This window comes from Lynx canadensis, chromosome B4 (genome assembly GCF_007474595.2).
Source record: "Lynx canadensis isolate LIC74 chromosome B4, mLynCan4.pri.v2, whole genome shotgun sequence".
Lineage (NCBI taxonomy): Eukaryota > Metazoa > Chordata > Mammalia > Carnivora > Felidae > Lynx > Lynx canadensis.
Window position 1 is genome coordinate 10,895,058 of NC_044309.1, and position 53,092 is coordinate 10,948,149.

A 53,092-nucleotide genomic window follows, 5' to 3' on the forward strand; every position below is an offset into this window, starting at 1 on the left:
ACAGTCACCTGAACGGGATGCTGTCCACTGAGAAGCTGACTCTTCGGTTCGGTGGCAAAAAATGTGTGTACAGAGTCATCTACGTTGTGGCAAACGGCGAGAGTTCCTTCTTTTACGGCTGAACGATATGCTAAGTGAAATAAGCCAGACACGGAAGGACGAATACTGCACCACGCCGCTTGTAGGAGGAATCTAAAGTAGTCCAACGCAGAAGCAGAAGTGGAACGGAGGTTGCCAGGGGCTGGCGGGGGAGGGGATGAAAACGTAAGGCTCAAAGGTAGAAAGCTTCAGGAAGCTTCACATGCAGGAGGGACAAGTCCTGGAGAGCCACGATCCATAGAGTACTGACAGCTGATGACATTGTATTGGGTACTTAAAATTTTGCTATGAGGGTAGAGATCTTATGTTAAGTGTTTTTATCACCAAAAAAAAAAAAAAAAAAAAAGAAAGAAAAAAGAGGGTAGGAGAGAATTTTGGAGATAGGGCCATGTTTACAGCATTGATTGTGGTGACAGTTTCACGGGTATATACTTATCTCCAAACTCAGCACGTTCTAGGCATTAAAAAAGTTTACGTGTGGGGGCACCTGGGTGCCTCAGTCCGTGAAGTGTCTTGACTCTTGGTTTCGGCTCAAGTCATGATCTCACAGTTTGTGGGTTCAAGCCCCACGTCGAGCTCTGTGCTGACAGTGTGGAGCCTGCTTGGGATTCTTTCTCTCTCCCTCTCTCTCTGCCTCCCCTTCTCTCTTTCCTCTCTCTCTCTCTCTCTCTCAAAGTAAATAAATAAACATCTAAAAACAATGTTTACATTTGTGTGTACAACTTTTTGTATGTGAACCGTACCTCGATAAAGTGACTTTTCAAGAAATATGTATACACTTCAGGGAAAGGCTTCAAGACCCTGAGACACCGCACGTCTTTGAGAGAAATGCTCCTTTTCTCTGCCTGGATTTAGAGGATGCTTTGCAGGAACTGTTGCTTATTCTTTTGGTTTGAACGTGGGGTGTCCTGTTGTTACCATGTTCTGTGAGTTGTTTCTTCTTAGATGCCCCCCTCCTATCTGAGAAGAGGCTGTGAAAGCCACCAGGTTGTCAAGATTGAAGGATCTGGAAGGGCCTGGTTTGGACCACTGAGTCCCGGTGGAGATCGCTGGGCAAGACCACGCCCCCATGAGGGAGGGGTGGGCGTTCCCATCGTCCATCTCCCCGGAAGGGGTCCTTCCTGGAGTGAGGAAACAAGGAGCAAGGAGAGGGCTGGGGTTACAGCTTCCTTCTGTTGGTCCCCTCAAGGCTGAAGTTGGGCTCGGCCTGCAAGGCTGGGATTGCTTCAAGTGTAAGTTGGTTCCCGCCTCATGGAACCTCACAGGCAAGGAGTCAACACGGTATAGGCCTGCGGGCCGTGGGCGAAGTTCATTTCTTCAGGGGATACCTATTCGGCACCTACCCTGGGCCCGTCACCACCGTGGTATTGTTCTGTTTTGTATCCTCCTGAAAATAGAGTCTGGCCAAATTTACAACCTGACCTGAGCTGTCACATTGGGGGAGGGGAGCAAGGGAAGAGTCTGTGTCCACCTTGGGTGAAGGTGCCAGAACTAGGGGAGGTACCCCCACAGAAAGGGCAGGGAGCCACAGAAAGGGGAAGGACGGTGGCTAAGATCCCTCCTCAGGGTGCTGGCCGAGGCCAGGGGTGGGGGGTGGGGAGTGGGGCGGGGGGGAAGCAACAGCCAGCCCACTGGCCCCCATGGGAAAGCCCCGGAAATGCTCAGGAGGAGACCCTAGCAAAGAAGCTGTTCTAGGAAAGCAAGATGAAAACGCGCCCATATTGCAGGGTAGGTATGAGCATATATATGTAGGAGACCTCGCCCAGGGGTGATGTTTGGGGCGTACAGGTTACAACAGGAAAAGGGCAGTCTGTTTCAGAAGGAATGTGAGAGAACAGCAGCACACACACACACACACACACACACACACACACACACTCATTATGCCCTGACAAAGTTCACAAAATCTAAAACCTCCTATGAGGACCGATCACAGAGACGTCTGCCGCTCTCGAACCCGTGAAAATGGGAAAGGCGTCTTCCCACGTGAGTGACGCAGATTCTAATGTGCACTGGGCCCCTTTCTGCCAGTCACCTCTGCCGAGGAAGTGAGTCTGGGAAAGACCACGTGAAGAGAAGGAAGTGACAGCACCGTTACACTTGCAGGCAGATGGCTGAGCGCTCGGGGGCAACCCAGCAGCGGCACTATTTTGTTCTAGCAACATGTTCCCCTGTTTTCCTCTGGAGTGGGAGTCGTATGGCCACCGCCTCCAGTGTGCAGGTGGGGGTTGGCTACATTTTTCTATAACATCCTTTCTGTCTCCATAGCAGAAATTAATCTAGTCACTTCCACGTCCATTCATTGATTTCCCAGTCATTCTGAGTCAGTCGGATGGGGCTTTCCTTGCCCTGCGCCTCTCCAGAGGGGAAGTCCACTGGCCAAGAGAGGTAGGAGGGGGAGGGACGGGGCCACGTCCTCTCTGCAGGCTTTGTAGAGATGTCACATGCTCTACCAGAGGTGAAATCTCTCCACAAGGCTTGCTGCCTCCTGGGGCTTTTCTAGAAAATCAAGGTGCAAGTCCTTTCTTGCCCGAGAACCTTTCAAACCTATCTTTAGTTTTGTTTTACCTACTTGCTGAATTTTTTTAAATTGTCGTGAGATACAGGTAACATCAAAAATATCATCTTAACCATTTATTTTAGTAACTTCACTCTTTTTTAAATTTGTTTTTAATGTTTTGTTTTGTTTTGTTTTGTTTTGTTTTGTTTGAGGAAGAGAGAGAGACAGAGCACAAGTGGAGGAGGGGCAGAGAGAGAGAAACACAGAATCTGAAGCAGGCTCCAGGCTCTGAGGTGTCAGCACAGGGCCCAACGTGGGGCTCGAACTCACAAACCGTGAGATCATGACCTGAGCCGAAGTCGGACGCTTAACCAACTGAGCCACCCAGGCGCCCCAGAACTCTTCTCATCTTGCAAAAATGAAACTCTGTTCCCATGAAACAACAATTCTCCATTCTCTCTCCCCCCAGAGGCCCTGGCCATTCTACACTCCACACGTATGAATTTCATCATTCTTGGTTACCGCACACAAGTGAAATCATGTGGTATTTGTCTTTTTGTGAATGGCTTATTTCACTTAGCAGAAGGTCCTCAGAATTCACCCATGGTGTAGCCGGTATCAGCATTTCCTTCCTTTTTAAGGCTGAATAATATTCCATTGTATGGATAGACCACATTTTGTTTACCCATTCATCTGCTGACGGACGCCTGGTTTATCACCACCTTTTGGCTACTGTAAATCGTGCTGCTGTGAACATGGGCACACAAATATCTTTTCAAGTCCCTGCTTGCGATTCTTTTGGGCACACACCCAGAAGGGCAATTGTTGGGTTATATGGTAACTCAGTGTACAATTCATTGTTTCCTGTATGCGCTGTCCCATTTTTACAGTCCCACCCATAGCACACGGTTTCCAGTACATCCGATCCTCGCCAGCTCTGGACAGTAGCCATCCTAATGGGTATGCAGTGGTGTCTCACTGTGGTATTACCTGGAATTTTTAATTTTTTTTATGTTTATTTATTTTTGAGAGAGAGGGGGGACGAGCAATCAGGAGAGGGGCAGAGAGAGAGGGCTCTGGGCTGTGAGCTGTCCCTCCAGGGCCTGATTCGGGACTTGAACTGGTGAACCGCAAGAGATCATGACCTGAGCCCAAGTCGGGTGCTTAACCGACTGAGCCACCCAGGGCCTCTTGAATTTTCAAATCTGCGCTTCCGATCCCCCTCAAGACTCCACCAGGGGAAGTCAGGGCGTCCATATCAGAGTCACGGTCTCTTCTCCGATGTTGACACGTTATTCTTGTCTCTTTCTGGGAAATTCACTCTGGCGTCATCGGGCTCCGTCCCAGCTCTCGTTTATTTGGCAGATCTGCCTGAGGTCAGGCAGCAGCCAGAATGAGCGGGGTAAGAACGCCAATCCCTTCACCCCTCAGGTGGCCAGGGCGGCTGAGGCAGACAGTCACCCTGGGTTGCTGTCGGTGGTGTTGCCAATACTAATCCAGCTTTATCGTTTTCTGTGAAGGCCACGAGATGGATGGGCGGGAGAGCTCCGCCTTACGATGTAACCTCTGTTTGTTGTTCTTTGAGCTTTGCCTCCTAGTGTTCAACGTTACACTTTTGGAACTCTAGAATCCTTTCCCTTTCAAAAAAATTCTCAGTCCTTGCAGATGAAGTGAGCCTGGGCTTTAAGTCCTGAACTACCGTGTTGAGTTGAAATGCTATTTGAAACTCAATTGACTGTTTCCTCCTCTCTGGGTTATTCTGTGAGGTCCCTTTTCAACGAAAGGCACTAGACTCTGTCAGGTGCTGTGGGTCAATAAGGGCAACCCTCCCTGACTGGCTCACCCTCCCGGGAGCCTGAGAAGGTGTGTCTTTTGACTGTGGCTCCGCCTTTCCAAGCCCAGAGGCTGCCTCGCTGGGCCCTGCAGCCAAACTGTACTGGCTGGTTTCCCAGAAGAAGATAAAAAGAGAGAAGCTCTCCGGGTGCCATCAAGAGATCAGAAAAGAGAAATGAGTCCCCTCACAGCAGGGTAGCGTTTAGCAAAAAGGGAACTGTTTTTAGGAAGCTCTGGTCCTTATTCACTCCCTCTGCTACACAGTGCGTGCTATTTGAGGTCAGTTGCTTATGCCTTCTGTGTTCCAGTTTCCTCTGCGGCAGAACAGGCACTAATCATACTACAGCATGTGTTGTGGAAATGGATGAATAATCAGGGCCTCCCACAGAGGATGAATGCCCTAAAATGCAAAGTCAGGAGCGGGGATGAATACTTATCCCTGAGAAGTGCGAGAGACGCGCTCAAATCCACATCAATTTCAGCGTTGGCTATGAAAATGTGCTGAAAGGAAGGGTCTGTCCTTGAAGGGTATGCCTCTCACGAAAGGCAGACGGAGCATAGCAAGTTTCTGTAATTCATAAAAAGCCTCTGTCCCTCATGCAGAGTTCCTGAGACATCGGTTAGGAAGAAAATTAAGCCCTTAGATTGCTGTAGGCAGGCTCAAAATCCTAAAATGTGTCTGGAACTGTCTTCACACGTTTTCTGGTGTAATCGTCTTCATAGGTTGGGGAAAAAAGGTGCTTTTAAGTTTTTTCATTTATTTTTGGGAGCGTGCAAGAGGGGAAGGGGCAGAGAGAGGGGGACAGAGGACCCAAAGCAGCCTCTGCACTGACAGCAGTGAGCCTGATGCTGGGCTTGAACTCACGGACTGCGAGATCATGACCTGAGCCGAAGTCCGATGCTTAACCGACCGAGCCATCCAGGTGCCCCAGAACAAGAGGGTTCTACTGATTTAAAACAAACCAACAAATTTTGGATAGAACCCAATATATCAGGCAGATAAGAGTGCAACTGTTAGGCTGGTGGTCAGGTTGGGGCCATTCATAGCCCCATGGTCCTCTGAGCACCACACCCTGGCCATCCGCAGTCCTAAGTCCCCTCCTTGAACCCCCAGGGCTTCTCACGACACAGTGTGAAAACTTCCTGACAAATGGTCTCTCCTCAACCCTTCTCCCACCTGGCTTTAACTTTTGGAACCTTGTGTTTGTCTCTGCATATTGTCCAGTTTTAACAAGCATCCTGCTAATTTGGTTCCGCCAGCATCCCTGTCCTTCATATCTAATCCCCCTCAGTGTCAGATCAGGTTCTGCATCCTCCAGCATGCCCCAGGTGACATCTGATCACCCTGGCCTGCCTTCAGCAAGAATCCAGTTAGGTCAGTTCACCCCTGATGTCTCTTCTTAGTAATTTTCCACCCACTGACCCTCACCTTGCTCCTTGGCTATCCCCCCTCCTTGTGCACGCTGTAGTCAGAATTGAGCACGGCCCCGAACTGAGGTCTCTCTCCCCCTATTGCAGTAGCCCCGAATGAAATGTGTTCTTCCTGCTTTAACAACGGTCCAGCTCTGACTATTCTTGAACCACATCAATTAACTTACCTCTCCCATTTGATAGATGAGTAGACAAGTCTACAGAGGTTATGTTCCTAGAACCTGGATGTCTTTTTTTTTTTTTAATTTTTAAAAAATGCCTATTTATTTCTGAAGGAGAGTGAGACAGAATGTGAGCAGGGGAGGGGCAGAGAGAGAGGGAGACACAGAATCTGAAGCAGGCTCCAGGCTCTGAGCTGTCAGCACAGAGCCTGATGTGGGGCTCAAACTCATGAACGGTGAGACCATGACCTGAGCCAAAGTCGGATGCTTAACCAACTGAGCCACCCAGGCACCCCCAGAACCTAGATGTCTTGATTTCAGGCCCAGTTCGTGTCCCTTTATGCCACGCTGAGAATGGTGGAAGCCATTGCTAATGGTGTAATGGCATTGGCGGTGGCGGCCACCAACTCATAGCAGTTGGAGGCAGAGGGAAGGGAGACAAAATGCAAAAGACAGATATGAGCAACATTTTTGCAACAAGAGCAACAACAAAAATCAAGACGGCATATCTGATTGAAGGAGGTCAAAAGCAGTATCTTCATATGTAAAAGACAATGCCAAAAAAAAAAAAAAAAAGAAAAGAAAAGAAAAGGAAAAGAGACCCCTTTCCCATGAAGTGGGGAGCGGGGAGATGATGATGCTTTGCTGTTTGTATCTGTCCCTTGGGCAAGACCATATCTCATATGACAAAGGGGCACAAATGACAGAAACTGCCAAATGACTGAAATAAGCATTTTGCAAAACACCGTTTCTTAAATCACTGATAATCTAATCTCAAAGTTACAACATTTGGGTCTTTTCCTGCAGTTTTTGCTGATCACTCTGTGAACTGTCTGGGATGGTCAAACAATATGGCAAAGTTGTAGTGATTCTTGATTTACCTGTTTGCCCTCTGCTCGTCCCATCATCTGCCCACTAAGCCATAATTCTCTGAGTTGTTATCGATGCAGAGGAAGTCTTTAAAATACCTACAAAACTGTTCATTCTGCAAAACCACATGTACACGTCAGTGGAAGGCAAGTGGGTATTTTATCATTGTGGAGCCAATCCAACCACATAGATAGGTGATTTCTAAGTCTAACCCAAGATCACACCCTTTCTTTATAAAAACACCCAAGAGAAGAAGAACAATGTTTTGGAGAGACCATTAAATATGTTCATATCCTTTGATCCAACAAGTCAGCTTCTAGGAACTCATTCTAAAGACATATCAGAGATGTGCAGAGAGAATATGCAAAAAGGTGTTCACTGTGGTGTTACTTATAACATTAAAAATTGGGAACAATTTAAACGCAGGTCAAGACAGATTGGTTCAATAAATTATAGTAAAACTACATGATAAAGTAGCATGCTGTTACTTTAGTCATTTCTAGGAGGATATTGTGCCACGGAAGTATTTATAATTTATTCAAGAAAAAAGTAAATGGTAAAACACCACCCCATTTTATGCCAAGTTTATGTTCTATATTACAGAATATACACATTTTTTTTATTTTTTAGTATTTTAAATTCTTTTATTTTTTAAGTTTATTTTATTTATTCTGAGAGAGATAGAGACAGCATGAGTGGGGTGGGGGTGGGGTCAGAGAGAAAGAGAGAGAGAGAAAGAGAGAATCCCAAGCAGGCTCCACACTGTCAGCACAAAGCCTGATGCGGGGCTCGAACTCATGAAGCCATGAGATCATGACCTGAGCCGAAACCAAGAGTTGGACACTTAACTGACTGAACCCCCAGGCACCCCAGAATATACACATTAAAAAATATATATATAATATTACATATATATTACATATATCATATATATAAATATATATTATATATATATTTTTTTATTTTAGAGGGGGTGGGGAACAGAGAAAAAGGGAGAGAGAGAATCCCAAGCAGGCTCCGCCCTATCAGCTCCACCCTATCAGGCTCCGCCCTATCAGACAGAGTCTGATAAGGGGGCTCCATCTCACAAACCGTGAGATCATGACCTGAGCTGAAATCAAGAGTTGGATGCTTAACCACCTGAGCCATGCAGGTGCCCCTAGAATATACACATTAAGGAAAAACGTGTAACTTAGACGTTCCACTGGGACTTCTCTACTTCTCAGGATGCAGGTATAATTGGTTTGGTGCCTCCTCGTGAATTCTGTGGATTGTGAATGTTGGAAGCCTTCCCCGAGATCCCTGCAGTTTCCAAGTAGGAGGTGAGGGAGGAGACACGTGCTTTCATGGCTACATCATGTTGACCCAGATGTGAAACTCAGCCCTATCCTTAATGTATGTACACGTACAATTCCACACAGACACCCCCACGCACACAGATATGCACACAGTAGCATGAAGCATGTGTGTGGGTGGAGGGAGGGAGGGAGGAAGAATGAAGGACAGGAAAGGAGAGGTTTCTGTTTCGGCTTGTAAACACTTTAAATTCCACCTGAGACTTTTTTTTTTTTTTTTTTCTTAAGAGAACACGAGCTGGGGAGGAGCAGAGGAAGAGAGAGAGAATCGTAAGCAGGCTCCATGCCCAGCACAGAGCCTGACCTGGGGCTTGATCCCACAACCCTGGGATCATGACCTGAGCTGAAATCAAGAGTCAGACGTTCAACCGACTGAGCCACCCGTGCCCCCTTGCACCTGAGGCTTCTGTTCACTACATGCCTCTGAATTCTGCCAATGTTTTCAGCTTAGTCAATTCAGTTTATCTAAATAAATAAACATGTAAAATTTTAAATGTAAAGGTCTTGGGGCGCCGGGATGGCCCAGTCAGTTAAGCGTTCAACTTTGGCTCAGGTTATGATCTCGCGGTCCATGGGTTTGAGCCCCGTATCGGGCTCTGTGCTGACAGCTCAGAGCCTGGAGACTGCTTCAGATTCTGTGTCTCCCTCTCTCTCCGCCCCTCCCCTGCTCGCTTTCTGTCTCTTTTAAAAATGAATAAACGTTTGGGGCGCCTGGGTGGCGCAGTCGGTTAAGCGTCCGACTTCAGCCAGGTCACGATCTCGCGGTCCGTGAGTTCGAGCCCCGCGTCGGGCTCTGGGCTGATGGCTCGGAGCCTGGAGCCTGTTTCCGATTCTGTGTCTCCCTCTCTCTCTGCCCCTCCCCCGTTCATGCTCTGTCTCTCTCTGTCCCAAAAATAAATAAACGTTGAAAAAAAAAAAAAATCATTTAAAAAAAATGAATAAACGTTAAAAAAAATTTTTTTTAATAATAAAAATGTAAAGGTCTTTTTTTTTTTAATTTTGTTTAACGTTCATTTATTTTTTTTATTAAAAAAATTTTTTAAGTTTATTTATTTTTGGGACAGAGAGAGACAGAGCATGAACGGGGGAGGGTCAGAGAGAAGGAGACACAGAATTTGAAACAGGCTCCAGGCTCCTAGCTGTCAGCACAGAGCCCGACGCGGGGCTTGAACTCACGGACAATGAGACAGATCATGACCTGAGCCAAAGTCGGACCCTCAACTGACTGAGCCACTCAGGCGCCCCAACGTTCATTTATTTTTGAGACAGAGAGAGACAGAGCATGAACGGGGGAGGGTCAGAGAGAGGGAGACACAGAATCTGAAACAGGCTCCAGGCTCTGAGCTGTCAGCACAGAGCCCGACACGGGGCTCAAACTCACGGACAATGAGACAGATCATGACCTGAGCCAAAGTCAGAAGCTTAATCGACTGAGCCATTAGGTGCCCCCAAAATGTAAAGGTCTTACAGTAGAGGATAGTGATGAGAAATCAGGAAGACAATAGCTTGACACTTGTAAATCCAGGCATGACAAAGTGGCCCAGGTAGCAGTGAGGTGCTATTGAACTGACATTCCTGGATTAATTACGGTTGACCTTCCTACAGTATAGAAGTTAGGGGCACCGAGGCATTGTGCAGTCAAAAATCCACCTACTACTTTTGACTCCCCCCAAAACTTCGCTACTAATAGCTCACTGTTGACCGGAAGACTTACCAATACCATAAACGGTTCATGGACATATTTTGTATGCTATATGTATTACCTACTGTATTCTCACAGTAAAGTAAGCTAGAGAAGAGAAAACGGTATTAAGAAAATCATAAGGAAGAGAAAATACATTTATTTACGGTCCGGTGCTGTAAAAAATCCACACTCAAGTGGAGCCACACAATTCAAACTCGCATCGTTCAAGGGTCAACTGCATACTTAATGCTTTGCACATTTAGACCAACGGTGAGAGTGGGGAGCCAATTAGCCTGGGTGACGGAGCTCCCGCCACCTATTTCCAATATGACATTCTGACATTAAGAATGAAAAAGATTACATTCAAAAATGGAAATAAAAGTCTGGTCCAAACAATCTAACAAAAGCGATCGGCCACTGACCTACTGTTATGAAAGAAGAGAAGACTGGTCCTTCTTTATAACATGGAAAATAGGTCTTCAAAGCATCACATAAACAGTAAGGGAACAAAATCGGAGGCTCTGATAGGGGATTGAAAGCCTGTTGTCTGTTCCTAACAAGTGTTTCAGCATTTTCTTTTTATTTCCTTTTTTTTTAAAGATTATTTATTTATTTTGAGAGAGAGAGAGAGAGAGAGAGCATGAGCAGGGGAGGGGCAGAGGGAGAGTGAGAGAGAGAGAATCCCCAGCAGACTCTGCGCTGTCTGCACAGAGCCCAACATGGGGCTCGAACAAACAAACTGTGAGATCATGACCTGAGCTGAAATCAAGAGTCTGATGCTTGGGGCGCCTGGGTGGCGCAGTCGGTTAGGCGTCCGACTTCAGCCAGGTCACGATCTCGCGGTCCGTGGGTTCGAGCCCCGCGTCGGGCTCTGGGCTGATGGCTCGGAGCCTGGAGCCTGTTTCCGATTCTGTGTCTCCCTCTCTCTCTGCCCCTCCCCCGTTCATGCTCTGTCTCTCTCTGTCCCAAAAAAATAAATAAACGTTGAAAAAAAAAAAAATTAAAAAAAAAAAAAAAAGAGTCTGATGCTTAACCAACTGATCCACCCAGGTGCCCCAGGATATACACATTTTTCTAAAATTTTTTATTTTTTATTTTAGAGGGGGTGGGAGCAGAGAGAAAGGGAGAGAGAATCCCAAGCAGACTCCACGATATCAGCCCGTCGCTAGGCTCAAACTCACAAACCATGAGATGATGACCTGAGCCGAAATCAACAGTCCGATGCTTAACACCTGAGCCACGCAGGCGCCGCTCAGCATTTCCTTACCTAAATACCAACCTCTTGGTCGAAAAGGCAAAGGGCATGGAAGTCAGCCCCTTCTGCACGCGGCCTCCGATAACCTGCTCGGGTTGTCATAACGACCCGCCCCAGACTGGATGGCTTCAACCACAGAGATACATTTCTCACGGTCTGGAAGATGGAAGTTGGAGACCAGGGTGCCAGCAGGGCCAGGCTCTTGGTGAGAGTTTCCCACCCCCCTCCAGTTTGCAGATGGCCACCTTCTCACTGTATTGCACATGGCACAGACCAGGTGCTGGTCTCTCTTCTTCTTGTAAGGACTCTAATTCCAACATGCCTCATCTAAACCTAATATCTCCTGGGGCGCCTGGGGGGGGGGGGTTCAGTCGGTTAAGCCTCCGACTTCAGCTCAGGTCTTGATCTCGCCATTCGTGAGTTCTAGCCCTGAGTTGAGCTCTGTGCTGACAGCTCAGAGCCTGGAGCCTGCTTCGGATTCTGTGTCTCCCTCTCTCTCTGCCCCTCCCCTGCTCTTGCTCTGTCTCTGTCTCTGTCTCTCTCTCTTAAAAATAAACAAACAAACATTAAAAAAAAATTTAAACCTAGTATCTCCCAAAGTCTCCAAATACCACCACACTTTGGGGTTAGGGCTTCAACTTATCTATTTTGAGGGGACACAGCACAACCCTCAGCCATTCCTTATTTGGAGGACAACCATATAATGTTATAGCCATAGTCTGTGATCATAGGACCCTTCACTCAGAGAAAGCAGATGTGTCCTGCCTTGTCTCTCTGACCAGATGTGGTCTTTGGATTTGATTTACTAACTCTTACTTGGCCCACTAAGTTGTCCGTTACCTTTCCTTCCTGTCCTCCACAGCTGATCAATATGACCCCTGAGACAAAATTCAAAAGAAGCCCCATTGTCTTTAAAATAATTTAGAAATGAATCTGTCTTGAGCAGCATATAGTTTTGCTTGGCTAGGGCACCCCCACGTGTCTCCATAGGGAACTACCTGTAGAAGAATCTAGCTTAGAAAAACTACCCTAGGAAAATCATCCTCCCTTTGACTCAATAATCCATAATAATTTTTTGTCTTCACTTACACTGAGCCCCTGCCACAGGCGAAGCATGACGGTGGCAGGTGCGAAAATGATTAGAACATGGACCTTGCCCTCAAGAAACTCACCGTGTAGTAGAAAATCAGACACGCAGAAAGAACCCAAAAGGAGAGGTGCAATGTGACCAATTTCTTTAATGGCCACAGAGAAAGTGCCGTGGAGGGCTGGAAGAAGGAAAACTTCATTCCAGCGGGGGGTGTCTGAAAGGCTTCACGGCAGATGTGACATTTGATACCCTTGAAGACTGGGTATGATTTGGGACCAGTCATTCATTCGTTCACTCATGAAATATTTTAAGTGGTGGTGAAATAAAGCCCCCAAGGCAGAAACGTGCAGGACCCGTGGAAGGAATAGCAAGGAGTTTTATGTTCCCGGCGTATGGACTCATGAAGGGTAATGATGTGAATTAGGACTAAACCAACTTGGGCTTCTCTGGGTGGTGTAGTGGGAGCCAGAGAAGGTTTTTGAGCAGAGGAGAGATGCTCAGTTATTCTTTGATTTATCCGGTGGTCTCATTCAACAAATATTAGTGTGCCTATCTGCGCCAGGCACGAGGCGTTCGGTACCCAGAGGTAATAAAAGCACACATGGGCTCTGCTCTCACAGAGCTTAGAGCAGACAGGTGACCAGGAGCATTCCCACAAGACACCCCTGAGTCAAGATCATGATAAGGCAGATAAAGAAGAACAAGCCCTTATTAGAGAATAATGAGGGGCTGGGGACTTAACTGAGATTGGGTGTCCGAGGAGTCCTCTTTGGGACAATGACATTAGAACTGAGACATGAAGGATGTTCAGGTGCCGGCCAGGTGAAGACTCAGGAAATGAACCTTCCAGACTCACGTAAAGGCCCTGAAGAAGTAAGGGGTCTGCTGAGCTCAGGAGACCGGGAACAGGCTGATGTGAGTGGAGGGTCATAGCATATGAGGAGGGTGGCCTCAGGTGGCCGAGGAAAATGGGCGTTAGTCTGTGCTGACCTTGTAAGTCATGGCAATGAGCCTGGATTTTAAGTGCCATGGACAGCTGAGGAGGACTCAAGCACATCTGCATTTATAAACATCACTCTGATACAGTGCGAAGAACGCACCAGAAGGGGGGTGTGATCGGCTCTGGGACGGCAGCTGTAAGGCTTCTGCAGTTGCCCGTGTGTTGGCTGTGTCCAAGCGGCTGTCAATGGGGATGGGGAGAAGGGCTCCCGGAAGGCTGATCTGGCCCCAGGATGGATGTCGAGTGGAAAGGCAAGAGGCAGGGAGGCCATCACGGTTGTCTTACTGGGGAATAGGAGTGAGGCATGAGAGGGAGGATGGTCAGTGTGTGGTTTGGGAAAACCTCACCCAAACTTCCAGGGTGAGGAAGCCCCGGCCTAGGGGGAGACCAGGGTACGAAAGGCCTTCAAGGAGATGTGAAAGCTTTGAGTCTGCGCAGGAACAAAAGGAAGAAGTGGGGTCGGATGGGGGCAGAGGATGAGTCTGAACCGGCCTCCCAACTTGGGGGCAAGGATGACACCCAGTGGAGGTATCCAAGAAGCGGTGACAGATGAGGCAGAAGTGGTGGTTTAAAGGACTGTGGTTCTCTAACTTCCGACCCAGCTAAGTTTCCCTTGGGGACTAGGAGAGAAAATACCCGTTTGGGGGTTGGGAGGGTGCAGTGGAAGGACTGTGAGGGCATCACTGTGGGGAGCGTCAGGGGGCTCAGGGAAAGACCATGTAAAGGCACCTGCAACCAAGAGAGAGACAGAAATACTAGTGGAAGTTGCCTAAAATAATTCCCACCTATTGTGAAATTGTATTACATTGTTACATAAAAGCAATAGCAGCTAACCGTCTACTGAGTTTCCCAAGCTCATACTACATCTACATGTACATAAACCCATGACTTACGTATCACTTCACATAAAAATAGCAAACATTTAATATAGAGCTTGCCATGTGCCTGACACCGGTCCAAACATTTTACCTGTATTCACTCCCGGGTGAGGCAGGGGGTATTGTCAGCACCGGGTTGCAGGCGGAGACACTGAGGCACAGAGGTTCAGTAAAATGCTCCAGGTCACCTAGCAAGTAGTGGCAAAGCCAGGATCTGAACCCAGGCCGCGTGGCTCTGAGTCCAGGCTCATCGACAATACTCCACACCACTTTTCATGTTGTGGGACACTCATGGCAGCTTTTGGCGTAAGATGAGTTGTCCAGGGCAAAACGCTCAGTCGTCCCTGACGTCTCTCTTTCTCTCACACCCACACTGACGCATCAGCAAATCCCGTCCACTCCACCTTCAAAATACATCCAGACGCCACTGCTCACTTTCCCCACCACCAGCGCCCTGTCCAGGACCATCACTTCCTATGTGGATTAGCACCATTTCCTTCCAGCCTGTGGCTTTCCACCTTGCTCAGAGTGAGAAAGCCAAGGGTTCACTGCCACCTAAATCAAAGGCCACTACGACCTGGTCCCGCCAGAGGTCCCACATCTGCGTCTGCTTCCCTCCAAGCACCCCTGCCCCTGCCCCCAGCCTCTAAGCTTGTCTCCCTCTTTGACACCTGCATAACTCACTCCCTCACTCCCTTCTGGAGTCTCTGCTCCAACGTCATCTTGTCAAATGCCCCCTGACACACACACCCTCTTATAATGAACTAGCACCCCCTCTCTCTGCCTTCACCCTGCTTTATCTTGCCTCATGGCATTCATCACCACCTGCCACACTACCCACTAATCTGCTTATCTTCTGCTCGCCTGCACTGGAATTCAAGCCCTCCAGGAGTAAGGACTTAGATTTGTTCACTGCCCTCTCCCTGGAGCCCAGATCAATACCTGGCACACAATAAGCTCAACGAATATTCTTTGAAAAGGATGAAAATTTTGTTTCCCCGTTTTACAGATGAGGACGCAGGCTCCGTGGTGATTTGCCAAACATCATCAAACTAGTAATCTAGTAACTACCAAAAAGCAGAACCTGCCCCATCCCTCCCTTCCAGCAACCAGGTAGGAAATCATCCCTCTTCTTCCAGCCAAGCAAACCCCCTCCTCCTCCCTGATCCCCCTCACCACCGCCCTCTCTGCTGGGGCTATCTGGAATATTCAAACCATAGATCACTCCACACAGTGCAGTGTTCCCTTTGGCTGGAGGTTACCCTGTTTAATGCCAGGATGTCCACTGCCTTTCCTTTCCTCTTAAAGAACTGAAACATAAGGGTGCCTGGGTGGTGCAGTCGGTTGAGCTTCTGACTCTTGATTTCGGCTCTCTGAGTTCTTGAATTCGAGCCCCGAGTCAGGCTCTGCCCTGACAGTGCAGAGCCTGCTTGGGATCGTCTCTCCCCCTCTCTGCCCCTCCCCTCTCTCTCTCAAAAATAAGTAAATAAACTTAAAAAAAAAATACTGAAACATAATGAAATGCAGGAGGTGCAGAAGACAGGAACCAAGGGTTCTCTCTAGCGATGGTTCGGTCTCCACATGGCTGTCTTTCTCTAGCACCATTTAATGAATCCAATGTTGAACAGTCCTCTCCCAAATGACCTTGTGCCCTCCAGAAAGGTGCTATTTATGTGCTACCAGGATCCTTCAACTTAGCAAGCTCATTCAAAATGTTGCCTCTAGCCCGGAGGCCATGAAACATACCCGTCTCCAGCAATCCATCCCAAGCTTCCATATCCCTCACCGGAAGTTACTGAGCTCGTCTGGTTTAAGGCACGTGAGCAAACTCAAGAATTTGTGCTGAGTGGGGATAAAAGGAACTTTATTTCATCCACGCACTCCTCCTCACCTCCTATTTAGTTTCTAAATTAATTCTCACCCAACTTGTCTGGGTTTTTCACAAAGAAGTTTCAGGTTTGCAAAAGGCATTAGGATAATGACCGGTGGATTTTAAATGAAATACAAAATAATAAGAACTTAGGCATTTTGGACAGCATCTGTAGCTATGTGAAACAAGGGAAGTCTGAGACATTTCTGGTTTGTGGGGGACTGGCCCCCTATGGCTTCTGCAGGGGTGCAGGTGTGTGGAGAATTGGGGGGGGAGGCAGCTGGGCCTGGGGAGTCAGCCGGGTGCCAGAGGGACCTTCACTGAAACTCAGCCCCGCTCTCGCATCATACCTCTGAACTGTGTCATTACATGCCTGCCTTAGAAGGGCCTGAAATCAATAAAAAGAAGAAGTTCAAAAACCACTCCATAAGCAGCAGAAAATCTGCCCTTCACTTTTCTTTCGCTGCACCCGGAGGAGTTCTAAATCTTCCTTCATTCCGACATCAAGTCTGAGACACCAGGCTCCCTAGAACTGTCTTTTATTCTGCATTATTTCTGCAGCATTCTGCCAAGCGTCTGCGGGCCTTTAAAGGAAATGTGAAAAGGTAGCAAAGACACATCTGTGCGGCAAAGACATGTGGCGCGGAGAAGGAGCACACAAATCAAAGCCAGAGCTCTCTCTGCTAGCAACCTGGAAATCAAATCGTGTCAGGGAGAAGTCCCGTGTGGAAAATAGATTAGAAGGGCGCCGAGCGAGAGAGAAGAAAGACAAGCAGGCCCTACCAAAATTAATGAGAGGCAGAGGAGGCCTGGAGAAACAGCCTGAGCCAAAAGACGCTCGCGCTGCTTAAGGACGGGTGAGCGGTTCGGCAACCGTTCGAGTCCCACTTGGATAATGCGATGGCCGTTCATCTCCCCTTCCCTGGGAGTGCCTCGCCACTCTCAACCTGGGGCTGCGGGGCTGCAGGAAATGGGGGGGGGGGGCGGGGGAAGGACACGTGGAAAGGATGGGAGACCAGGCAGAGGAATTTAGATGAGCAGCACCACCCTTCAGGTGACCTCCAGCGTCTAGCCCCAACTTTGCAACCACTGCACTGAGTGAGAGTGCGGCCGGCGAAACCCCTCTGACCTGGGATGGTGATACCTGCCCTCACAAGTTATCCTGAGATGGTAGAAGGAGAGCAACAAGGGTAGGCATAGGCACCAAGTGGGAGGCTTCTCGAAGAGCCACTATTATTATTAAGTAAAATCTAGAAGAGCGGATGTTGGCTCTGGAAACTTCCATTTGCAGCTGTGACTCGTAGGCTCTGAGTGCCTTCCCAGTTCCTTCTTTTTCTCAGAACCCTAAACTCCAGATTGCTTCCTCTATTCCAACTCCTGTGTTAGGATACAGCCATCTCTTTGTCTCCCAACCAAACCTGCCAGCAAAACCAACCTCAGGAAGAAGATGAGAAATGTCCTCCAGGGGTGGAATATGGTTTGTGGTGGTGACCATTCTGAGCTGGCTTTTTGATCCTGCATGACCCACAGCCTCAGATAGCATTGCTCTGCCTTTTCTCCAGGACTTGGCAAGACTAAGGTGATAGGTACAAACCCCAGGGCACAACTCAGTGTTCTAGAAATTTAACTTCACTTTATATCAGAGCTTAATTTCTATTTCAAACCTCCATTCTGCCTTGAGGGCAGAAATCTAATCTAAGCCTATTTGAAATTCTATCACGAATCCCTGAATAATAAGCATAAGTTAGGTTGTTTTTCTTAACGTTTATTAATTTTTCAGAGAGACAGAATGCAAGTGGGGGAGGGGCAGAGAGAGGGAGGCACAGAATCTGAAGCAGGCTCCAGGCTCTGAGCTGTCAGCACAGAGCCCGATGCAGGGTTCAAACTCATGAACTGTGAGATCGTGACCGGAGCTAAAGTCAGACACTTAACCAACTGAGCCACCCAGGTGCCCCATGCGTAAGTTAGTTTATAACACCAAAGCTCTGTGCTTGGGCAGTCATTAGGCAGCTGGTGCTGGAGAAGATTCCAGCTCCTTTCTTTTCCCCTTAAGTTAAGGGTGGCCATGTGACTTGCTTTGGCAAATGAAACACGAGAGCAAGTGTCATTTCCAGAAGGAAGTCTGAAGTGCCAGTTCATGCTTCTCTCTATACAACCCCCCCCCCCCACCTCCCGCCACAGAAACTGGCAACTTTCCCCATAAAGACTACTCCAGGAGATCCTGGGGTGAGGACAGTGCTGACCCAGCACCGAGCTTTCACCTGATCTTCCTTGGTCCTGTAGTGTGAGTGAGAAATGAGTCTTTGTGCTTTGAGCCACTTAGACTCGTTTTCGTTGTTGCTGTTTTTATTAACCTGGGCCTACCCTAGCCTACCTGAAGGGTACAGGTAGGGCATCCATCTGAGATGTCCTCATTCCCACCTTCAACTTGGCAGTCCCGCTTCCGGACCACCCTCCATCCCCCACTCAGGGCCTCCTGGGGTCCAGACCTCTGTCAGCTGTTTCTGAGCCTTTCTCCGAGGGCAGGGACCCATCTGTTGTCACAGCATCAAACTGGGACGTGGGAAATTCCGTGAGTTGTTCAGGCCCATCTGCCCAGACATTCAGTGCCGCGTGGAATCTCAGGACTCCCCAGGGGGGTTCTACCAGGGAAATAGAGCAAGCCCACCTCTGCCCCTGCTGGGGCTTCCGGCCATTCCCACTTCTTCTCCAGGAGGCTTCCTCCCAACCCAACCCCGTCCCCAAATTCCACAATAGTTGCTTCTTCTGGCTTTGCTTACAAGTCCTGTGATCTAATCCAGCCTTGGGCTAGGGCTAGCGGCCTTATCTTACTCACCAGCACCACCCTCCCAAATCTATCAGGCCAATTTGGTGTTCTTTCCACCCGCCAAGTGCCGGCCTTTTATGACGCCGGAGCCAAAAATTGCTCCCTGTTTGTCTCTTGAGTTCTGCCAGGCCCCCTCTTCCTTCGAGACAATGAATGAGGAATACGCCAGCTGCCTCAGTGGATCAAGGACCAAGGAAATGGGGTGAGTGGGGGTACTGGAAATCTCAACTGATACTTCAGAATATTGTTCTGCACAATAAGAGTCCTGTGCAATTATGAGGCTGAGAGGTAAACCCAGTGTGTGACTAGTTGAAGCCACTGTACGGTCTCCAGGGCCTCATTTAAATATGCCTTCGTATAATTGTTATTCTCGCAAAACTTTCCGCTGCAAAGGGTGTGGATGGTCCCGAGCACGGTGTCTCCCCTAGAGACTGTAAGATCCTCGAGGCTAAGACCATTTCTCCTGTGTGTCCTGCAAATCTCCAGACTTTGATCTGTTGTGTGCCTGGAGCGCGGAGAACAGCACGAGACACGCTGAAGGAGCAGGGGCCCATGTTGCAGCAGGATGCAGGGAAGCGGCATGATCAGACGTATTTTGAAAACATGATTTGGTTGACTAAAATACTTGGAACTGAACAATAATGGAAGACAGAAGGTTGTGTCCTAAGACCAGAGCAATCCCTGCAGAGGGTACCTACTGCTGAGAATGAGCATGTAGTCAATAAAAATAAAGTGTGTGAGAACATTTCTTAAAACCTCCAGACCTTGTGGGGTGCATGGGTAGCTCAGACAGCCCTTGATTTCAGCTCAGGTCACACCTGGCAGCGGTGGGTGGGTGGGTGGGTACAAGCCCCGCATCCCAGAGCCTGCTTGGGATTCTCTCTCTCTGCCCCTCCCCTGCTCTTGTAGGCATACTCTCTCTCTCTCTCTCTCTCTCTCTCTCTCTCAAAAATAAATAAACTTAAAAAATTAAAAAAGAAAACCCTCCAGACTTTGAGAATTTAGCTAACAAATGACAGTGAGGATATTCTCATTATACTAAAGCTTTCGGCGACAGGATAAGCTGTCTCCTCTAGTGCCACTCATTTAGACCCTGAGAAGGATCTCCCTTTCCCTCCCGGGTGCATTGGAAAATCCCAAGAGACAAATGTAAGGTTTTTGAGGAGAGGACACAAAGTCCTTCAAAAGTCAGTGCCTGAGTGGAATACACCTCAGGTTGTGGCCCGAGCGGGTTTGCAGTGGGTGGGAAGTAACAAAGTGGCGTCCGTAGCTCGTACCACGCGCCACCTGTTGACACTCCTTTTTCTAATCTAGGCAAACCAACACATTGGTGTCGGTGCAGAAGGGAACAAGCCAACCCTCTCCTTGCTTCCCCTGAACTCTTTATCTGGCCTTGCTAAAACAAACAATCCGCTGAATCCGCCTGTAGGGTTAGCGCACTACACCTCAGACTCCACTGCTCGGCCCGTCGGCGGAGGGGAGGAGGGAGCGGGAAACGGTGGCGGCGGGGGCGGGGCGGCGGCGGCGGGGAGGAGCCGGTGGTGGAGGGGCGGGGTGACGGCGCAGGGGCGGGGTCGGTGGCGGCGGTGGCGGGGCTGTGGCGGGGGGCGGGGTAGGTGGTGGAGGGGCAGGGCGGTGGCGGCGGTGGCGGGGCTGCGGCGGAGGAGCGGGGTGGGAGGTGGAGGGGCGGGGTCGGTGGTGGAGGGGTGGGGCGGTGGCGGCGGGGTCGGTGGTGGAGGGGAGGGGCGGTGGCGGAGGGGAGGGGCGGGGTCGGTGGGGGCGGGGCGGGCCTGCGAGAGGAGGCAGATCTGGGCCCAGGCCTGAGGGTCCGATCCAGTTTTGCCCGCGGCTGGGGGCGGTCGAGGCGCCGCGGTCCGGCGGCTCGCACAGCGGCTCTCTGGGCGTCCGGCCCTCCGGGGTGTATTTCTGGCTGCCATGGCCGCCCTCGGCTTGCGGGCCTTCGGGACAAAGGGGCTCGGCTGGCTCCGGCGCAACCCGTGGGCCCCGCTCTCCGCCGGCTTCTGCAGCAGGGGGCCCGGGCCGCGACCCACCAGCGCGCGGCAGCGGGAAGGCATCAGGTCAGCGGCGGGGCCACCGGGCGCCCAAGCCCTCCCGGACCGGCCCGCGGGCCGAGCGGGGCGGTTCCCAGGTTGGGGTGGGCGGCAGGGACACTGGCGTGGGCAGTCACCCCACACGGAGGCCAACGAGGGCTCGGCCTGGGGTCAGCTCCGCCCGCTAGGGACCGCAGTTTCTCCGTTACGGCTACATCTGGCCGGCGGTCCCGAAGGAACCCGCGGACACGGTGTTTCCTGAAGTCCCTTGCCTGGGCACGGTAGCATTTGGGACCCTGCAGGACACCGGAGAATTTCAAGTGCGACAGCCTCCAAAGGTCCCAGCGCTCAAACTCCCTAAACCGCCATGGCAACGGAGCCCAGTCTTCGTTGGACTTTAGGCGCGGGGTGGGCCGCTCGCCAGGTGGCCTTTGAAAAAGAGGGTTTTGTGCTTCTCACAAACTTGACCTAGTTCCAAGGCCAGGTTAGGTTTAGCGGAGCTGCTCCTTGGCCCTCCCCCAGAAGTGCCCGCGGCGGGGCAGGTAAATATGTAGGATGAAGGACACACTGTACTGAGCTCTGCCCTTTGGCTAAACAAACCTAAAACCGGTGCACAAACTGGAACCGGATGAAGTAGCAGCAGTAAAAGGTGAAGGGCCCCTAGCCCCATCCAGGCCTCACCCTGATGTTTGCCTGGCCAGGGCAAGGGTGCAAAGAGAGGCCTACCCAGCATGCTAAGCAGTTAGAAGTTACAAATCAAACTAACAGCTAAATGTTTTTTGTCCTACCCTGACAAGTGTTATCTTTGTAAGACCTGGGAGACCATGCTTGAATGTGTAATCCTCCACTGAAGCAGTGGAGAGCAGGCTGGTGGGCAGCTTTTTTCTTTTCTTCCCACCCGGTGCTTACCCCCTCTCACCTGTCCACCCCTCCTTCCTGCTGCTCTGCCTGGAGCTTGGTACACAGGTGTGCAGACACCCACCCAGCATGCCTGTATTCTCTCTATCCCGTCACCCCCTGTAAATAATTGCTCTTGGCCACCCGATGGGCTTAAGGGTGCCCACTGCAAAGCCAGAGAATGTCAGAGTCTCAGATAACTGCAGCAGGGTTTGGAAGGGGGTGGTGATTTCCAGGCGGGCACATCATACTGACTCCTTGCTCACCTGGCGGGCCACAGCTGGAAGAGGGCCAGAACAGGGTGCTCTAAAGGGCAGGGCCCAGGCAGGGGTCCTTCCTGCCCATTGTCAAGGGTGGTTCTGCTTCTGCAAATCTGGTTCCACCTGATCAGCAGCCTAACTTCTGGCATGGCAGCCAGTTGACCAAAGAAGGTCTGACTGAGTTCCCCGGAGCTAAACATGAATCAGAAAGGGAGATAATGGGGAGAACCATCTATCATAAAATGCCTGACATTGTTTGGTAATTAGGAACCTCCAGATCCAGCACTGAAGCAGTAGTATGTTAAGCACTAAGTAGGTGAGATTGAACAACTCAAGTCACACTAAGCATTCCTTTTCAAAGCTGTTTCCCTCAGCAGTAGTACTCTCATGGAGTGAAACCAGCCAGGCATCGGGTACTGTGCTAGGTACCGTACGATCCTTACCCCTAATACCTAACAGCCTGTGAGGCAGATTATGTCGTCCCCACCCTACAGTGAGGACACAATTTCAGAGAGGTGGCAGCCTGTTCAAGGCCACACAGCCAGGAGGAAAGAAAGCTAAGGAGGCAGGAAAAGGTCCATGTGCCTCCAGTTGTTTCCACTCTGCTGTGTACCCCAGTGTACTCGCCACTGAGGTTTAAAAGAGGTGACAAGGGGCGTCTGGGTGGCTCTGTTGGTTAAGTGTCTGACTGCTGAATTTGGCACAGGTCATGATCCCCAGGTCGTGCGAGCCTGCTTAAGAGTCTCTCTCTCTCTCTCTCTCTCTCTCTCTCCGCCCCCCTTTAAAAAAAAAAAAGGTAGCCAAACACTAGGCGAGGTGAAAATTTACAGGAATTTGGTGCAGTTGGCTGTGAGAAATCAAAGTGCTACTTGGGGTCATTAATTCAGTGAGCAGGTGCCTGTAGAGTGTCTCCTCTGTGTGTGAACATGACCATGCCTCATCTCATGGACCTTCTGTTGGTTTACAATGATGTGGTGGTCTCTAGACAGTTGCCGGGGGCATCTGCAGGGCCCATCACTTGCCTTGCACACACAAATATTACACTTTTTGTCACATGCTGTGGCGGTGACCTCACTCTTAGTGATTCCCTCCCTCTTTCGAGGGGCGGCGTTGGTGAAGCCGTAGGTGCAAGGCATCACGCGTTTTGACCCAAGAGAGCCATTGGGAGAATTCAGACTGGTAAAATTTTTAGGAGGGATCATCAACTAGGTTTGATGACCAGTTGAATAGGGAAGCAACAGCATGGCTATCAGTTTCTGGCTTGAGCAACCGAGTAGCAGCACTGAGATCAGGAAAGGAGGAGAGAGGAAGATGCCCAAGGGTACCTCAGTCCGGGAGACCCTGGACTGGATGTGCAGACCTGGAGCTCAGGAGGGAGGTCTGAGTGAGAGCAAAGATCGGGACTCATCGGCACAGAGGTACCAGTAGAAGCCACGGCCATGGTGAAGTGGACTCGGAAGCACATGGAACAAGGAGAGAGCAGGGGAGGGAGCTCTGAGGATCAGTTAGGGCGAAGCAGAAGGCTAGGCGCCCCTCGAAGAAGTGGAGGGCGGGCTAGGGAAGCACTAAAGAGATGTGCTTCCAGAAGGAGAGCATGAGCCAAACGGCCATTGGATTCGGTTCTGGCAATTGGGAGATTCTCGGTGAGAACGGTTTCAGGGGAGTAGCAGGAACAGAGGCCTGGTTACACCGGGTTGAAAAGCGAACTCAGCAGTTTAGGGCACCCTGACAGGGCGTGGGACGTGCCAGCCAAAGGGTTAATGGGCCACATAGGAACCGATGCTGCCACGCAGCCAGGGCATCTAGGGGCTGGCATCTCTGCACAATTTTGCCAGAGGCCTCAGAATTTAATTTAAGGCATATGTCACCTATGGGATGGCAGCGCTTAGCTTTGCTACAGAAAGCACGCTCATGATTTTACCGGAAGGTTCGTCAGCACTTGTTACCCCACCCTAAGACGTGGGTGTCCTAGTCTACCAGCATTATCGGCTGCAAGTCCCTTGGTACTTCGGAGGGAAGGTGTTCTTGAGAAACAGAACGGGTGAGTGTCACAGGCACCTGCAGATGGCAGCAAGGCTGGCATGGGGTTCCAAAGAAACCGGTTCTTCTTACCGCGCTGAAATAAAGTCCGTCACCAAAGTGGTTTTCCAGAAAACAGTGGCAGCAGAAGGCTATTACAGGAGGATCCAGGCTGACGCACGGCAGTAGGAATATAAGATTCCAAAAAAGGACGAGAAAGGCAGAAAACATGTAGGTGGGGACCGATGGGAAACACATCTTACATATAGGACAAATAGTCTGGTGCTTGGCTCCCTGCCCGTCCTTATAACAGTAGAAATGAGACATTTTCTGTGTACGGGAAGCCAGATGACAATACCACTCATTTTAATTAGCATGTGGGATGCCTGAAAATAGCGGGAAGACCTTTGCATGCCAGCTCTTTGTCGTATGACACGTGCAGGAGAGCCTTCTTGCTGCAAGCGCCTGCCCTTTTCTTCTTCACATATTGCCCATTCTCAGCATAAATTATTTTGCAGAATTACAGGATGCCACTGTAAGGAAGAAAAAAACAACAGGAAAATGCTGTCCCATACGCATATCGATAGCTATAACTGCACTGCTTCCTCTACGGGGTGGACGGGAGGAGACTTGGGGCCGTGTTTTCATTCTGGGCTCCTTCCCCGGCCTCATTCTTTTGAAGAAACAAGCCGAAGGTCACCACAATGTGGCAGTTTCCCCTGGCGCCCACCCCTGTCTTCTCACAAACCTCACCGCCTCTCAGTACGGGCAGTGGTTTGGGAACTGTCGCAACCTGCCCTTTCTGTGGCGGCGACAGTCATGGGTCTGACAGCGAACAGTGGAGAAAAAGAGAAACCAATCCAGGGAAGGAGGGAGAAAACCCGGCCCACATTTCAGCTGGTCTCCTTGTTTTGACTTAGCTGTAACTCTAGAGGGCAGAGCCTCTCAATTGCCACCCATGGTTCTTTTACCTGGCGTTTTAAAAATAGCTCCCAGGTTAGAAAGGGATCACGGAGGTCCTCATTTGTTTTGACTCATGCTCGACCCAATAAGTATAAAACGTTCTTCCCAGGAACATTGTCTTGAGTGATCCAAAGAAGAGGAACGCGCTGTCATTAGCGATGCTGAAATCTCTCCAAAGTGACCTTCTTCACGAAGCGGAGAGCAAAGACCTCAAAGTCATTATCATCTCAGGTATTTATCTGATATCCAACCTCAGCGCTCTGCAGTACCCAGAAGAGGTTTCTCAAAATTCTTTGGTTATCTGGGGCGTTCCCTCACTTAACGGGGTGATTGTTTTTGAAGCTCCTTTCAAGAACGTTGATTATGGAAAACTCATGTGCAGTGGGGGCCTTGATCCTGACACTGTCAACCGTGGGAATTATAGCAAAGATTACCGTGCAGTGAGAATGTGTGCCTTTTCCTTTTTGTCGGATACAAAACACCACTGCCACCCTCCTTGGCTGTGCTGGTCTTCCCATCAAAGTCAGAGAACGGATTTCTTCATGGACCTGATGAGATGGGTTTAATCACTGATCCTTTCGGTAGACAACCTAGTTGGCTAGGACAGGCTGCTTGGGGCACTTGGTTGGTTTGTCTTTTGGGTTCTTAACTAAGCTTTCAACCGAGATCTGTGGTCTTCTTCAGTGGTGCCAGAAAGCATATATTTCGCTCATTTCTTTCCTTGCTCTTTTTCCAGGAAGAATTTTTGCCAGATCATCTAGTGAGGATGACAGTGGTATAAATAACAGCAATGCCAGCGTTTTAAAGCAACCACAGAAAAATAAAACACACGATGCCCTATGAGGCACTATTTTTTAAAAATTAAGATTCGGTGTTTCTGGAGGCAGACACTCAGAACGTTACCTCCCTGTCTGTGGCTGAATATAAATTTTCAGCGTTTTATACGACGAAGGGAAATTGTCCTGCAGCCATGGGGGTGTAACCTGGATGCAGCAAGGCAGCAAACTCTGAACCACGCAATTTTTTCACTTGTTTAGAGGGAATAATGTCGTCTGTCCCAGCAGCCACGGCAAAAGGAAAATATAAGAAAGTGTTAGCAGCTTATCAGTGAGATTCCATGTCACCATTGTTGCTAATGACAACAGTAACAATAAAACCACGTCCTCAGATCCCTCATAAAAATAAGGGGGTTCTCCTCACACTCTGCCCTTCCTGGATTCGAACCTGTGCGGGTGGCCATTGTCTGTAGACAAAGGACGGGGACACGTGGGAGGCACGCTGGATTTGACGGGCCTGTATGAGTCTATACGCTCAGGCCAGACCGAGTCCAGCAACAAAAGTGTGAAACCAGAGGGATAAATCTGGAAAGAGTACGTACACTCGCCTTGGTTCCTGAGCCTTCTCCTTGCTGGAATTACGTGTTTCCGCTGGTCCCTCCAGAGACCTTGAGGAGCAGATGCCTCACCTTACTCGGTTACTTTTCAAGCTAAATGGAATTATTCTTATCCAAATTGAGCCATTAACTTTGTCTGAGTGTCCACAGCATCCAACAAATAAGTCCCAGAGCTGGCCATTTACGTCTTCTTTTTCTTTTCTCAACTGGAAACATTTGTAGCGGAGGGGCCTGTATTTTCTTCTGGGCATGACTTAAAGGAGCTGACGGATGAGCAGAGCCCGGATTATCATGCCGAAGTATTTCAGACCTGTTCTGAGGTAAGCCAGGGGGACGGTTGGTCGGCATTGCAAGCCCGGAGATGTTAATTACGTGAACGATTGAATTAGGCTTCCAAGTTACAGGTGGGGTTTTATCTGTGAGACCTAATGACTGCAAACCGGTCACTGGTGAATTCTTCATCCAAGCCACCGTTTGGTTTAGATTTTTAAGAAGGGACCATGGTTTGCGATTGATCCTGTTACATGCCAGAGAAAGTAAAACACATCCTGGCACTGGAGGGTTCCACCTCTGGGATTATGGGGTGTGTCCTGGTACACATGTCTTATGGAGGAGATACAGGGTGGGAATGTACATCTTTAGAGGGGAAGAACCTGAGAGTATCATTTAAAAAAATTTTAAACTAAAACAACCCTGTTAATGGGAAAGAGGGAATGTAGGTAAATGGAACAGCCATAACGATTTTAAAGATTCTTTTCAAACCCTTCTTCCAACTAACCTTTGTGATCCACTCCTCCAAGTGGGAAAATTAGCTCCTTCACGTTGACGTCTCTTTTTTTTTTTTTTTTTTTTAATTTTTTTTTTCAACGTTTATTTATTTTTGGGACAGAGAGAGACAGAGCATGAACGGGGGAGGGGCAGAGAGAGAGGGAGACACAGAATCGGAAACAGGCTCCAGGCTCCGAGCCATCAGCCCAGAGCCCGACGCGGGGCTCGAACTCCCTGACCGCGAGATCGTGACCTGGCTGAAGTCGGACGCTTAACCGACTGCGCCACCCAGGCGCCCCTGACGTCTCTTTAACCATATGAAGGAGAGGAATTGCAGACAGAGAGGAGGAAGAGGAACAGAGAGTTTGGGATGATTTGTAAATATATTAAATCGGCCCCTGGATAATAACAAATTGAATACAGAATCCAACTTTAAGTAATACATTGTTCATTTCATGGCTATTTATTGAGCACTACTGTGTGCCTAAGACTTATAAGGCACTGAGGGAAATAGAAGGAAAAACAAGTTTCCTGCCAAACTGAAACTGGAAATGTAGGTGAGAAGCAAGACACAAAACCGTTTCATAACCCCATCCTAAGATTACTTAACCTAATTTTTCATGCATTCGTTGACTTGTTCATTTATTTGGCCATTAATGATTCCACAAATATTTAATGATACCTTCTATACAGACAAAACAGAGGTGAGCAACAGGGAAGTAGACAGAGGTGATTGAGATACCTTCTCGACCACCATTTGTTTTCCCTGCCCTTCCAGAACGCCACAAGGAAATCCAATTATAGTTTTCTCGTGTCAAGGAGGGACAAGACAGAAAAGCAATTGATTTGAGGCTTCATAGAGAGGCAGAAGTGAGCCAGAGCGAAGTATTAGGTCTTTTGTTTCACATTAATGATGTTTATGTAACATTCGAGCTCTTGTGTTTGCCCAGGCTTGGTGCTTTAAAAGTTATTTTTCGACTAACATCCAGTGCGTTTCGCTAAAACAGAAAATCATCAAAGAGAACCACTAGGCCCCTTCCATCCCCCCTAAAGGGCCTGCTTTTATCACTCTGCCGTGGTGTCTTCACGAACTAAGATCTAAACAGGTTGGCAAAAGGGCCACAGGGGGACCAGGGCTCCTTCAGAGGATAAAGGCCAGATTTCGTGGAAGCTTGCAACCCATGGATGCCTCAGGCTTACCTTTCAGAACACAGTGCATAGCAGGACCTTGTCCTAACACAGGGAGATACAAGTGAAAGCGCACTGATTAACACTTTTTCTAAGAAAATCACAATGTCCTGGGTAAATACGAGCATCGTGAACTTGGGCAAGGTTTCAATCTCCACAGGTAATCAACAGACAGATTGGGACAGAGTGAGCTAGATATTTCACTGTTTGGTTCATGCATGAGAAGACGTGGTTTTAGAGAGGAAGGCAGAGATTCCTGAACTGGCTCAGCATCTAAACTACAGCAGGTTCATTACAGAGCACAAGTACCACCCGATAGTTAATTATTTCCAAGTCAGGAATAGGAGAAATCGGGAATGAGAAGGAGCGCTTGGCTCTGAGAGACCAAAAGTAACCCTCTGTGGAGCTGATTGGAAGATTTCACCGGACACCTATCCCTGCGTCTTTCCTGTTGAAGTTTGAAGGTGGAAACCCTAGTCCAGGAAGAGAATCTTCTCTTCCTTATCACATCCTCACACTGAAATGGCAATGGAACAAGGCCTCTCACTTTTGGGGAGTAACACAGGGCCCTTAGCAGTGCTATTGAGTGAGGCTAAGGTAGAGTCAAGTTTATGTCACATTTTGGAGTAGGCACAGCCAGGAAAAATACTTGGTTCAAGAAAGTAAACTAGGAGGGATAACCAAGTCCTGACTACCAAAGGATTCAATATCCCAGCTGATTTATTATCTAGCTTGTCTTTGTCTTTCCCGAATTTGCTCTCTAACTGTACTTAAAATACTGTTTAATTATAAAAATAATAAATGCTTATTATGGAAAAATTTGAAAACCTAGGAAAATGAGAGGAAGGAAAATAAACGATTGATACTAGACCATAATCATACCACCCAGAGTGAATGCTAATATTTGGTATATTTCTTCTGAATCTTTTCCCATGTGATCCTATTTGTCTGAGTAATCATACATACGTGCAATTATACCGTATAATTGTATAACATGACTGTGTTGTTGAATGCTTACCATGTGCCAGGTAATGTTTTGAGTACTTTAGACATAGTAATGTATGTAATTCTTGTGTTCTCTGAGATTGGTACTATTATAGGGCTCTTGGGTAGCTCAGTTGAGCATCTGACTCTTGATTTTGGCTCAGGTCATGATCTTGGAGTCATGGGATTGAGCCCCATGTTGGGCTCCATGCTGAGCATGGAACCTGCTTGGGATTCTCTCCCTCTCTCACTCTGCCCCTTCTCCCCCCTGCCCCCCGCTCACACACACTCTAGAATAGAATACAATACAATACAATGCAATATTGGTACTATTGTTATGCCCGTTATTATCCCCAGATGTGAAGACTGAGGGATAAGCAGTGGCTAAGTGGTCAACTGGGCACCAAACCCCAGCAGCCTGCCTCCAGACCACTACACAGGGCCCAGCCCATCAGGCTAATGTGTCTTGTGGAAACTCTCATGAGAACACAGCATTCCTTTCAATGGATATTTAGTTTACATAGCCATTTTTCATTATTGATTGGTGTATATTTATGTTATTTATTAATTTTTTACTGTTATAAAATAATTTGTGAGCATCATTGTCCAGACAGCTTTTTACCCTATTTCAGGATTACTCCTTGGAATAATCCCTAGGGACGCCTGGGTGGCTCAATCTGTTAAGCGCCAACTCTGGATTTTGGTTCAGGTCATGACCTCACAGTCTGTGAGTTTGAGCCCTGTCTCGGGCTCTGTGCTGACATTGCTCTCTCTCTCTCTGTCCCTCCACTGCTCACTTTCTCTCTCTCTCTCTCTCTCCCTCTCTCTCTCTCAAAATAAATAATTAACATTAAAAAAAAAAAGAGGTAATCCCTAGATGAAAGGCATGAATATTTTTAATACTGTCGGTACCTACTGTAAGTATTTTCCGACCAGGCTGTAGAAAATCTTAGCACATCGTAGATGGCAGGCAGGAGACACAGACTATTCTGTGCTAATCAGAGCCAAATAACTTTTCGTAAGGAACCAGTTCTTAGGTGACAGATGACACTCAGCCAAAAAAAAAAAAAGTCTGTCTTTGCACAAGACATTGGAAGTTCTCACGCGTTTTTCTCCTTGCTACTGCATTTCACTGGGAACGAGTTTCATCCCCAACCATCCTAACCCTCACCGAGAGCACACGAACTCCACCATGAGCAGTCTGGGCTGCAGATGTAGATATGTGCATTCTTGTGAGGAGAGGATCATTAGCATTGATCAGGTTCTCAAAAGGTGACCCCCCCCCTCAAAAAAAAAGTCCAGAACGAGTACTATAGAATATATCATATACTTAAATATCCGATTGGTTATTTTATAATAAAACTGGCAAATATCAAATGTTTGTGAATGCAGAAGGCTAGGTTCCTTGGGCAGAATCTTCAAATCAATGAAGGTCATTTTTTCTGGGTTGCCGCCATGGGAAACAAGTCCAGATGTGGTCCTTCCTTCCCGCCTGCCCTCCTTCCTGCCAAGGTTCAAAGTGCGACCATTTATACATTGAAGTCACCATAGCAACGCAGTCTGTTTAGAGCAGCAAGAAAAAAATGGAGAAATAAGCCAAGTTATTTTGTAAGCTGCAAAAATAAGTTAAAGTTCTGGAGATTTATGGGGGGTGGGGTGTCACATGAGCAAGTTTTCGGCTCCTCTCTGTGCCAGTGGCCCTGTTTGGGGAATTTTATTTTGATGACAGCAGGGTGTCCCCTACCACTTTAATAGAATTGAGAGAGTGTTCATAGTGGTAATTTGGGAAGTAATTACTAGGGAAATTGCCTTCCAGTTCCTTTCCACCTTAATTTTTCAAGCATGTACCAAATACCAGTTTCAGACTCAGGAGGAGGGCTCCACGCAGACATGGTTCCCTCCGGAGATCAAAACTGCTCTGTTCTTCAGCGGGGCTGCCGGGAGAGCAGCGGGGACCGTGGCCTCGCAGAGGCGCCCTGCGCGGGAGGGAAGACCCGGACCGTGGGGTCCGCCAGACGCGGGTTCAGACCCCTCTGCCCCTCGTGAGCATCTCCGGTGTTGGCCGCTTACTTCCCCCTAAGCTTTCACGTCCTGGTTGTGGAACAGGGGCTGTTCCTTCTGTGGGTCTCGGGAAGACCAAATAGTACGGTCTGGTTCACAGTCGGTATTCAATGCCAAGGTAGTTTTCGCGCCGCCTTTCACCCCTTTTTTCCAGAGCCTGACACAATGATGCATCCAGAAAACGCTCTGAAAACGTGCAGTCACGTAACACGATACACGCGTTCACGTTGGACCTCACTCCTGGGTGGAAATGATGTGGTGTGTCTGCTCCTTCAGGTCATGATGCTGATCCAGAGCCACCCGGTCCCCGTCATCGCCATGGTGAACGGCTTGGCCACCGCCGCCGGCTGTCAGCTGGTGGCCAGCTGTGACATTGCCGTGGCGAGCGACAAGTCCTCTTTTGCCACTCCAGGTGTGAACGTCGGGCTCTTCTGCTCTACCCCTGCGGTTGCCTTGGGGAGAACAGTGCCGAGAAAGGTAATGTAGCTCCCGGCTTCCCCTCCAGCTGCGGTCCTCCTGCGCGTGTGATGGGTAGTCCAAGAATTCGCTTGTTATAAATACCGTTTGAGTCACGACATTCTGCCCAGCACGTAGCTGGCTGGATGTGCCACGAGGTCCCTTCTGATGCCTTGCGCAGCGAGGGAGTGTCCCTTCTAGTTAGTGCCTCTTCCTCTGAAGCTTCTCACCGTGGGCTTGTCTGTGGGTCACCCCATTCCAATCTTGCCTGTCCCTCAGTACAACTAGTTAGGTTTCTTATCTGTTTTCATAAAGGCACACGTTTTTGCAATCTTTTTTTTTCAACGTTTATTTACTTTTGAGAGACAGAGAGACCGAGCGTGAGGGAAGGGCAGAGAGAGAGGGAGACACAGAATCCAAAGCGGGCTCCGGGTTCCGAGCTGTCAGCACAGAGCCCGATGCGGGGCTCAAACTCACGAACCACGAGATCATGACCTCAGCCGAAGTCAGATGCTTAACCGACTGAGCCACGCAGGCGCCCCTGCATTTTTGTAATCTTATTGGCAATGCAGTTGATGCTGAGTTTTGTTGTACCATAAGGTTGCCCACGAGACATAATGGCATGGTGACACACGCCAGTACCAAAAGGCTAGGATACTGGCATCACTGGCTTATTGTTTGCCAATAATCCGTTTTGTTCCAGAAAGGATGGAAAATCGACGATAGATGGGGTGTGTCAGGTTTACGATGGTTACATTTCAGGAGCACGATTAGCCTGTGCTTGGTGTATTGGATCCGCCCCCGGAGGAGCCATGTTACAAGAGCGGTTTTGTTGGTGCTGACCATGGTGAAGTTCATTTTCTTCACAAAGCTTTCTTCCTTCCTATTACGTGATAAACTAGTATTTACTACCCATCTCCCAAATGTAGACCAGTGGCTTCCTTGTTCTAGAAAAAAATACATCCTCATGCTCCACTGGAAAGTTTTTATTTTTTTAATTGATTATGAGAGTGAGAGTGTGCATGAGTAGGGGAGGAGCAGAGGTGGGGAGAGAGATTCCCAAACAGGCTCCACGCTGCCGGTGCGGAGCCTGACCCAGGACTTGAACCCACCAACCATAGGATCTTGACCTGAGCTGAGATCAAGAGTCAGGTGCTTAACCAACTGAACCACCCAGGCGCCCCTGAAAGTCTGTTCTTAAAGAGGGAAAAGGGGGTGCGCCTGGGTGGCTCATTCAGTTGGGCGTCCAACTTTGGCTCAGGTTATGATCTCACGGCTAGTGAGTTCAAGCCCCTCACAAGGCTCTGTGCTGACAGCTCAGAGCCTGGAGCCTGCTTCGGATTCTGTGTCTCCCTCTTGCTCTGCCCCTCCCCTGCTCTCTCTTTCGCTCTCTCTCTCTCTCCCTCTCCCTGAAAAATAAATAAAAACATTTTTTTTTATTTGGAAAAAAAAAAAAGGGGGAAGGGGGGCAAAGTCATATACCACAGCAGGCAGGGAACATAAATTGCTTCGATGTACGCATACAGTAATTCAGCAAATACTTCTTAAGCCCCTACTCTGTGCCAGTGCGTTAAAGTGTGTTTCAAATATCTCGTCAGAGCTCGTTGATAAGCTCCCTTACAGTTGTGCAAATCAAATCATGAGGCTGGTGCATAGTAAAAGGCCATTGTACTGATTACCTGCAACTTTTTATCTCTTTAACACCTCATGTTCTAGAAGGGTCCACAGTGAGGCATTTAAGCCTTTGTGTCAGCCACACTGTCAGGATAAGAATCCATTCTTTCTTAACACAAACTTCTCATTTTTTTAAAAAAATTCAGTCTTTAATTTAAAGGCCGGGATCTCCCCTCGACCCCCATTTTATTTATTTTAGACAGAGAGAGCATGAACACAAGACAGGGAGAGGGAGAAAGAATCTTAAGCAGACTCCACACTCAACGCAGAGCCCGACGTGGGGTTCAGTCCCACAGCCCTGGGATCATGACCTAAGCTGAAATCAAGAGTCTGCTGTTCAACTGACTGAGCCACCCAGGAGCCCCCACCACAAGTAAACTTTTCAAATCAAGGCTTATAAGTGAGTCCTGAAAACTTAAACACTGTATCATATTTGCTAATTTTTAAATTAGTTTTTGAGAAAAGAAAAATGTGATAAATACAGGCTTTAAGTTTCCAGGAGGCAAGAAACCAAAATAGCCTTTACTTCCCAGAGACAGTTTTGGGAAGGGCCAGGCCTGCTCAGAAGATGAGGGCAGAGTCTCCGAAACTGTCCCACTCAGCTCCCTGGTCTGTGCTCCTTGTGATCTGACCCCCCGAGTTTCTTCCTCGTCAGCAGTCTGAAAGTGGTTAAGAGCTGTCAGTAGACGTCCCTGCCCCATCGGGTTCATCACGACATGGAGGCCTGAAGCAGATACATGGCTTGGGACCAACACTAATGAGCTGGAGTCACAGTACCGATAAAGGGAATATAGTAAGAAGAAAAGTCGGTCAGACCTTAGGGCCTTTGCCAGGATTCTGGATCTGCAGGTGTCACCTGAGGGGTCCCCTTTAGGAGGCAACTAGGAATCCATAAAAATCTAAACCTAACCAAAAACCGTCCTTCCTCCCTGTCGTCGGTGCTTGAGTGCGCCCCTACGGACACATCCATACCCGGGGCCGTAGGCTGTCGCGGGTGGTGGGCACACGTCCCCCACACGTGTCCACAGGGAAGCAAGCGTTTTTGCAAACCGGCCTGGCAGGGAAGCTCTACCCTTTTCCGCACCGCCAGGGCCGCGTGTGTGGGTCACCAGTGCCCTCTGCTGGTCGCTGTGGGAAACTGCTCGGTTGTGCCGGAAAATGGAGGGCTGCGGTTTTGTCCGCTGGGAGCAGAAATGATGGAACGCAGCCCTTGTGTTCGAGCCAGACCGAAGCCGGGCATGAATAATTTCCTACGTTTGTAAAACGTTTCTCTCCTCTGGCAGGAGTTAAATAATGCATCTTCATTGCACCATATAAACAACCTGCTTGGTGCAGCTGCTCCCTTCCCCAGAGCTGGCCTCGTTCAGAAAAGCGCGGCCAGCGCCTCCGGCAGTTGCTATCACGGGAGAGCAGAGGAAAGATCCGAACCCCCTCTCCCCCCGCCAGGCACTTCTCTGTGGTGGAAACGCTTGCTTCCTCCTATTTGTCCGGGGTAACTTGCTGTATCTGTGGAATCTGATTTCCTAATCGTCTAATTAGATCAGAGCAGAACTTCCAAGCCAGAAAGAATGTTAATGCCTTGCTATCGGCCTGGTATGAAGACCACCAGAGGGCCTGAGAGATGCAGGGTCTCAGGCCTGCCCCAGACAGACCTCATCAGAATCTGCACTTTAACAAGGATTTGCACAGCCATCGGCCTTGGCGCCTTTGAGAAAATGTAGTTTAACTGCCACAATTTACAGGAGGGCTTGGGGGGGGGGGGTGTCAGGGCCTTACCTGAAATTATACTAGCCCTGTGACCCTCTGTCATCTCCCTTCTCCTCTGAGTTCTCTCTGCATTGCCAGCCCATAATGCTGACAGCTGCAGGCCGGTTCTTGTCACAGATGTGACTTGGGGCCACCCAAAGAGCCCTCAGCTTTCAAGAGCCACCCCCTTTCAGGGCTGTGATACCTAAAAGCCAATTAGAGATTCATACAAACCTACAGTTGGGATGGGCATATTAATAGTGGTCAGTGCATTTATTAGGTGCCCACTGAGTGCCTGGCACTGTAGCATAAGCTTTACACTTACTGTCTCTAATCTTCGTAATTCCACAGGAGGATGGAAGGCAACTTCCCATTTGCAGATGAGGAAACAGACTCAGAGGGCTTATGTTGCATCCTAAGGTCCTGTGGTTAGTAAGTGGCCGATCTGGGAATGGACCTTGGGGGACCAGCTCCAGACCCAAGTCCTGCTGCTTCTGAGATTAGCTTTGGCCTCAAGTGCTTGTTGTTTTTAATGCAAGTTCCCCAGGAAGAGGAAGTATTAAACCACCAGCTTGCTAGGGTGACCCAAGATGTGCCATCCTAAAAGGCAGCTTGAATTGACAAGAGACGAGGATAAGAGAATGTGTCTCCTCTCTCATCTAAAGTTCTGGGGGGCCCAACAGAGTCACTTCAATCATAAGCAAAGATTGTGCTGATTAGCTAGAAAATAAACAGACTTTCTTTTCCTTAGAGAATACCACTTCTGTTACCCAACCTGCCTGGGTAAAATCCCTATAAATCAATACATGCTAACAGTATTACCCCAACGGGCAGATGAGGACACTGAGGCCCAAAGGAGAGGATGAACCAGGCAGGGCTGAGTTAGGAAGCCAAGACCTCTGGCTACTGACCTCACTCCCACCGAGTGGTGTTAATCGCGTTAAGACCTTCCTGGTCTTCTGGGATGAAAGGAGAATCTCTAGGGCAGTGGCAGCGGGAGGGAGAGTGTGCTCCTCCTGGTCCAGGGTGACGCCGGCGTGCCAGTCTCTGGGCTGACCCAGGCCAGTGGTTTGCCTCCATCACTAAGAGCCGTGGGGCTGCTCTCCACCCACACCTAGTCGGACGCGTCTGTGACTCACGGGGACAAAGCCACTCAGCCAGCCTCCTCGCCGCCATCCCGGTCCTTCGCCTTTTCTCTTGACTTCATTGCTTTTAAAAACTGGTACTTCATTGCTTTTAAAAAACTGGTGCTCCTGGGAGGTGACGTGTCTGTGCTGCCGCCTGGGTTTGAGAGGAGATTGAGAAGCGGAGCCCGTGTGCCACCGACTGCAAACCCGCGACCAAGCAGAGGCCACCCGAACCGCGTTCCCAAGCCTGACAAGACTCGGTGCGCCACGCCCCCTGGTGACCCCTCATTATCCCTTTTCACAGGAGAGTCGGTCACTTTATGTGAAGGCGGGACACATATGTGGGGCGATGCGATTCAGTGCCTGGCACTACTCTGGGTGAATATACAAGAAAAAGTCGTGCTCTGCTTTGAGTTCCTCCCACAAATTAACAATTTGGATTTTTAAAAAATTGTTAGTGAATCTGTATAAGCGATGAAAGAAGTTTGCGCCAACAATAAGCGGTGATGAATCCAAGAGTCGCAGGGACTGGTCCGGGGGGTGTGGTCCCTTCACCTATCTGCAGGCAAGGCCCCGTTTAGAGTATCCCAGAAAGAGGAGGACCTCGTGTCTTCGAAAGTATTTCCACGTGAGGTGATTTCTGAATCGGGCGGTTCTCACACCCGCTACATAGCAGGCAGGAGGAGAGGCCGGGATGGTGTGTGCCCCATTTTGTTTCTGAGTGTGCCAGGAACAGAGCCCAGGACTTAGTAGCGGTCTCTTCAGATAGCTGTAAGTTCTGTCTCTCAAGGGTGTTCTGACCGTCTATCTGTGTCTTTCTCTGCTTGGCTGACTGACTCACTGACTGAAAGGGGAAATATCTTTTCTGTCCAATTAAAATGCTTCATGTTGTAGCTCAAGGTCACTTCCTTTTTGTTTATGAGTAGAGATCCTGAAATAACGTCAGGAACTGTCTGTCTACAAGGGAACGTAAGAGGTCATTTATTCTCCTGTGGGCAAAACCGCCTGTGACCGACAGGCCCCCGCCCCCATTCACACATCCCCAGGGGAGAGGATTCCGCATTCTCCCAGAGTGATTCAGTTCAGGGACTGGGTGGTGTTGGAGGTGCTCCAGAATTAAGACGTTACAAACACCCAGACTCTTCCTGGGCGTGGGTTAGTCGTCTGCGGCTGCCGTAGTGCATACGCGTGACTGAGCGGCTTAAACGACAGAAATCTATTTTCTCAGTTTTCGAGGCTGGGAGTCTCAGCTTAAGATGCCGGCAGATTCGATTCCTGGCCACCTTCCTACTGTGTCCTCATACGGCAGGGAGAGACAGACACAGAGACAGAGGTCTCTAACTGCTAAGGCCACCAATCCTAGCAAATCAGGGCCCCACTCTCTGACCTCATTTAACCTCAACTGCCACCCTAAAAGCCCCATCTCCCAATACACTTACATCGAAGCTTAGGGCTTCAACACCGGCATTTTGGGGCGATGCGATTCAGTGCCTGGCACTGCTCTGGGTGAATATACAAGAAAGTGAGTGAATATACAAGAAAAAGTCGTGCTCTGCTTTGAGTTCCTCCTTTGCGGAACCTGGTTACCATCCTCATTAAACACAAACTCATGCCAGGTGCCTTGAGCAAGCAAAACCCTCACAGTTAACCCCCCTGCATCAGATGGACCATTTCCCTGGCATCCCTGTTGCACTGGCTGTGACAGTGTGCCCTGCACTCATTGGGCAGCTGTCCGTCCCGCATCTCTGAGTCATCTGTGCCCAGGGGGCAGGGGGCAGGGGGCAGGGGGCGGGGATGAGAGGCGATCCGGGAGGCCGGGGTCCTCGGGAGGAGCCACATTCAGCAGGTGGGACAAGGCCGCTGCCCGCTCTCTGGCCTGTGCCCTGGCCTGCAGGAGCTTGGACTCTGAAGGACTCGCCTTGAGAACTTCTTGGAGCACTCGGGTCCTGTGCAGCGGCAGCTCCTGAGCCGGACGGGCGCTTTGCAGGCGTGTGATGGAAGCAGGGGAAGGAGGACGGAGACAAGGAGGCTCAGGAAGAGAAAGGGAGAAGGACGTGAGGGCCACAGAGATGCCGAAGAAGGCGTTCCCAAGGGGACTGTCCCGCGGACAGATCATGAGCTCGGACGGCAGGTGCTGACTGCACTGGACGAGTAAATGCCGGTCTGCTGAGCCGGCCGCGGGAGCACCCGCTGCTTTGACTGTGGGATGGCCTCCTCCCGACTCTGCTGCCATTCCTAACTACTCTTTGAAAGTCACGTGAGGTCTTGACTGTCGCAAGTTGGGAAGGGAGTGATGGGCTCGTCCTCGGTGCATTTGGTTTTTAAGGTTGCTTTCGGGACTGGCCGCTTTCTGGTCTGTGGTCCGCATGGAATTCTGGAGAGCCGCCCGCACGAACGGAGGGAACGACAGGCTGGAAGGCGCCGCCTTCACCTGGCTTCTGACCTGGGTCCCCGCTGACACGCGCTTCTCAGGCAGAGACAGAGCGGACACCGTCCCGGCCCTTTCGGGTGACTCACTGGGCGTCTTCGGCTGGGTCTCAGCGGCAGCCCTTAATCAGCAGGACCCGGTTCTCAGCTCCATGTTCAATCAGGGCTTCAAACCCACTTTGGAGCGATGACATTGTTCCCGGTCAACCAACACATGGTCTCCGGAGCGACCCACAGGCCTCGCCTTCCTGCTGCCTCCAACATGGAGCATTGCATTCCCCAAACTGGACAGCACTGCGATCTAGTCCATCCCCTAAGGAGTTAGGGAAATTGGGGCCTGGCACCACTTGCCCCCGACTTGTGACCCAAGTCACAAACCCAGCCTTGTGACCCCTCCTCCCTTATCAAAGTTCCATCCCTCACTGATACAATCCAGTGTCCTGATTTCAAAAACCTTCTGAATCGTGGCTGTAAGCTGGGAGCGGTATTGGCTCCAGGGGACATTTGCTGGTGCCTGGAGACAGGTTTGATTGTCACAGTTGTTGGGGTGGGACCTGTAACTACCGGCACCTAGCAGACAGAGACCCGGGATGCTCTAAACATCCTACCGTGCGCAGGACAGCCCCACATAACAACATGTTATCTGGCCCAAAACACACAATGGCACCAAGGTTGAAAAACCTAGTCAGTAGCATGATCTAAATGCTAACGACTCCCAAATTTATATCTCAAGCTCGTCCAATTATCTATTACTGCACCGTGAACCACCCATAACTTAGTGGCTCAAAGCAACAACAGTAATTTGTCGAGCTCATGAATCTGCAATCTGGACAGGGCTCAGTGAGGAAGCTTATCTCTGCTCTGCAATGTGTGTGGCCTCAGCTGGGAAGAACTGACTCCAGGGGAGAGTGACAGCTGGGGGCGGACATCCGAGTGGCTGTTAGGCTGCCTTGCCGCAGGGGCCCCAGCCGGGCAGGTCACTGGAACACTTCGCATGGCCTCTCGTATGTCCTAGACTTTCCCACGCCGTGGCAGGCCGGCTCCGAGACTCAGCAGCCCGAGCAAAAAAGCCAGGTGAGAGCTGGGTCACCTCTGGCCAAACCTCTAAAAGAATTGGAACATCATTTCTGCTGTGCTGTCTGCCTTCCTCCATCCATCCCTCAAATCACTCATCAGCGAATATTTAGTAAGCTGCCTACTAGATGCAAAGTGCCCTTTCTGGTGCTTGGCAGTACAGAAATAAACAGAGCAGCTAAAACAAACAAACAAACAAACAAAAAACCTCAGGGGCACTTGGGTGGCTCAGTCTGTTGGGCGTCCGGCTCAGGTCATGATCTCACTCACAGTTTGTGAGTTTGAGCCCCACGCAGGCTCTGTGCTGACAGCTCGGAGCCCAGAGCTGTTTCAGATTCTGTGTCTCCCTCTCTCTCTGCCCCTCCCCTGCTCACGCTCTGTCTCTCAAAAAAAAAAATAAACATTAAAAAAAAAAAAACAAGAAACTCTCACCTGGTGGAGTTTCCACGCTAGGAAAGGAGATAATACAATAAACAAAACAAACGTGTCAAACGTATAGTGTGTTAGCGGAAGTACAAAGGATAAAAATACAGCCGGAAAGGGGGTTGGTGCTGGGGTCTGATTTGCAGTTTCGATAGCATGGTCATGGGGGACCTGCTGGACGAGATGTCACGTGAGCAGAGGCCCGAAGGGGACGAGGGCACCAATCATAAGGATACGTGGGGACAGAGCACTGCAGGCCAAGGGAACCGCACCCTGAGGTGACAGCATGCCTGGCAGGTTCCAGAAACAGCAGGGCCTCGGGGGAGTGAGAGGAGGGACAGAAAAGGCACCTCCCTGCCTGCGTAAAACCCTCTTTTAAATGGTCAATTTGAATTTCAAGAGGCCAGGCTTTGTCAGGCACAATAGCCTCAGGCCTCAGAAGGGAGGAAGCCACAGAGAGTAAGGAGCTTAGGTCCCTTGGTCCCTTTTTCTGGGGGGGGGTGGGGAAGGGGGGGCGGCGGCTCCAGGAAGGAAGGGGCGTCTTGCCAGTGCAGGGGCCTCACCTATGGGTAAAAGCCGCCTCATACAAGGCTCTTGCACCCCTGCCCTGGAAGGTGTCCCCTTTCCGTCCCTCCTGCTGTGGTTTTGGGAGGCTGCTCTTTCAATCAGACCGAGGTGACGGATCCCTGAACATCTTTCTCCTTCTGGAAAGCAGCCACCACGTTGGTCTGCGGGAGGCCTGGGCCCCACCGGTTCAGTAGTGTCACCTTCCTCGCATGAGATGTGGCCGCTGCCCCATGCCTGGCCCTTGAATGAGGCAGAGGGAAGCTCCTGGCTCAGCAGGGGCCGGGAGATCCAATCTAGGGAAGGAGCAAGAGAACACGGAGAGTCCCCCCCTTTCCCAGGCACCTGTATTCTCCTTGCTCCCGGAAAGACGCTGGGTGACCTGGCAGACGTCAGGTCTGTGGACGACGTGTGATTTGAGGAAGCAGAAAACGGGGCTGAGGTCGTAGGGAAGTGGGTGGGACGGAGAGGGTCACAAGCAGCGCGCCTTAATAACGACCGGCTCCTCCCTCAGGTTGCCTTGGAAATGCTGTTTACTGGGGAGCCCATTTCCGCTCAGGAGGCCTTGCTGCACGGGCTGCTCAGCAAAGTAGTGCCAGAAGACCAGCTGGAGGAAGAGACCGCGAGAATCGCAAAGAAGATCGCCTCCTCGAGCCGCCCTGTGGTGTCTTTGGGCAAGGCCACCTTCTACAAGCAGCTGCCCCAGGACCTTAGAACAGCCTACTACCTCACCTCCCAGACCATGGTGGACAACGTGGCCCTGAGGGATGGGCAGGAGGGGATCAAGGCCTTCCTCCAGAAGAGAAAACCCATCTGGTCACAGTAAGTGAACCGGAGGAGGAGTCCTGCACCCCTCACCCCCGCCCCCCACCCCCCACCTTCTGAGGCCCAGACACCGCTGCTGCCTGGTGACCGTAGAAGAGACAGCCTGCCGTATCTTACAATGGTTGTGTCGCTTGTGGTCTGTGTGAAAAGCCGTGATTCCGCGGGGGAAGGGATGCGGTGTGGAATCGAATGGAGTGGAGGTTGGGACCCGTGCCGGCCAGCTCTGGCGGAAAGCTCATACTTGACGTACTCCTTCACGGGGACCACGGGTGAGGGGTCACCGGATGCAGGAGAAAGCGAGGACACGCGAGGCGTGAAAGAAGGATGCCAACCTAATTCCGCTTCCAGAAGCGTCCCCTGAGGCGGAGGCCCTTCTGTCCGCCCGAGAGCAGCGAGACATTTCACATCTCCCCAAGATTCTCCACACTGAAAACCTTCTTGATTCCACTGAGAAATAATCACGCCTATGGCTTTGAACTAATCTTCTCTGATTTAGAAAGATTACATATTTAGAGAGACCGGTAATTTTATCTTCCCAACCAGACTGTAAGCCGTCTGAGAAAAGAAAGAAAAAAAAAATCCCTGACCTCTTTCTTTGGGTGCCCACACTCGTGGGCGTACATCAGAGGCCTGGTGTTCCTGTAACGCACGTCCTGGCTATCCAACACCCTGAAACCAGGGTCCTGGGCTAGAGCTGGGGATAAAAACCCCGGGGAGACGCGGGAGGGACACAGAGCACATGGCCTGCCCACCAGACAACACCCACTCTGGACACGTTTCCAAACCCTGCCCAGCCTCTGGTAGGCAATAAAACCAGCCCCAGGCGTTTGAGCCCCCCAGCTGAGCATTCAAATTAGGACCTATTCGTTTCTGGCTTCTGGTCCAACACCGCCTAAGAAACGCTCTAAGTCTCTTGTCCTCAAGCTTTTACCAAGGATCTTATCTTTTTTAAAAAGCCAGCTTATCTTCGCTAGGAGTGGAAGGTGGCCATAAATGCGGTCGGTGCTGTGACAGAAATAGAGAACCATGTGGCTCAAACCCGAGGCTCTCATTCAGGCTCGAGTGTGTTGGGAAGGATGCCCCCTCACGCTTTCACAGATTCCTACTGAGATTGACATTTTTGGTTTTGCTTTGCCAGAGTTTAGAAAGGTTAAAAAAAAAAAAAAAAAAAGTGTTTTCTTGGAAAGGAGGAACTTGTTAGTAAGATGGTCCTCATGAGCAGAGGTCCCGCGTCCTGGCCACCTGGGATGTGCTGAGTGCCATCCGCACATCCGTGTTCCGTCTTCATCCGGAACCCAGTGGAGCAGGTGCCACGGTTATTCCCATCGCACAGATGTGTTGTCCAGGCCCGCTTCGTGCCAGGTCAGACAGTGGACACGGGGTAGGGTGAGGGTTCCAGACTCTGCCTGCCTGAAGAAACACCGGCGGCCCTTTCCCTCTGGCCGCGCCACCTCCTGTAGCGCGCCCGGGCTGGTGTGAGGCCGGCCAGAGAGAGGACTTCCCTGCCCCACAGCAGCTTTCTGAAACAAGGGAACGGGCCACACACTCCCTGCTACGCAACTTGCCCGTGCACAACAGACATCAGATGCGAATTTTGGCAGACCCCTGATGGAGTTTTCCCCACGAAGCTGATACAGAGCTGGCTGAAGTTCTGGACTAGATTGTGAAGGACCAGACTGTCGCCGTCTGCTCAAAAACAGTGCTGTCGACGGGGCCCCTCCGCTACCTTCCCGCCCAGGTGGCCTGCCGTGGAAGTCATTATTTCACAGTTACTGGATCACACAGTGTAGGGGACAGGGTGTGAGAAAGGTTCCGGGCCTCAGAGAAAGTGACAAGGCCTCCCCTCACACACCCGTCTGGCCAATGCAAATCCAAAGTTAAGTTTCCAGGGTCTGCATGAACATGCACCATCCTCCAAAACTGTGAGATCCCCAGGGCTCTCGGCTGGCTTCCCAGTGCACTCAGGGACCAGCTATAAATCGTAACACTCGCCTGTGGAGAAAATAACCCAGAAGGAAGATCTGCCCCCACCCTCTGGAGTCATAGAATTCATCCCCAGGAAAATCTAAATCCGGGGTTAGTTTGCATCTCTGCTTCCCTCCACTGGGACGCTGAATGAGATTGTTCTGATAGCCACACGTGACGTTCGCTTTTGGAAAGCCTAGTGTGTGTCGCCTTTCCCTCTGTACCGTGCACTTCTCAGGGAGCCCTGCTGGGCTCAGCCCAGCCAACCGCGTCCCTGCAGTTCAGGCACGGGAACCGGTATCCACTCCAGCTCGGGGTGAGCGAGCCCTCCAGAGGCCGGCTTGAGCCCCAGAGAACGCAAGCACATGAGGGACACCGTTTGCTCCACTCCAGTGAACTCGGGGTGGCTGCCGTTCGGGAACCAGTGCTGATTTCATGAGCCTCAACTCCTCAGTTCCTGCGAGCAGCCCAGTGAGGCAGTTCTTACCAGCCCCCCGGTGTGCAGGAGGCTCTGGGAAGTTCTGGCATTTGCCAAAGTCAGGCCCGCGTGTGGGTTTGGGTCTGTGGGCTTCTGAAGGCTGTGCTCCTGACCACCGCACTGTGTTCCTCCTGGAAAGGTTCCTGTTCCAGCCCGCACACACTGACTACCAGTCGGAAATGCCACAGCCAAGGCAACGCAGTTTCGCTTCCAGGAGGAGATACGGGAAAAGCAGGGATCTGAACGCAAACAGCATCCTGGCCCCAGGTCTGCCACGGAACTAGCTGTGTGGCAGGTGCAGGTGACAAAACTGCTTTCGCCGCTCAAGAGGGCGTGTCTGTAACAATGACACCATTGGACACTCTTGTCCTCTTCCTTGTGACATTCCGGATTCGACAAGGCCGGGATTTGGGAACTTGCTATGAAATTTGAAACAGGCCGCTTTTGCTCAAAGAAAATGCTCTTTTACAAATGGAGAAGATGGGCATTTTACCTGGAGGAGTAGTAAACACTGGAAACACCTGAGCACATCTGAGACCAACAACTCCATTACAGATATTCAGAGCTGTGGGGGCCACATCCAAACCTTCTGAAGATGTGATCAACTAGGAAGACCCGCCCTGAGGCACATCTCAAAATTGGCTCTTACCCTGAATTTTGTCTGGATGCCTTATTCAGCCAGCCCCGCCCTCCGCTTTCTTCTCCTTCTCAAAACCCACGGCACTAAGAGTCGCGTTTCCAAAGTGTGGCCTGTGGATGACCTGGGTCTTCAAATGCAGATTCCCGGGCTCCTCATCAGAGCTACTGAATCACAAATGCAGACTCCCGGGGCCCAAAAATATGTATTAAAAGGAAAAAAAAGGGGGGTTTCCAAGTGATTCTGCTGCGCAGTAAAATGTATGAGCTGACTGCGTGCAGATGGAGGTGACCCATCTGTCTCCAGCTGTATCTGTATTTTAACGGTCAAAGCAGTGCAGGTGCTGTGGTGAAGTTCCGGGCAGTCACCGCTGGCTCCGAGAGGGATGTCAACAGCCTCTTCCAGGAGCCTCTCGAAACCAGCCAGGCAGGCAGGTTTTTGGGCCTTTGTAGGCCCTCGGTGCTCATGACTTTGGGAGCCCCACCCCACATCACATTAAACATCAGAAATAGGGGCGCCTGGGTGGCTCAGTTACACATCTGAACTACGGCTCAGGTCGTGATCTCACGGTTCATGAATTCGAGCCCCGCATCGGGCTCTCTGCTGTCAGCTCAGAGCCTGCTTCGGATCCTCTGTGTCCCTCTCTCTCCACCCCTCCCCTGCTCACGTGCTTGTTCTCAAAAATAAAACATTAAAAAAAAATCTGAAATATATCCATATTCCACACTAAATATAATGCTTCTGTTTAGGGAAAGGAGCTGAACGATTTGCTTTATAAATTATTTTTAAATATTTGACTAACGATGATTATTTCTTGGCAGTCATCAAGTATCTGCAAGTTAAACATTCTTGAAGTTGACGTGTTACAGCTAATAAAATATTAAATTTCGATCTTGCAAGGGTTTCTCTTTTATATTTTGGAGCCCCAAATTTATTTTTCAGGTCCCAAAGAGAGGCCCATGGAAAGCTGGCAGGCTACCTATTCTGTGCCTACAGGGTCTCCTGGGTGAGCTGGCCCAGCCCCCTCCGGTTCCCTGGTGTAGCGGAGGTGGCCCTTCCACACGGAAAGGGGGAGCGAGGGAAGGAAGGTGTGGGTTGGCAAATCCAGCGTTATGAGGTTTATACTCCCCATGTGGCAGTCTTCTGACATCCTTAGTGATTTACAGTCCCTTCGGGTCTCCCTGTCACGACCAGGAATGTTTAAGCACAGACTCTAAAACCAATTTGCACATTTTTTTTTTTCACATTTAAGACCTCTTTCTTTTTTATGTTGTTTGTTTCCAATATTCACCTAACCAAAACACGATAATTGCCAGTTTTAGAAACTTCTAGAAATTCAGAAAATGAAAAAAAAAATGTATCAGCCTGAGGGGAATGCGACCTAGAGCCCGCCAACACTTAAATTTATGTAGTGATTGCTCTGCACCAAGGCACCATCTTAAGCATTTTGCAGATGTTAGCACATGAATCCTCACAAAAATCTCTAGGAAGTAGGCCTTATGAATGCCACTAGACAGACAAGAAACCAAAATACGAAGTTATTAAGTGACTTGCCCACTGTCACCCAGCTAGGAAGGGGCAGGTTCTGGTCAAAACCTCCACTTTGTAAAACTGATTAAGGAAATGTGGTCTGAGAATTTCAAAGACCTCTCTGCATCATGTGTCACATCATCAGGTGTCACAACCCAGGGCACCTGGGTTGTGAAATGCAGCAGGTCCAGTTGTGGGGCCACGGGCTTGTGACTGCCACACCATGCGACTCTCCTGCCCCCTCTTTTACTGTTAGATGCCCACTACACTGCATCACTCAGCAGATGACTTCTTTTGGGTGGGAACCACGTTAAATTATTTCTTCTTCTTTTTTTAATGTTTATTTTTGAGAACTCGAGTGCATGAGTGGGGGAGGGGCAGAGAGAGAGGGAGACACAGAATCCGAAGCAGGCTCCAGGCTCTGAGCTGTCAGCACAGAGCCCCATGTGGGGCTCAAACCCACGAACTGTGAGATCGTGACCTGAGCTGAAGCTGGACACTTAACCGATTGAGCCACCCAGGCACCCCTAAATTATTTCTGGCTAATTCCTAGTCGAGTGTCCCACCCTCTCCAATCCCCCCACCTCCCTACTTCCCCCCCCCCTCCCCCGCAAAGGTATGCACTCCTGCAGGAACACAGTTAGTCTTTACTGGGCATTTGGATCCTCAGAGGCTAGGCACTGCTCAGCACAGAGCAGGCCTTCAGGAAGATCTGCTAGGTCTAGTTAAACGTTACCAGGGGTACAGTTCCCCCACACAGGCTACATGATACAGACGGGCTTTTAAAAACTCCTCAGTTCACATTTTCTCCATCAGTTTTGGGAAGTGAAATAACTGAGCAGAACACGAACTAAATCACTGTTTTCTTTGTAGATCCGGCAAAGCCGGTAAGCATCTCTTTGTAAATGTAGGTCGGTACTCGGGCATCGTGTTGCTCTGCTTCGATGCAGTCAGTCCCAGGGGTTCTGTAAAGCCTGTTTTTCTTTAAAGGCATTGCTGAAGCATGTTTTAGTCTCCAAATGCTAACACTTGTGGTGATAAAACATTCCAGAGAGGCATATACCATATGTGGTTGGTTGGCAAGGGGTGAAGATATCTAATAGATCGGCACTTGATAGAATCTATCAGATTGGTTAATATGCTGATTTGAACCTTAAGCCAAAATTGTCTCATTTGTTACTGTCGTCGAAGTTTTTACTCTAATCATTTGATAATTATCCTTTCAGATAGCAAGTCTGTCCAGTTTTTACCAATGACGTTTCCCCAAGGCCCCTCAGTTCCTGTATCAGCAACCCCTCCCCATTCCAATGGGGGTGGACAGTTGCCAGGCTCAATGGTTGTGCCCCTCCCCCTCCCCACACAAGGACCATCACACCCCTCCTCAGTGTGGGTGTGACCAGTCTCCCCAAGGTTACCACGTTCCCATGAAAACAGATTTAACTTCCTTTTAGTTGCATTGATTTTCTTTTTTTTCTGGATCTATTTCCAAAAGAAACAGGCAAGAGGTGATTTTTAAAACATCAATGCTTGTATTTATGAAGTGTCTACTTAATTGCAAAGCCCTATGTTAGGCACTATGGGATGGGTTTGTTTTGTTCTAAGCATAAGACAATTGCGACCCTCCATGAACTTAGTCTAAATCATGAACACGTTAGCATTCAAATACGAAACAGTTATCACGGGACAAGAATCAGAGAGCTGAGTTACCTCTGAGCTCATCCCTATCACTAGCTGTTCAACCTCTTTGAGTCTGAAGGTCTTGGTGGTTATGAGGGGTGACAGTAACACCCAGCTCCTAACTGGTTAGGAGGGTTCAATTAATGTATGCGTAGCAATACTGTTGACCACTTGCCCCATAACTCCACATCCCCCTGTCCCACCCCCATTACGCCTGCAGGTGCAGTGGGCAGTTTCCACAGGTAAGCGCTTCCCCCTGTCACGGACTGAATTCTGTTCCCACCAACTTCCTCTGTTGAAGGCCTGCTCCCCAACACGACTACATTTGGAGGAAGGGCTTCTGAAGAGTAAGGTTAAAGGAGGTCGCTGGGATGGAACCCTACTCCCATAAGACCCGTGTCCTTAGGAGACGAGAGAGACATACCAGGGACGTGCACGCGCAGAGGAAAAGCCATACGTAGATACAGCAAGAAGGCAGTCGCCCGCCAGCAGCAGATAGAGACCTCCAGAGGAACCAAACCTGCCGACACCTGATTGTGGACTGTCAGCCCCCAGAACTGTAAGGAAATAAATCTCTTCCCTTAGGCCCCCCAGTCTGTGGTCTTTTGTTATAGTGGCCTGAGCTAAGACACACCCTCAGGCGCTTCTCTCTGCCTCTCTGGGAGTGATTTTTGGCATTCCACCAGCTGGCTCGGCCTTCAGCAGGCCAACCAGGGACACCCCTGGAGCGGCAGGAGACAGGAGCCTATGGATAAATGCCACCCCCCCCCCCCCAGTTGACTGAGGAAACAACGCTGAGATATGGGTCTGTGTTTTCTCAGAAGGGCCCGGCAGGGCTGAATCCATCATCCGTAGCACCGACCTGTCGGTTCACGAAGACTTTACCAGCTCTCTCCTTCCCTGCCTTCCCTTGTCCCACACCCTCACTGGGGATCCTGCCATCACTTTCCAAATAAACAACCTTCACATAAGTCCTTGATTCGGGGTCTGCCTTTGGGAGAATACTGAACTAAGTCAAGAGGCAGGTTGACACTGGCCTCTCAGTGAGCCTCCCCTACCCCTAACAAAAAAGTGAGACCAAGATTTAGCAACAGAACACATGTTACAATGAAGCAATGGGGGAGGCTGCTGAATGAGCCCCATTGGCAACGCCGATTATAGGAATCAAGAGGAGAAATCCATTTTGATAGGATCATCCGCATAAAGCTTTGACTTTTCAAGCTGGAAGCGATCTCAGTTCTCAGTTACCTCACAAGTTGTGACATCACACACACGGTGTCTACATGACTGAAGAGGAACAGACCTACCCAGTACTGGTACCAAAAGCAGGATCCTCTAAGAGCGGGATGGCCTCCCTATTGACGTCCCCTCGAAACGATGAGGGTAAGCCCCCATAAATGTCCCAAGCTCTCTGGAAGTTTCTTTAGCAATGTTCAGGAAAAAGGCAGAGCAGGGGTGTTGTCCCCAAAGTCCCCTCCAGAGGTCCCTCGAGAAAGAATTTATGAGCTGCTCCTCTCCAGTCCCTTCCTTGACATTTATTGGCTTTTTGATGAACATTAGAATCATTCTTTTGTCAACTGCTTCTCATTAGGGACCTGGTGATGTTCTTTCTGACCGTTATTTTACTCAATATCATGCCTGGTTACTGTGAGGAGAAGAGGTTCCACTTAGAAACCATCCATCTTTGCAGCAGGAAAGAGCTCAGGTAGGCCCACTGAGATACCCCTCCTGCATTGACAGCCGCCCCGGGGCTCGTGCAGAGAACTTAGACAAATGTCCAGGCTTTAATGAATGGCTCACCCTCCAGCATCATGCTCCTCCATTTCCTTAAAGACATATTTCAGGTTTGATTCTGTTTCTTTTTAAAATAAATCAAGAAGACCTTGTGGGTGAAATAATCACCAGGACTTAGTCCTTAGGGGCGACACAGTCTCACCATGAATGACAGGTCTGCCTTGGAAAAGTCTACAACTAGCAAGTGTTGAAAGCAGGCATCCAGTTTCCTTGATGGACTGTTTATTTCTCCCCTCACATGCACCGTCTTAACATGATGATGGCATAGGGAAGCACTTGGAGACGTCTGAAGTTCCCACCACTCATGTCAACAATGTCAAGGTCCACATGCCCTCCTTCACCTTCCCTACCACCAGATATGTGAATCTAACCAGGAAGGGCACACTTTTTAAAAAGGTTTTTAGTTATGAACAGTCTCAAACACATGGAAAAGTTGAGAGAAAAGTGTCACACACTACCACGTACTCAGCTTTAACAATTATTACCCAGATTTCTAACAATTACCGGGGCGCCCAGGTGGCTCAGTCGGTTTAACGTCCGACTTTGGCTCAGATCATGATATCACAGTTTGTGGGTTTGAGCCCTGCATGGGACTGTGTGCTGAGAACTCAGAGCCTGGAGCCTGCTTCAGATTCTGTGTCTCCCTCTCTCTCTCTAACATAAACATTAAAAATATCTTTATAACAATTATCAATGGATAACATATCCATGGCCAATCTTGTATGCTCTGTCCCATACTCACTACCCCCATCCGCAGACTATTTTGAAGTGAACCCCAGAGTGGCCTCATTCAAACAAAATACACTGCTATCATCCAGGAAATTCCAGGGGATTTAGGAGCTCTGTGTCAGGAACCAGGCTCTAACACCAAATATTAGAACAAAAGACGCTCCTAGTGCTGTTATCGGGAAATTACAAGGGTCTCGGGAGCTATGCGCCAGGAACAAGGGCAGAGACTAACATACGTGCTTTCTTTGATCTCACAACAACATACTTCATACCTTCCCTCCTCTGCTTCATGCCTCCACCCCTCCTCCCAGGATCACTTTCCAAAGTAAATCACCTGCTTGCCAAGCTGGGGCTTGGGCACTGCTTTCTACAAGAAGCCCAGGTTAAGATACCAACCTAGGAGAGGGGCCAAGGGAGATCTAAGAATGACAGCAAAGGGGAGACCCAATGTGACGGCCAGGCAGGAGGCCTGGAGAGGAACCAGCCCCAACCGAAGGAGAACAGAAGCCTCTGGAGGGATGTGTCCAAGAGATTCATTGAAACTCATATGTCTGACATCGGACATCACTGACATGTGGAATGCTGTCCTGAGAGGCCAGAGGGCATCGGAGCAGCGTGAATCTGTTTAGGTCATCACTGCTGACCAAAGGGCAGTGCAAAGGGTGCATTGATGTGCTCTCGGGGTAAGAGAAATTTAGTGTGACATGAAACTTTAGAAAATGGCCACCCCCTGTACCCTCAGGAAAGAATGAGAAATTCAGAAAAAGCTTTATGAACAACGGTGAGCCAGGGTGTTATTTATGCTGGAACAGAATATAAGGAGCAGAACTGGCTGGAGTCCACCACAAGTGTGGTCATTCCAGGACCTCTGCTGGAAGGGAGAACAAAAGCTACAAAGTCTGGTGGGCACAAAGTGGAACCCGCGTCGTCCAGGACAAGGACAGGAGTAGAAAACTGGCGTCATCGGGCTTTGATCTGTAGTTGGGCCAACAGTATACACCCCTGTTAATTTCCCAGCTGTGGTGGATGTGGTGGTGTAAGATGGGAACATGAGAGGAAGCTGCTGGAAGGAGCCCTGCGCTATCTTTGAAACTCTCAGGTAAATCTGGAATTATTTTCAAAATAAAAAGTTCTTTTTTTTTTTTACAGTGATAACACAGCTGCATTAGGGTTCTCTGAGAATCAGAACAAGTAGGACAGTTGGACAGACAGAGATCTTTAGAAAGAGATGAATCATGAGGAACTGGCTCATGCCCTTGTGGCATCTGAGGGGGTCCCACCGTCTGCAGTGGGCAAACTGAAGAGCCGGCAGGCCTAGAGCTGGTGATGAAGTTCACGGGCGGAGAGCCACGTCCGAAGGCCTGAAGCAGGAGCTTCTCAGGGCAGGAGAAGACGGACTGTCCGGGTTCCTGCAGTCACGCAGGACGTGAGAGAACCTTCCCTGCCTCCTGCTTTTTGTTCCGCTCACGCCCTCAACTGATTGGACGAGTTCCGCCCATCTGGGGAGGGCAGTCCACTTTACTCAGTCTACCAATTCAAATGCTGAGGTCTTCCCGGAACCCTCACAGCCACCCTCCAGAATTAATGTTTAACCAGCTACTTGGGCATCCTGTGGTCCAGTCGGGTGGACACATAAAATTAACCCTCACGGTATCTGTGTTTGTATATGTACAGCCCAGCCCTGGAAAGGTACACTCAAAACGGATAATGGTGTTTGCCTCTGGGGAGAACACCCGCGGGGAGGGGGACTGGGGTCAGGGTGAGAGAGAGACTCACTTTTGCACTGCGTACCCTTTTGTACCGTTCACATGTGTCGCCGTTTTTAAACACGTGTACATAGCACCACATTCAAAAAGTTACAATAGTCACAGGCACCCAGGATATGCTCTGTGGGAGGCAGGCTGTGAAGGGAACGTCGTGTGCACAAGGTATTCAGGAAGAGCCTTGAGACGAACAGCTGTGGGAGACAAGCAGGAACAGGCGGAGGCACAAGTCCGGGGGCAGCCGACCTCCTGGTAAGCTCCACAGCCAACACAGCCACCAGCGTTCTTCCCCCGGGCCAGAATGGCAGGAACCATCACACCTGTCTCTGCTGGTCCCTGGGTGCCGGCTGTGGTGGGAAGGGCATGAACCTGGTCCAGGTGACTACTCATAGCCAAGGTACCCTCTGCAGGGTGGCGGCCAAAGGCAGAAGTTGGGACAGCACATCCTTCCCCAGAAACGGAATCTAGGTGACATGTCTGCATGTCCCCCACAGGAACAATATATGCTCATTGTAACATGGAAACGGTTATGATGTAGTCAGAGGGGGAAAAAGGACACACATTTGTGTCTATAGCATGTGACAATTATGCAAAGCAAACAATAAAAATAATTCTGGGGGCACCTGGGTGGCTCAGTCGGTTGAGCATCTGACTCTTGATCTTAGCTCAGGTCACAATCTCACAGTTCATGGGATCAAGTCCCGCATCAGGCTCTGCACTAACAGCGTGGAACCTGCTTGGGATTCTCGCTCTCTCCCTCTTTCTC

At 49.8% G+C, this 53,092-nt stretch overlaps 1 protein-coding gene and 1 long non-coding RNA gene across 6 annotated transcripts; both read left to right on the forward strand.

Annotated features, from left to right (window-relative positions):
• Positions 1-18,212: 18,212 nt before the first annotated feature.
• Positions 18,213-19,598, forward strand: LOC115518306. Of its 5 annotated transcripts, none has more exons than XR_003970227.1 (3): positions 18,213-18,252; positions 18,973-19,055; positions 19,340-19,598. It is a non-coding gene; the product is annotated as an uncharacterized LOC115518306 (long non-coding RNA). The 5 variants fall into 5 exon arrangements; XR_003970226.1 differs by having other exon boundaries at positions 18,221-18,310; XR_003970230.1 differs by having other exon boundaries at positions 18,221-18,310; positions 18,982-19,055.
• A 1,065-nt stretch (positions 19,599-20,663) lies between these two features.
• On the forward strand, positions 20,664-45,316 carry ECHDC3 (enoyl-CoA hydratase domain containing 3). Its single transcript, XM_030321186.1, has 5 exons — positions 20,664-20,931; positions 25,153-25,274; positions 26,659-26,756; positions 31,714-31,914; positions 41,443-45,316. Exons 1-5 carry the CDS (start codon positions 20,789-20,791, stop codon positions 41,752-41,754), a joined length of 876 nt encoding a protein of 291 aa, XP_030177046.1. The 5' UTR covers positions 20,664-20,788; the 3' UTR covers positions 41,755-45,316.
• The last annotated feature ends 7,776 nt before the right edge of the window (positions 45,317-53,092 follow it).

What these genes read in the sequence shown, in the direction of transcription:
- ECHDC3 (XM_030321186.1), top strand. Translation starts at nt 20,789, where the DNA reads ATGGCCGCCCTCGGCTTGCGGGCCTTCGGGACAAAGGGGCTCGGCTGG. An exon ending in CAAAGTCATTATCATCTCAG is followed by an intron (nt 25,275 to 26,658) that starts GTATTTATCTGA and finishes AAACATTTGTAG; the next exon opens with CGGAGGGGCCTGTATTTTCT. An exon ending in TATTTCAGACCTGTTCTGAG is followed by an intron (nt 26,757 to 31,713) that starts GTAAGCCAGGGG and finishes CTGCTCCTTCAG; the next exon opens with GTCATGATGCTGATCCAGAG.